Source organism: Nicotiana tabacum, chromosome 10 (assembly GCF_000715075.1).
Source record: "Nicotiana tabacum cultivar K326 chromosome 10, ASM71507v2, whole genome shotgun sequence".
Lineage (NCBI taxonomy): Eukaryota > Viridiplantae > Streptophyta > Magnoliopsida > Solanales > Solanaceae > Nicotiana > Nicotiana tabacum.
In genome coordinates this window covers 155,026,561-155,098,649 of record NC_134089.1, presented here as the reverse complement: position 1 = coordinate 155,098,649, position 72,089 = coordinate 155,026,561, and the positions used below count along the sequence as shown (strand labels likewise).

General features: G+C 35.8%; 4 protein-coding genes across 8 annotated transcripts; 2 read left to right on the top strand and 2 right to left on the bottom strand.

Annotated features, from left to right (window-relative positions):
- Positions 1–21,755: 21,755 nt before the first annotated feature.
- LOC142165479 (uncharacterized) lies at positions 21,756–25,530 on the top strand. The gene is made up of 2 exons (XM_075224024.1): positions 21,756–22,283; positions 25,489–25,530. Exons 1-2 carry the CDS (start codon positions 21,756–21,758, stop codon positions 25,528–25,530), a joined length of 570 nt encoding a protein of 189 aa, XP_075080125.1.
- A 14,045-nt stretch (positions 25,531–39,575) lies between these two features.
- LOC107782037 (scarecrow-like transcription factor PAT1) lies at positions 39,576–43,218 on the top strand. 5 transcript variants are annotated; one of them, XM_016602870.2, is made up of 2 exons: positions 39,576–39,699; positions 41,236–43,218. In XM_016602870.2, the coding sequence occupies exon 2, from the start codon at positions 41,457–41,459 to the stop codon at positions 43,020–43,022; it is 1,566 nt and encodes a 521-aa protein (XP_016458356.2). In that variant the 5' UTR covers positions 39,576–39,699; positions 41,236–41,456; the 3' UTR covers positions 43,023–43,218. The 5 variants fall into 5 exon arrangements, with proteins under 5 accessions (XP_016458356.2, XP_016458357.2, XP_075079522.1 ...); XM_016602871.2 differs by lacking the exon at positions 39,576–39,699 and adding an exon at positions 39,731–40,088; XM_075223421.1 differs by lacking the exon at positions 39,576–39,699 and adding an exon at positions 39,741–39,845.
- A 1,687-nt stretch (positions 43,219–44,905) lies between these two features.
- On the bottom strand, positions 44,906–50,029 carry LOC107782036 (WRKY transcription factor 1-like). The gene is given in 6 exon segments (XM_075223420.1): positions 44,906–45,288; positions 45,290–45,472; positions 46,979–47,137; positions 47,231–47,405; positions 47,480–48,478; positions 49,747–50,029. Coding segments are annotated over 5 exon segments (1,581 nt in total). The 5' UTR covers positions 48,474–48,478; positions 49,747–50,029; the 3' UTR covers positions 44,906–45,218.
- Positions 50,030–50,908: 879 nt separating this feature from the next.
- Positions 50,909–64,307, bottom strand: LOC107782035 (SEC12-like protein 2). The gene is made up of 10 exons (XM_075223419.1): positions 63,951–64,307; positions 56,491–56,585; positions 55,874–56,021; positions 54,099–54,190; positions 53,904–54,000; positions 53,475–53,550; positions 53,254–53,374; positions 52,271–52,387; positions 52,118–52,185; positions 50,909–51,273 (listed from the first exon to the last, which is right to left on the bottom strand). Exons 1-10 carry the CDS (start codon positions 64,203–64,205, stop codon positions 51,173–51,175), a joined length of 1,170 nt encoding a protein of 389 aa, XP_075079520.1. The 5' UTR covers positions 64,206–64,307; the 3' UTR covers positions 50,909–51,172.
- Between the last annotated feature and the right edge of the window lie 7,782 nt (positions 64,308–72,089).

Here is a 72,089-nt window from a genome sequence, read left to right as displayed (position 1 = left end):
TTAATTTCATGATTGAAAGTGCTGAAGATCCCACCAGTTTACCCTATGGCCTGGCCATCACTCACATTTTGGAAGCTCATCAAATTTCCCTGTCCAACTATCCCTTCATCACTGTTTCAAAGTCTTACAATTCTAGAGCCTTTGCTAGTATGGGATATGTGAGTGTGAAGGGCTCATGGGTTAAGAAGCACGAAGGTGAAGCAAAGCATGCTCCTATAGAGCCCAAACCTAAACCCTTTGCCTCTCATCCCAGCCCGGGTGATCCTAACCTTAGTGAAAAGCTTCGTTCCAATGACACTCAACTCTCTGAAATCAAAAATCTCCTCACAACCGCTCAGACTACTGTTAGTGACATTCATGCCATCTCCAAGGAAACAGGGTCTGATGTGTCAAAGATTAGAGTTGTTGTTCTCAGAGTTAGGAAGAATGATGTCAAATCTTTCAGGGAGATTCATGACAGGTTGGATGGAGGGAGCATCTCAGCCAATGCTAGCTTTGAACAATTGAAGGAGGCCATCTGCAACACTCTTATTTGAAGGTTGCTTAAGACAAATTTTTTTGTTATGCTGTTTTTTGGGTTGTTATCTTAGACATTGGACAATCTCTGTTTTTCTCTTGCTTTAGGTGTTTTTGTGTGAACTATAACTCTACTGTTTAATGCTATATATTCTGTTTAGTTCCCTCTTTGTTGATGCCAAAAAGGGGGAGAAGAGTATATGTTGTATTTGTACAGGTATAGTTGACTGTGTAGCAAAAGTAGCATTCTCCATGGCAGGAGTCGACTCCAACCATGGACTAGTCAACTACATGAACTGAGGGGAGTGCCATGAACCTGTCAACTGCATACATTAATGGGGAGTAAAACACAGGGAAGTCAACTGGTGTTAATACATATATATTATTTCGTCATCATAAAAAAGGGGGAGATTGTTAGATCTAATTTTAATGATGCAAATAATATATCTGTGCAGGAAATCAATTACAGAAGATCAAGGAATCAAGGAGTTACTACACGATTGCTGAAGTCAATCTGGATGCTTAAGGAAAGAAATCAATCAGCAAAGATTACGAATCAGTCAGCAAAGATCATGGATAGCTGCGATGAAAAGAATCAAGCAAGCCTAAACTTAAGGCACCAATCAAGGCCAATACAGTCAATCCGGAAGATTGAAGCAATCAAAAAGCATCGAAGATTCTGTAAGAAGATTAGCTGAGCAGCTAATTTAGGAAGGACCAACAATCAAGGAGTAAACCTTCATCGCTAACAACTGTAGAAGGAAAGCTGTCAATTTCCTCTTATCAAGGAAGAGCAACGACAAACAATCTTATTATTGGAAAGAATCAATCTCTTTCTAAGGATCAAATCTCTTGGGTTGTCAAGCCTCATCAGCAAACAGTATTCACCAAAGTATTTATACTCATCATCAAGCCTTAGTTAAATATACTTTGAACGAACCAAAAAATCCTCTCTTTATTCTACTGCAAACAAATATTGTAGTTCTCTAAGATCTGTTGTGTAACAAGTCAGAGAAAAAAGGAGAGTACAACACTGGTGAGACATTGTATAAAAAGAGACGAGTGTTATAGGAATTGAGCTATCACGTCATTTCCATTGTACTCGAAGAAACACATTTACTAAAGAGAACTCCCTTGCAACCCAAGGGGGCTGGACTAGGATTCACATTGAATTTGAACCAGTATAAAATTTCGGTGTCTTTAATTCCCGCACTTACTTTCTGTATTTTATATTCTGCTATTATAACTGTCAGGTTATTGCATCTAGTCGACTAATCCAGAAACGGTCAACTAATAGAGATTAAGTTTAAAAATATATAATTCATCCCCCTCTTGTACTTTCAATACCAAGTTAGGAACTTAATCACATCTTCCAAATAGTTAAAGACAATATATGCATACAAAATTACTTAATTAACCTTACTTGGTACTTACTAGTCATTTGTTTTTTACATTTTTTTTTTACCAACATAGAGTTTTAAAATAAAAATTTCTTTTCTTTCTCATTTCTTGAAAGAAAGGACAACAGGATTTGAAATTGCAAAGATAACTTCCTTGCGAACTTTTCCTTCTAACCTCCCAATAATCACTAATGGCTAAAGGGAGGAACTTATAGAATCAATATATCGAGCTATAGGCACTGATGGGAGACTGGGCAACGATAAAGTTGTCTTCGTGTGACTTATATGTTATGAATTTGGATTGTAGAATTAGTTGCTGATACAATCAGACCTCTCTATAACAATATCGCCGTATAAAAATCATTCACTCTAAAAGCCAAGTTTCCTTGGAACCAATTTTCATGTTATGTTATAATATATGTTCTATATAACAGCACCTTCACTATAATAACAAAAAAAATCTGGAACAAACGTTATTGTTATAAAGAAGTTTGGTTGTACTTGTATTATGATAGACTGACTACATCATACACCTCCTAGGATGCGGTCCTTTCCGGACATTCGTAGATGGGGATACTTCGTGCACGCGACAGTCCTTTTTTAGTTACGTTAACTGTAAAATACAGCTGGGGTGGGGGGCTAAAATGTAACTTCGAATATATTAAGCAGACAAGGCATGTTAGCTGAAGTGTAAGGCACTTATTCCCACATCATCTCATCTAATTGATGAATATATTCAAATGATTATACCTTTTGATTATACCTCTAAAATTTTGTACTCACACTTATTCCCACCTCATCTGTCGTTAACCGTGCGGGTCACAATCATTAACTCAAAATCTCTAATTAGCCCCTCATTTATTTTTAATTAATTGTCGGTTCATAGGTCATATAGGTATCTACAGTATCACCTTTATTCCAGCTATAAACCAACTTAACTACTAGAGTATCAATCTACACAAGTTGCTTAGTTTAGCCTTTTCTTTAAGCAAACTTTTTAAACTTTACCTTTCTAGTTTCAATTAATGACAAGAGGGAGATTAATTATCCTTCTATGTAAATGTACCAAAATAACCTTCTAATTTGCTCCTCTAAAGAATTTCTTGAACATTGGAAATCACCACATTTTTAGTTCACTGGACTAATTGTACTCCTAAGTCCTAGCTAGACTAGGTATGGAATTCTATTTTCTTTAATGAGAAATTTTGATAAAACACTATCTTTTAGTGGTAATTAGCTATCTATAGATACCATTTGCTATATTATAAATTGTAGATATGTTTTCTGTTGCTATAAGATGTATTAGATACATTTAAGTATCTATATTCATGAATACAGTAGCAAAAATAGGCGTGAAGGGAAGTCCAGCTAATCAGTTGTTGTATTCGAGTGTATTCGACTGTATTCATGGCGTGAAACATGGGATTACAGCTGGACAGATTATTGTATTCGACTGTATTCACGGCGTGAAACAGGGGATTACATTATCTTTAAATGGAAAGTGAATCAATTAACATAATAGACTCCTAATATAACTCAACAAACTCAATTATAACACACAAATTTTGTATTTCCAATTATAAAAAGATTCTCAACCGAAAAAATATCCCAAAAATATAGCAATCTTCGGAAAATTATATAATACATATGAATACATAAATTATATTAATTAAAAAAACATATGAATACATTCATGTCATATAGCGAGATAGTGAAATACAATAAAATACATAGAATACAATGAGATACATTGAAATACAATAAAAAAAAGATAGTGCATACAATGAAATACATGGAATACAATGAGATACATTGAATTACAATGGAAAAAAACAATGAAATACATGAAAATACAGCATGATACGTTGAAAATACATTGAAATATATTAACAGAAAATATCGTCTCGTCAAGAGGGCCGCAATTCTGACTCGAAACTCTCAAAATTTAGAGCACACTTGGTCTTGAAGATCTTTGCCCCTACTGCTTCGTTCCCCGGTGCCTCCGCGAAAGATGCCATTTTTTGAATTTGGGTTTTTTCTGATTTTCAGAAAGTATAACCTAATAAAAATAGTGTTAGAAATGAACCCTTCTTTGATGATTTTAGGATCAGGTACTTGAGTAGAAGAACACATAAGCTTTGAGACAAAGTAACGGAGGATTCCAATTAGGACCATAACAATTGAGAGCGGGATTAATACCCAGTCTTTAATTGTTGTATCCACTACTAAATCTTCAGCCATTTTTTTGAATCTGGTGTTTGTGATTGGAATCAGAAGTTTGGTGGCGTACAAGGAAATAACAAGGAAGAAAAAGAGAAGAAGAAAACGGCAAAAATTTGAAAGAATGAGAGAGAAAAATAATACAAAGAATATTTTATGGCTTAAGGATAGGAGGTAACCATAAATAGATATTTGGCTATAAAAATCAAAAGATAGCTATAGAATATAATTTTTTTTAAAAGTATTTATTTAAAATAAATAAGGTATCAACCTTTGTTATAGGAGGTAACAAATCTTTCTTTAATTCCTTTTAATTAAAGACTATGATCGGATGGCATAAAATTAAACCTAATTAATACCCAAGTTCTTGGATAATAATGCATGGTTGGGAAGTCGCAATAACTAGTTTTCTTGCATTTTGTTTTCTTCGGTTTCCTATTCGGTATTCGATATTCGGATTGGGGCCCAACTGAATCTGAATTTAAATAAAAAAAATCCGACATTAGAGGGATAAAACTAGGGATGTCAATGGATATTTAAAAACCGACTAAATCATACTGTACCAACGATTTTCAGGTTTCTTTTAATAAAACAGTAGGTTTTAATATAAATCTATAACCGTAAAGATAATTAGGGTATATTTTTTATTTTATGAAAATAAATCAAAAAATACCGAACTGTATCGAATTAATTTACATGTGAAAAATATATTTATATATTAAGTTTAAAAATAATAAAATATTAAATTTTTTCTTGGGCCTTGGAATTATGAAAGAGGTTACAAGCCAACAAGTAGTTAAACTCAAAATTCTAATTTCCAAACCTATAATGCTACTCTTATTGAAATTAAATTATTTATAACATATTCATTAGTAAGACACAAAGTATTATAGCGATTATAAGTAGCAAACTATAATATATTGAATATGTTTCTTTTTGTATGATTTAGATTAATCTTTTTGAATATGTAACCTTCTAGAGAAACTTTTGAGTCCCAGCTTGGTTAATATCTTTTCACTCGGGATTTTTTTTTAATCTTTGCTTAGTTTCTTTTACATTGCTATAGAATAGTTGATGGATCTATACGCTGGCCATCTTTATGTTTTCTTAATTCATCACCCTTTAAACAGTAAAAATATTTAAGAGAATTTTGTCAAGTTCTATAAAAGTACGTAGGTTATTGTATTCTACTTCTACTAGTGACATTTACATGACATTAAAAAAATAACCGAACCGTACGGATACTAAAGTGAAACCGACATGATTAGGACGGTTTCAGAAAGTCTAATTTTGGTTATACATAATAGAATAACCAAAAAAATTGATATGGTACAAATTTTATAAAATAATCAGTCGAACCGAACCATTAACACCTCTAGGTAAAATATTCTTTAGTAAATACGATTCTATACTCAGGACTCAACATGGATTCAAATTTTATTGTCCAAGTATAGGAGATGGAGTTAATTTCTGATCGACAACAAAATAGGGGTGTTCAAACCGAACCGAAAAATCGCACCAAACCGAAAAACCAAACCAAATCGATTAAAAGACCCGACTAGGTTTGGATTGACTTGGTTTGGTACTGAGTAAAAAATCCAAACCAAACCGATATATAAATATATAGATTTTATTTATATTTTTAAGACTTTATAGTGAATTTTCTTTAGAAAATATAGAAATATTTGGGATCCTCTCATGTATTAACCTTGAAAGCGTAAATTAACGAAAAATTATTGTTAGATGACTAAGAAAATAACTATCATGTGTTACTAAAAAAATTCTCCCATTAGAATATTTTGATAGATCATATTTTTGTCAATTTTTTCCATATTTACTAAATATATATTCACTTATCAAAGTTTTATCTATAATTTTAACAAAGTAAGATTAAAATAATATTTATGTAATAAAAAAAATCCGAAAAACCCGACAAAACCAAACCAATTCAAACCGACATAGTTGATTTAGTTTGATTTTGATAAAGACCGAACTAACCCGGTTCACCCCTAAACAAAATATGTAATGTCTATCATATCAAAGTTGGGTAAAGAATAAAATGAAGAATTGACACATCCACTGGATAAAAGGGGTTGGCATTCATTGGATATAACAAGACAACTAACCGAAAGGTGATGCTAACAACTTATTGGGAGTGCATTTCTGAAGTAACCAATTCGTCCCACTCGAATGAGCTCTTCTTTTTTTGTTTCCACCGATATTCGATATTTGTATTGGGATTCGACTAAATTTGAATTTACATCAGGCAATTTAATATTAGTGAATAATTAAAAAGCTTCCTAACAAAGGCGATTGCATATTCAAGGCTCGAACCAAAGACCTTTAGTTAAGGACGAAAGAGTACTTATCATTTTACTACAACCCTTATTGGTATATTTCTTCTACATAACAAAGGTAGGTTCAACATTTAAAAACTTATGGATTCGAGTTTTAAATTACACTATAGCTTATTTGGTTTGTTAAGTTCTAAATATATTGTTTTTATTTATTTTAATGAATTTTTTAACAAATATATAAATTTGAGTCAAAGTTACTAGATTTAGATCATAATTATTACCGAAGATCCTCTCATGCTTCATCATAATTAAAGGGATCTTTATACAAATAATCAATCATATTAATTGTTTAGTTTTTCTATTCATATACATAGATTATACAGTAATTATACACATGTAATACATAAATTATGCATATAATATACATTCACCAGCTATTTGGATTAATTCTTCATAATTAAACTAGTAGAAATCAAATAATCATCGGATTCGAACCGAAATCCTATAAATAGATAAGAACACAACCCAACTAATTCCCCAAAAATATGAATTTGTATAAAATTCGAACTAGTTATAATTAACTAATCCCAATATCCCGATATGAAAGTAATGAAAAAACTCATAAAAGCAACCAAAAAAAAAAACTTTTGAGCTAGGGGCTACACAGTTAATTCAAAGGGTTGTGCTACTAATTATTTGTCTTAAATTGAAGGGGCAAAAATTAAAGGGGGGAGCAGAGTTAACCCAAGGTGCATACCTTGGTCCCCATGATATATGGCATGAGGGGATCACCTCTTGTTCACTAGCTCTGCAACTTTTAAATTCTGCTAATTAAATTCTCTTTGTGAAATCATACCATCTTGTATTAATGACTCTCTAGAACCTTAATGAGATTCTTTTTAATTTCCCATCCGATGTTTTCCGATTAAATTCGGTTTCGTACCGAGAAGTGTCATATTGGGGATAATGTGCTCTCTAATAATAATGATTTCACATTTAGGGCTCGAACCCGAAACCTCTTGTTAATAATGGAAGAATACTTATCACAACACCACAATCCTTGTTGGTATCTTTGTTTAACCAAAAAATAAAATTTTAGTCAAAGCTAGAATTTAGAAGAATACGGGTTATTGATAATCAAAAGAATGTATAAAAGGAAGTAATTTAGGTAGCAAGAGAGTAATCAAGAGAAAAACAAGTAAACCAAAATTTTCCAATAGTTTTTTTTTTGTCCTTACAATTGATCAAATATCTCCCTTTTATAGATATCTTGGAGATATACGTTTTGCCAAAATCATAATGAGGCTATTATGAGTAATTAAAGACATTGAATGCTACGTTACATAATCATTACATTCAATACAGATTCTCTAATGTATTCCACATTTAATGCCTATTAAATGCCGTATCTGCACTCTTTTCTATTGTCAGATTCATTCCTTTTGATTCTCGGATATAAATGACTTAGATAGGTACGGGCGCTGAGTTATTCGAATAACTGCATGTGTCTCTTCCTCTGCCATTTGCTCGTATCTGTTGCTACTCATGCCTCTTGGCTAGTTGTAATTCTTTGACTATTTGACCAGTCTACGTGTCTCGACACCTTTATATTTAAATATAATTTTTTTCAATACAGATAGTCCCCCCACTTTCCATTTATTCATCAGTTGAATATTTGGGAAGTAGATTTCATTAAAAGAGAATTTTTGTCACCATTAATGCTATGACAAAATTGACGCTTCAATTGTCGCTTCCATTTAATGCTCCGTACACGTGTCATTTTTCCATTGATTCTGCAGTTTTGCAGCCCTTTTCAAGGCTTTTTTATGGTTCACTATTCACGAAGTGCCAGTTATCGTTATTATGGTCCTTCCATTACTGCACTTTTACCTTTGGCGATTGCTTATTAATATAAATATAACTTCTTTCCTTGTCTTTTACCACATAAAGCTTATTGAACACTTAATTCCTCAAATCTCAGTTCACTTTTTCCTCACATTATTCTTCTTTGCCATGTCTTCACCAAACCCTAACCCTAGGAGAGTTCCCATTGTTGATACCTTCCCCAATGCCCCCATTAGGCATAGAAAGGGAGGTAGGCTTCGTAGCTTAGGGTCTACTCATGGTGGTGGCTCGTCTATACCTTCTCCTAGTTCTGGTCCTTCTTCTAGAACCAGAGGTTCCCTTTCTCACAAATCTTCTTCTAGGGGTAAAGAACCTTCTGAACAATTACGTGAGCCTTTAGTAGAGGAGATAGTCCCTACAAAACTATCTTTTTACCATGATAAGAAATCTATTAGAAACCAGGTTTCCGCTATAGATCATGCTGATGCTTACCCCACTCAAATTACAGAAGTTTTGACTCCTGTAGTTAGCAAAGATTGTCATTGGAGTAATGATTTTCCCATTATTATCCCTAATCTAAATCAGAGAATTACTTCTTATTTGATTGGGTTCTCTTTTGTTTATACATACCCTTTCACTTTAGGGTTCAAACCAGCTATTGACCCAGTCATTCTTGAATTTTGTCATTTCTTTAATGTCTGTTTGGGTCAAATTGGCCCAATCATATGGAGGGTTGTTACCTGTTTGAGGCATTTAACCAATATGGCTAACGTTTCCTTTACTTTCCCTCACCTGATTCATCTTTACTCCCCTAGGCTTTTCCGTAATGGTGTTTTTACCCTAGTGGCCAGGAGTAAGAGAGTTTTGGTGAGCCCTGAAGATGACAAGGACCGTGGATGGTATGTACAATTTGTTGCTGCCCCCACTGTTGGCTTAGTGGGTGAGGATAACGTTCCCTTCCCTGAGAAGTGGAATTTTGCACGTAAGTCTTTTATCTTTCTCGTGCCTTTTTTCTTCAAGTTTATCAACTTCTCTAATTTTGACCTTTTTTTAGCAACCATGGGAGTTGTGGAGGACATTCCCAATTTCCATGGTTGGATAGATAAATTGCTGAAGACCGTACCAATAGATGGTAGGTCTTGGAGAACACTTTCTAACCGTTACGGTTGGAAAGTAAAGACTCATGGTAAGAGTTTTTATTTCATCTTTCACGCATATATATATTTTTCTTTATTGCTCTAACTCCCATCCTTCTTTTTATCAGGATTTGCTATTCGAGGAGTTACTGCTGAAGCAGTTGCAACCTCTCGTGTCTCTTCGAGAACTCGTACTCCTTCGGGGGCCCGTATCTCTTTAGAAAGAGCCCGAGAAATAGTCTTGGGTTCTTCTTTTGCGAAAAGGAAAGCTGTTGAAGAGGAAGACTCTGAAGAAGAGGAAGATGGGGGCTCCCTGGTGATGAGGCCACAAGCTAGGAGACGCATCATCTCTGATGACAAAGCTGAAGTTTCCCCTCGTCTTTCTGTTTCTCTTACCAAACTTGTTGAAACCCCAGTAATAATTCCTGACGATGACGCCACTCCTTATGATACCCGTGAGTCTATTGATCAACTTTTCATCAGTGGTTTTGGTAGTGGAAGTTTAGGGCCTGCTTTAGATGAAATACCCTTATCTTCTTTTTCAACTCCCGTGCCTGTGATTCCTTCCTTACCAGCACCAGCTGTTTCTATTCCTTCTTTTACTGTTTTCACTTCTTCTACCACTCCTTCTTTGACAATTCCCCCTCCTAATGTTCATCATACGGAAGTGGGCTCTTCAAGTAGAAGTGCAGCTATGAGGAGGGTAACTACTGAAGTTCCTGCTGATAGCAGCCTTTTGAGGAAGTCAGGTCAGGCAGATGTATGGCTGGAGCCTTTAATTGGCCCAATTGAAAAAGCAAAGTTGGAGAGCCATAGTTCCCTGACTCTAATGAATGATATCGTGCATGCCACTTTAAAGGTATTTTCCTTCTCTCCCTTCTTTACTTTGTAAAATTTTTTTATCTTTGGGATTCTTATTTCCCTTCCTTTTTTTAGGCCAATCTTATCGGCACAGAAATGATGAACAGAATCACCCTCTTGGAGAAGGTAGCATGTGATTCTCAGTTGGAGGCGATCAATTGGAAGGAACAATTTGAGAGTGCACAAATTGATATGGAAGATTTACAAGAGAGCAAGAATACTTTAGAGCAGCAGGTGCGGGCTTTAACTTCAGTGGTAGCGGTTGTAAAAGCTTCCTCAAGCCAAGCAGAAAAAGAAAAAGAACGTCTCGAATCCTCCTTTTCAGAGCAACTATCTAAGGCTAGTGAAGAGAACAGAGAGTTGAAAGCTCTTTTGAGTCAAAAAGAAGTTTACGTTGGGGAGCTCGTGCAAAGCTTAACTCAAGCACAAGAAGACCTTCGAGTCTCTGCTGATAAGGTGCGTGCTTTATAGAGCTCCCATGACTCTCTTCAAGCTTCTTATAACTCCGCCTTAGCTGAAAATGAAGAGCTAAAGAATGAGATTGCTGATTGGGAAAAGGATTATGAGATTCTTGAAGAAAAATCTATTGTTGAGGTAAGTTGGGAATTTTTGAATTCACGTCGTGATACCCTCATTGAAGCCGGCCAAGAAAACTTCAACCTGGAGTCGGAGTTAGCTAAGATCAATGAAACCATTGAAAAAGCTCAGCAAACTCAGGACTTCCCTTCTCCCGTGGTTGAAGCTCCCGTGAATGTTAAAGCTGATACGGGTATCTCAACTCTTTCAAGACCAACCGAGCCTGTTGCTGCAAGCCAAGTTGAAACCGCATTTGTTGATGCACCTGCCCAAATTGAGCCCGCTGCTATTGATGATCCTGCTTCAGTTCACAAACTTCTCAGTGACCAGTCTTAATCATTTGAATGATTTTGTTTTTGTTTTTATTTTTGGAAAATTGTAATCAAACCCTTAGCTTCAATTGAGGGTTGGTTTTGGAAACGCAAGTTCCCAAGTCTTTTATGGGGCAATTTGTATAAACAATTTCATAGTTTTATGACTAAGTTCGTACTTAGTTTTCAATTTTTAAATATTAAGAAGTTTTTCATGTTATTATATTAAACTTCTGTCTGCTTTATTCTTGCCTTTATTTTTATGGACTTATAGAATAATTTGCATTTTTGTTCTTCGAAAATGCTTCTGTTAATCTCATGACTAACTAATTTAAACATGAGTTTTATAAAAGAGGGACCTTTTTATATTTCGACACTTAATGAAGAACGTCTCAACTTCATAATGGTGTTATCATACGATAAAAGAAATAGGAACACACATGTTTCTTTGAAATAACTTTGACAAGTTTTGAATAATACTTTACATGTATTTGAATTACATCTATAACTTTCTCGTAACTGTTTTTCTTGTAACAGATTTTTACAAAAGAAGAATAATAGACACGGGGTTTTTCCTTATAACCCATTTTAGTACATAGCCTTTACCCTAACTATAGTGAGGTTTTTCTTTGGCCTTAGCTCGTGGCTCTATCTCGTGATTTTGTGACTTTTACTCTGCACTTGACTCTTTTAGGCTTGATTTTTCCTCAATTTTCTTTGCCTTGTTTATACACATGTCTGTGTATATTATGTAGTCCCCTAAGTGTTTGAGTGTTGAAGTATAAAGCCTCGAGCACTTGATAGTTTCTCTAATTTGGTCCTTTTCCTGAAAAGGAAAAACATACGGGACTCGGAGGTGCGATTATAGATGAAGACTGCTTAACCCGTTTGGATTTCTATCAGAATAATTGTAACCCTAGGCCAAGAATTTTAGGTTATTCCGTGTGCCTTACAGGTCGTGACTCATCATTTAGTACAGGTTAGCTTTTTGCCTATCATCTAAAATCATTAGTAAAATTTTAACAATTCAAGAATTAAATTTAAAATGGTGATACTTGACCGTGGGTATTCCTTAGAAATAGTATCTCTTCAAATGAATAGCATTCCAATGTGAAGGTAGTATCTTGCCATCCATTGTCTCCAGTTCATATGCTCTCTTTCCTGCAATATCACGAACTCTGCAGTGTCCTTCCCATGTTGGACTAAATTTACCCGCGTTAGCTGCCTTTGTAGATTAAAAAACCTTTTTTAAACACGAAGTCCCCCACTTTGAAGAATCTGAGGCGTGCTTTTCGGTTGTAATATCGTTCTATGACTTGCTTTTATGCTGCCATTCCTATTAATGCAGCTTCTCTCCTCCCCTCGAGTAAATCTAGATTGACCCACATCTCCTCGTCATTAGATTCTTGTGTCGCTTGTGTGAACCGTGTACTTGGTTCCCCTATCTCAACTGGAATTAAAGCCTTAGCTCCATAAACCAATGAAAACGGTGTTTCTCCTGTACTTGTTTTTGTAGTTGTGTGATATACCCATAAAACTCCAGGTAACACTTCAGGCTAGTTACCTTTTGATTCCTCTAATCGTTTCTTTAAATTATTGATAATAACCTTGTTTGTTGATTCTGCTTGTCCATTACCCACCAGATGATAAGGCGTAGACGTAATCCTTTTAATTTGCCAACTTTGAAAGAATTCCGTGATTTGAGCTCCAATAAATTGAGGGCCATTATCACACACGATCTCCTTTGGTACACCGAACCGGCATATGATATTCCGCCAAATAAAATATTTGACTTCCTTTTCTTGCACTTGTTTAAATGCTCCTGCCTCCACCCATTTAGTAAAATAATCAGTGAGTACGAGCAGAAACTTTACCTGTCCTTTTGCTTGTGGTAGTGAACCCACGATATCCATTCTCATTTCATAAATGGCCATGGCGCGATGACCGGATGTAATAACTCCGCAGGTCTATGCATATTGTTACTGTACCTTTGACATTTATCACATTTGGCCATGAAACTTTCTGCTTCTTCTTCCATTTTAGGCCAGTAATAACCTGCCCTAATTAAGGTTCTTACCAAGACCTTCCTCATGCGTAATTCCTGCAATGTCCCTCGTGTATTTCTTTCATTACATACTCCGTTTGCGAAGGTCCGAGGCATCTTGCTAAGGGACCACCGAACATTTTACGATATAAATTGCCTTGCTTTAAGCAGTACCGAGCAGCCTTCTTTCGAAGCACATGAGCTTTTTTCTTATCATCAGGGACGGTACCATACTGCAAAAAAGCAACAATCTCGTTCCTCCAATCCCAAGTTAAATTATTAAAATTTACCTCATTCTTATCAGGATCGAGAACTGAATGAAATAAATGTATAATTGAGGTGTTTGCATCGCTTGCCACATCAACTACAGATGTGAGATTAGCTAGGGCGTCCGCTTCAACATTTTCATCCCTTGGTATTTTTATAACTTTCTAGGTTTGAAATTGCTTTATCAATTCTCGTACCTTTTCTAAGTATTGTTGCATCCTTGCTTCCCTAGCTGTATAAGTCCCCAACATTTGATTAACCACGAGTTGCGAATCACTCTTGATTATAATCTGATTTATGCCAAGCTCTCGTGCCAATTCTAGACCAGCAATCACAACCTCATACTCCGCTTCATTATTAGTTATGGAGTGACATTTAATAGCTTGTCGAATGGTTTCACCCGTAGGTGGTACCAAGACAATCCCTAAACCTGCACCTTTCACATTAGATGAGCCATCAGTGAATAAAGTCCAAGTTCTTGGGTTAGCTCCATTGAATACCTGTAATTCTTTTTCTGCTTCTAATTGCATCCCCTGGCTAAAATCAACCACGAAATCAGCTAACACTTGTGATTTTATAGCAGTTCTAGGTTGGTATGTGATTTCGCATTCACTTAACTCTATTGCCCACTTAGCTAACCTACCTGATAACTCATGTTTGTGTAATATATTACGTAAAGGGTAGGCAGTTACTACAGCGATAGGATGACACTGAAAGTAAGGTCTTAACTTTCTAGATGTCATGTTTAATGCAAGTGCAAGTTTTTCTAACTGAGGATACTGTGTCTCTGCATCTAACAAAGATTTACTAACATAATAGATAGGGGATTGTTTACCTTGTTCCTCTCGGACCAAAACAGCACTTACCGCAACTTCCGAAATAGCAAGGTAAATGAGTAGTCTTTCCCCAGCCTTTGGTTTTGCCGGCCAAGGTAGATTTGATAAGTACGTTTTCAAATTCCTGAGTGCCTGTTGACATTCTTCATTCCATTCAAAATGATCCTGCTTCTTAAGGGCTAAGAAGAATTTAAAGCACTTCTCTGATAATTTAGAAATGAATCTTCCCAAGGCTGCAATTCTCCCTGTTAATCTTTGAACTTCTTTCTTGTTTGAAAGTATATCAGGGATTTCTTCAATGGCCTTAATCTGTACAGGATTCACTTCAATACCACGGTTAGAAACGAGAAAACCCAAAAACTTACCTGATGCAACGCCAAATGCACATTTTTGGGATTTAACTTTATATTAAATTTGTGCAAAATTGAAAATGTGTCAGATAAGTGTGATATGTGATCTTTTGAATACTGAGTTTTAACAAGCATATTATCTATATATACCTCCATAGTCTTTCCTAAATGCTCTTGAAATATTTTCGTAACTAACCTCTGATACGTTGCACCTGCATTCTTTAGACCAAAGGGCATTACTTTATAACAGTAAATTCCCCTGTCTGTTATGAATGAAGTTTTTTCTTCATCTCCCGAATCCATTTTAATCTGATTATAATCTGAATATGCATCTAAAAAACTTAATAGTTCGTGACCCGCAGTCGCATCAATCAATTGATCTATGTGTGGTAGTGGAAAAGAATCTTTAGGGCAGGCTTTATTAAGATCTGTGTAATCTACACAAACCTGCCACTTACCGTTCTTCTTTGGAACTACAACAGTGTTATCTAACCAGTTAGGATACTTTACCTCACGAATGGAACCAATTTTTAGCAATTTTTGGACTTTTTCTTGAATCACCTGATTCTTTAAAGTTCCTTGCTTTCTTTTCTTTTGCTTGACAGGAGGGTATGATGGATCTTCATTTAGTTTATGAGTCATCACCTCTGGTGGTATTCCTGTCATATCAGAGTGGGACCAAGTAAAGCAGTCCACATTAGTTTTCAAAAATTCAATTAACTTACCTCTCATACCTTGGCTTAGATTGGCTCCAACATAGACTTTTTTATCAGGCCATTGAGCAAATAACACGATAGGCTCTAACTCCTCTATTGTTGTTTTGATATTTTCATTCTCTTCTGGTTCTTGAATGGTATCAGGCCTTGAATCTACATCTGTTTGCCCTTGTTCAGTTGAGGTTTGTGTTGTGGTGTCCTCAACTGCCTTCTGTGACTGCTATTTACCTTCATTTCTCGTGATTGTATCTGCAACAGAGTTGATATCCCTGGATATATGTTGATCTCCACGAATTTGACAGATTCCCCATGGCGATGGAAATTTAATAACTTGATGCAAGGTTGAAGGAGCAACATCCATTTCGTGGATCCATGGTCTCCCAAGAATCATGTTGTAAGCCATCTCCATATCTACCACCTGGAACTTTGTATCTTTGATGACTCCTTCAGCGAATGTGGTGAGTGTTAACTCTCCTTTCGTGAGGACACTAGAATTATCAAATCCAGATAGAGTATGCGCATTTGGTATCATTTTATCTTCAGCTTGCATCTAATGTAATACTCTTAGCAAAATAATGTTCACGGAATTACATGGATCAATCAAAACTCATTTCACATTAGTATCACGTGCAATTAAAGATATTACCAGTGCATCGTTATGAGGGGTTAATACGCCATCTGCATCTGCGTCATTGAATGTAATGTTGTCTTCCTTTAAAACATGCCGCACCTGTTTCCCTTGGGTAATTGTTACTTTGGAAATTTTGTTAGCTACAGTATATGATATATCATTGACGTCTTCACCCCCACTTAAAACGTTGACAGTTCTTTTGGGAGAAGGTGGTTTCAGAGGCTCCTGCCTGTTCTTCATGTAAGCTTGCTTGCCTTTCTCACTGAACAACTCAGTAAGATATCCTTGTTTTAATAAATGATCAACTTCACTTTGTAAAAATCTGTAATTTGTTGTTTTATGTCCGTGGTCATTATGAAACTCGCACCAATGATCAAGGTTGCGCCTGTTTGGATTCGATCTCATTTCTTTTGGCCATCGAACCTTATCTCCCATGCTTCTCAAAACAGCTACGAGCTCGGAGGTGCTGACGTTGAAGTTGTAACCACCGAATTTCGCTTTTAAATTTCTATCATCATCTCGTGACTCATAGTTGTTTCGCTCGTTCCTGAATCTTGATGAAGAACCTGATTCTCTGTTTCTTGATCTGTGATCGTACCTCTGACTATCTTGCTTTGACCGTGAGTCCTTTCCCGTAGGTCCCATGTAAGGCTCGTACCTATTTTTACCGGATCTTTTTTCAGTCTCCGCACGTCTCGAACTTACCTTTTCTTCTTTTTGAACTCGTGGAATAGTATCTTCCTCAATCCTCAACTTCGTGCTATACCTGTTATAAATATCATTCCACGTTGTAGCTGGGAATTCTCGAAGGCTTTCCTTGAGTCTCCTCGTAGCTTCCGACCTTTTTTCATTCAAATTACTTGTGAAAGCTATAGCTGTCCAGTTGTCAGGTACACGTGGCAATGTCATTCTTTCACGTTGAAATCTGTCCACGAATTCTCTAAGCAGTTCTGAGTCCCCTTGCTTGATTTTGAAAATATCCTCCATTCTTTTCTCTACTTTTTGAGCTCCCGAGTGTGCTTTGATGAAAGAATCTGCAAGCTCAGCAAAAGAATTTATAGAATTTTCGGGTAAAAGAGAATACCATGTTAGCGCTCCTTTGGTGAACGTTTCACCAAATTGTTTGACTAATTCCGATTCAATCTCTTACTTAGTCAAATCGTTGCCTTTTACGCCCGTTGTGAATGCAGTCACGTGATCTCGTGGGTCTGTTGTTCCATCATATTTTGGAATATCAGGTATTTTGAACATTTTTGGAATTGGGAGTGGAGAAGCACTTGGCTTCCAAGGTTGTTACGAATATCTATCTATATCTACCCCTTTGATTATAGGCCGCACCCCGGGTATCTGCTCTATGCGCTCACTTTGCTCCTTGAGCTGTTTCTGCAAGGTTAGTATTAAATTTTGTAAATCAGAATTAATTACATTACCTGGTTCTCTCTCCTGTGATTCACTGGGAGTTCCACCGCTGCCTGAGTTAACAAGCCCGGAACGAGAGTTTTCCAAAGTGTTATTATTTGGAGTAGGTATGGGTGTTGCAACAGGTAACCAGTTAACAAGTGCCTCAACAGTTTTGTTGACCTGAGCAGCAATTAATTTCTGCAAAGCTTTATCAATAGCTACAACATTTTCAAATTGAGCATACTCGTTTATTTGAGACCCATCAGGAGTACCCTCGCGAGATTACCATGGAGAGTCTCGTGGAGTAGGAACTTGAGTGTTAATATTCTGTGGATCTCCCTGATTTTGTTGGTTCTCTTGGTTTTCTTGAGTGTTGTCATTGTTGTTAGACATAATTGATGCAACAAGGAAAGTTAAGTGAAAAGAAAATAGATTATCAGTTTCCCGGTAACGGAACTAATTTGTTTAACCAAAAAATAAAATTTTAGTCAAAGCTAGAATTTAGAAGAACACGGGTTACTGATAATCAGAAGAATGTATAAAAGAAAGTAATTTAGGTAGCAAGAGAGTAATCAAGAGAAAAACAAGTAAACCAAAGTTTTCCAATAGTTTTTTTTGTCCTTACAATTGATCAGATATCTCCCTTTTATAGATATCTTGGAGATATACGTTTTGCCCAAATCATAATGAGGCTATTATGAGTAATTAAAGATATTGAATGCTACGTTACATAATCATTACATTCAATACAAATTCTCTATCTTATTCCACATTTAATGCCTATTAAATGTCGTACCTGCACTCTTTTCTATTGTCAGATTCATTCCTTTTGATTCTCGGATATAAATGACTTAGATAGGTACGGGCGCTGAGTTATTCGAATAACTGCCCGTGCCTCTTCCTCTGCCATTTGCTCGTATCTGTTGCTACTCGTGCCTCTTGGCTAGTTGTAATTCTTTGACTATTTGACCAGGTCTACGTGTCTCGACACGTCACCTTTATATTTAAATACAATTTTCCCCAATACAATCTTAATGATAGGTTTCATGTGCATCACCAGTATAGGAGGACATTTGTTTGCGTGTCTAACCAAATGTCCGATATCCGCATTGAGGTTTCAATTAATGTGGAATCGCATCGTGTAAGTTCCATTAATTAAAGGGGAAAGCACTACCTATTAGCATTTTTTTGATTCCTAGGGTTCGAACCCATTCTAATTAAGGGTGGAGGGATCCTATCTATTCCACCACAAATCCTGAAACCTAATAATTAAAAACTCTACATATTGGTACTACGTGTGCAACAACTTATATTGAATAATTTGTCATTTAGTAGTATAAAATTACTATTTGACAATGTATTGCCTATATAAGATCGTATTTGTGAGGGTATGTAAAATTTCATTATATGTATTTGTGTGATGAGCAATCGAAAGTAATGGTGCTATAGAAACAAGTAATCAATATTTTCATTCAACTTTTATCTAGAGGGTGTACATAATTAGTTATTCAGCTTGATTTTGTAATAGTTTTTGTTCAGTTTTTTAGTTTTCAGTTTTTGTTAATTAACGTGCAAGCGAATTATTCCAACTGACATGGAGATCTCAAAGTTAAAAAACCTTAACTGACATGGAGAAACAAGAAGCTGACAAGGAACTTCAACATATCCCTCCTAAACCTCGAGATATCACTACAATAAATACTACTACTACAACTATAAATCATCAATCATCCTTCAAAGAAAAACTATTATCATCAAAATTTATGATGCATATTGATCTGGTGGAAAACGACCCGGCAAAGGAAGAGCAAAACAAAGAAGAGGAGTCCATGGACACAACCTCAATGGAACTAAAGGACAATTCATCTATCAGCTGAAAGATAAAAGTTGAATGTATCAACCATGGAAATACTCTCTGATTATTAAACTACCAGGTAAACGTATACAATACCAATATCTAAAAAAGAAAATACAAAAAATATGAAAACCATCGGAGAGATTTCCTCTCATAGATCTTGGCTCAGACTATTTCATTGTCAAATTTAACAAAGAGGAAAACATGATTAACGCCCTACAAAATGGCCCTTGGTTTATCAATGGATTTTTCCTCTCCATAAAGAAATGGGAACCAAACTTCATTGCAAGCAACACAACTCAGTAAAGGTCAGCCATTTGGATATGCCTTCCCCAGCTGCCCACCGAGTTTTATGATGCGATTATATTAAAGAAAATAGGCAACACCATCGGAAAGCTACTAAAGATTGATGCATGTACAAGTGCAGCACTTTGAGGACGATACGCACATCTATGTGTTGAGATGCCCTTTGATGAACCAGTCCAATCTTGCATCCTCATAGGCAAATACAAGCAGCATATCATATATGAAGGAGAACACATCCTCTGCAAAGTATGTGGGAGATTAGGTCACACCACCCAACACTGCTCCTACACCAAATCTTCACTCATACCTTCTGATGCAGAGCATCAAGTGGTGACCACCATCACCAACCCCATCAACCATTGGCAAACGGTGGGTTTCCAAAAGATAAGGACAGCACAGCCAAGAGCAACGAAGAACAGTCAGGAACAACCATTAACACATCACAAAAGCACTCAAAGTGGATACATAGGTATTAACGTAAAAATATTTGAAGCGGCCACAGGTAAGTATCTCCATACTCAACAACTTATTTACAGATCTAAAGATACTGATCATACATAATGCCTTGGTCCCAATCTAACATACACAACTAAAAATCTAACAACCACGACTCCTACTAACAATGGGTTAAGAAGAAAGATGGACATCATTAATAATAATCAATCACAAATCTACCATAATAAATTTGATGCTCTTCAGGAATCAGAGGAATGTGAAGAGATGGACATTCCCACAAACATTTCTCTACAACTGCATAGCATTTCCTCTCCCACACATAAAACCTCTTCGATACAAACAATGAACACAGCCATAGTACAAACGACACGTGTGCCAAACGTGGCCAGCACCAATGAGAATGCTGAACACTTGCATGACAAGTTGCTGCCAAATCAAAAAGCTACTGGCAGTTCAAACATAGCCAAAAATCACAACCTGCATGCAATCAAAAATCAATCCCAAAAGACAAGTCAGTTATAACCCAACACACAGGCATACACTTGTCATCAGAGACTGTCCAAATGGACACACCTATGGACACTTCTAACCAAACGGATCCTATATACTCTCACACGCCTAATTGACCTAATCACACACAAGTTCAATCTTCCACAAAAGATACACAATCATTTTATCTACCTTTTCAGCATTTCTCTAATATCTTAAAAGATAACACTCCACATGAAAATGTCAAACTTACTGCTACCCTTAAACAAAAGAATTCGACTGGCCCTGCTAACACACAAGGTGCCCAAAAACTCCTTCCAACCTCCCACGATGAACCTCAACAACCCAAACAACCCCATGCAAATCCCAAACCTAGTATATGCAACTCAGCCACAACACCCGGACCACCAACCTACTTCATGGATTGAGCAGGGGCTCCAGGGTCAAGCTCTCTTCTTCTTAATGATAATAGAAGGGCGGGAAGTCATGGTGATCATTCAAAACCCAAACTTCCTAGCCCAGGTGGTGGCAGAGGGGATGAGAATGGCTATGAAAAATTATATGAACCATATGTAGATGGCAAACATTCTCGATCCTCTAGCTCCAGTAGTAGCTCCTGCTCTCTACCACACCATGCACAACCACTAGAACCTTCCACAACACTTCAACCCCCTACTGAACATGAATCAAATGTTCAAGCTACCATTCTTCCCATCACCAGAGATAACAGAGATGAATCCCCGATTTTTCCCTTGGATACCCCAACAAGCCCAACATCATCCTCATATGGGCCCTCCGATGGAACAAGGAGCAAATTAAGAACAAGAAGTGCAAGAGGCAGAAGAGGTGGTGATTCCTCACCCTCCGGGAAGAAGCTCCTTCACAGAAATCTCAACAATAAGAGATATAGCCCTTATGCTATTGCCGGAGAGGGAGGACAAGAAATACATACTCCGATGCCCAATAGCACTCCAAAGATGCTCAATCGAGATAACACTATCGATCAACACAACAACAACAAAGTATGTTGTCCTAGTGAATCCCACTCTGAGGGATAGTCCATTCATGATGGGAATTAATCCCAATGCAACTGCTCTCCATAGCCATTCCCCAATCATGAATACACCTACTAGTATAATCATATGGAACGTTAGAGGCGTTAATAATGCAGACTTCAGACGTAACTTTAGGGAGCTGATTAACAATCACAATCCATGAATAGTTGCTCTATTGGAAACAAAAATGGAAAACCATGCACTTCTTAGGGTAGATTTCAATTTCTCAGATCTAATTGAGATCCCAGAGGTTGGCAGAGCTAGTGGAATGGTTATTATGTGGATAGACACCATGGTAGCAGTGGATCGTGTTAGGAAGACTGATCAAGAACTGCATGCCCTAGTCCAGGTATTACCAAATCACAACTCTTGGCTTGTTAGTGCAATATATGCTAGTAATTATGTAACTAATAGGTTAACTCTGTGGGAAAACCTTAGGTCTATGTTTGATAATTACAAAGGCCCTTGGCTCATAGGTGGCGACTTTAATGATGTCCTGACTCAAGATAAGAAATGGGGAGGCAGGAACATTAGTAGAAATAGGACCTCCAGATTTTGGTTGTGTATTAACTACTGTAACTTAATTGACCTAGAATTCAAAGGTTGTCGTTACACATGGTCTAACCATAGAAATAGGAGGCATGGTCTTATATTAGAAAGACTTGATCGATGCCTTGTTAATGAAGCTTGGCTAGAGCTGTACCCCTTAGTAATGGTAACTCACCTCCCAAAAACCTACTCCGACCATAATCCGCTATTAATCAGGCTAACTAATCCTACCTCGACAAATTCTATCAAACCCTTTAGACTCGAAAAATATTGGCTAATCCACCCAGAGTTTAGTAAAATGGTTTAGCAAAGTTGGGATAATAGGAATTTCAGTGATGCCCAAAGATGTTTCAAGACTAACATTAGAGAATGGAGTGCCCAAAATTTTGGAAATATTTTCGCCAATAAGAAAAGGATACTAGCCAGAATTAGGGGGATCCAAAACTCACTAAGTTATGCTACTAGCACATTCCTTAGAAATTTGGAACACACTCTAATCACTGATTATAACAATACTCTACGCCTGGAGGAGGATCATTGGAAGATTAGATCTCGTCTTAATTGGCTAAACGAGGGCGATGGCAATACAATTTTTTTTACATTTCTATCTGTAATAGGCATAGGCGTAACAGTATTTCTTTCTTTAAAGATAACGCTGGGAATTGGATAACGGATCCTCAGAAATCATCGAGCACACCCACCATTATTTCCCAAATATATTCACAACCAACAATACTCTATCAGAGTGGAATACTATTAAAAGTGCTTACACAAATTTGGCAACATTGACCTCTCCCCACTGGATAGGCCATTAGACACCCAAGAAATTATTTCTACTGTATATTCTTTTAAGTCATACAAGGGCCCCGATCCTGATGGTATGCACCCTATTTTCTACCAACGACATTGGAATATTGTGGGTCCATCTATTATACGGCTATGCAAAAAAATATTTGCCAGGTCCAGAATCCCTGAGGAAATGAATCACACCTTATTATGCCTCGTCCCCAAATTCAAGCACGCAAATAACCTCAATAATTTTCGGCCAATAGGACTCTACAACACCACTTACAAAATAATTACCAAAATAATTGTTAACCGCATCAAGTCTTTTCTATCTGAACTTATCAGCCCATGCCAAGCTAGCTTTTTAAAGAGGAGGCGGGCATGTGATAATGCTATTATTATACAAGAAGTTGTAAACCATATTAAAAAAAGGAAAGGGGTGAATGGGCAACTAATAATCAAAATTGACCTCGAAAAACCGTTTGTTAGGTTAGAATGATCTTTGTCTACAAGGCCTTAACCTTCTTTAATTTCCCATCAAAGATCACCACCCTTATCATGAACTGCATCTCCACAAGCAAGATAGCAGTCTTGGTAAATAGTGTATAAACAAATTTCTTTGAACCCACAAGAGTTATCAGACAAGGGGACCCTCTATCTCCCTATTTATTCATATTAACCATGGAATTGTTGTCTGACATCAACCACCAAGTTGACATAACTCTATGGGATCCCATTATAATTGGGACAAAAGGACCCCATCTGTCACACCTATTTTATGCAGATGGCTATTCATGGCACATGCCAATGAAAAATCCATAAATACCATTCATAACTCCTTAGCAACCTTTTGTTCCCTAGCTGGTCATAAAATAAATAATACAAAATACAAAATCCTTTTTTCAAGTAACTGCTCAATTGCCATCAAAGATTCTACAATCGACTTATTTAACATTAATCCAACAAGTCAATTTGGCAAGTATTTAGGCTTCCCCATAACCAATAACAAACTTAAACCTTCCGACTTCCAGTTTGTAATTGACAATATGCGGAACAAACTTGCAAATTGGAAAACAAATTTCTTAACTCTTGCGGGACACAACCCTAGCAAAGGCTGCCCTCAACGCCATTCCTAATCATAATATGCAGTACATATATCTCCCAAAGAAGATCCTGCGTCAAATTGATAAAATCCAGCGTGATTTTATTTAGGGCACAACTTAAAATAAAAAAAAGGATCCACTACATCTCATGGGATGCTGTAACCCTTCCTAAAAAAATGGGGGGCCTAGGGTTACCTAAGGCATCCCACAAAAACTAGGTCATACTAGCAGGACTAGCATGGAGATTATTCACCAATCTGTCAACAATGTGGGCAAACACTCTAATTCAAAAATATAGCCCTAAACCTAAGGCTAAGAACACCTCCTTCATTTAGCAAAATGTTTTGAGAGGATGGAAAACTATTGCCAAAGGAATCACTTGGGATGTTGGCAATGGCAAATCCATAAACTTCTACTTTGGCTGCTAGACCCCTAACAACACAAACATCCGCTCTTCCATTCATGGTCCTCTTAATAAGAATGATAGCAACTTAACCCTTGATCAGGTTTGGAGAAATGATCAGTGGAACTGGTCTCAAATCTCTTTTGAACTACCCAGCAATATTACAAATGATATCTCCTCCATCTCCCTCTCAACAAACCCCTTAGCCATAGACACACCCATTTGGGCGCTCAACACAAATAGCACCTTCTCAACCCATTCAGTATACAAATTACTTCACCATCACATCCAAACGAGCACTGACTATGATTGGATTTGGAAGCTCCATACCCTTAACAAAATTAAATTTTTCCTCTGGCAATGCTTTAAAAATAGATTACCTACTAAATCTTACCTCCATCAAATTGGAGTTTCAAACGACAATATTTGCACGATTTGTAATGTGGCAGAAGAAACCATAACCCATATTTTCCTTGAGTGCACAGTGGCACTCATATTTTGGGACAATACGGGCATCGACATTAACGTCATCCCAAACAACAAATACTGGTTGTTATCTATCAAAGACCTCCAAATAATCGTTACACACAACTGCATAACTTGGGAAGATGTATTTCCATTTGCAATTTGGCACCTCTAGTTAAATAGAAACAATAATTGCTTCCACAACCTCTCCAAAACATTAAACTACCAAATGGTTAACACACGAACCATTGAATTTAAACTACTAGCCTCTAAATACAAATGCACCACGCACAAAATTCCTATACACATTAAATGGTACCCACCGCCACCCCACACTTACAAATTAAACATAGATGTTTCCTTGGGTAACCATAAGACTGGAGGCATTGCGGGCATTATAAGAAATAGTCAAGGGGACATGATCGTAGGTTTGCTAACAATATCAAAGCCTATAACTCTACCCATGCAAAATTACTAGCACTTCATGCAGGGCTAAAAATGGCACACGACAAAGGGCTAGCACCACTAGAGATTGACACTGATTCGACGGATATAATCCAACTACTTGAACTTAATAGCTTTTCTGCCTATACTAACACTATCTTTGAATGCAGGTACTTGTTGAAGAGATTGGGGAATCCAGTGGTCCGGCATAGCTTCCGCGAAGGCAACAAGGTGGCACACATTTTGAGTAAATTGGGTTCCAAACAACAACAATCAACCTCTACTGCAACTATTTTGAACTCCCCTCCAGACCCAATTAAGAGGATGATCCAAGAAGACAAAAATGAAGTATCTACTACTAGACTAGTATCAAGCTCCATATGTAATACACTAGCAATGTTCGGAAACCTAAGTATTATTCCTACTATTACTAATAGTGATGTAATGCCACCGTAACCTCTATTAATGAAATTATCCTTTTCTCAAAAAAAAAAGAAAAAGAATTATTCCAACTGAAATGAATTCAACGTTTTTTTTAGACCAAATGCCACCTAAGTGAACGGGCACTTTATAGTTAAATAATTAGTCAGTTAAACCTAGAGATAAAAGGGTCGATACCCCGAAATTTGTTTAATATTCATTTGATTATTTCAGATTTTAATCAAACTGAATAACTAAAATTTTAAAAAATACAAAGCAAATTCAAACCGTAAACCAAATAAAATCACAATTAATTTGGTTCACTTTGATCTTTATATATCTGTTTAATCCAAATAATACACACCATTTTTTTCTCCCTCTTTATTTCTTTAATCATTAACTCAGAAATAAAATCCAAATCTCTAAATTTAAATGGGACAAATTTGTCGCTTTCTGCTTTCCATATACGTTAGTGATCATAAATTCAAATGATCTACGTACGATCCAATCTTAATCATATTTTAAGATATCATTATCAATAATTGACATTAAGATGTGAAATTTGTTATAGTGACGTTCTTATCATCATGCCTTTGCAATATTTTAATTCAGCCTTACATTATTATCAAGAATTGACCTGATCATCTTATCTTTTGATTAATCCTAACACTAAAATGGCATTGGCTGCTAAGTGTTGTTGCCAGGCCATTAATGAAGAAAAAAGCTAAAAAAAACGATTTAATTAGTTTAAATATGTAGAATCTGACTTTATGACTATGACATAATTATAAAATAAACCTAAGAAAACATTTGCAATTTACTATATGCAAATGTTTTAGTTACCATCGAAGTAATTACTTGGTCAAGCAATACATGTATATGTCGGCACCAAATTTTTTTTTTTTTTTTTGAAAAATTTTCAAGGAAACACACAGCCGCTATTTTTTGAGTGTGCACCGGGTAATATGCTTACTGCACGATAGCTCGTAAATCATACAGGAGATATAAACCGCACTAGGAAAATCTGGTACGACGAGCTCGGGCTGAAGAGACTGCTGGTAGCTCCCAGTTGTTAATACATGCATATCTCATTGTTTCGCATAAACAAATACGTTCTACGACCTTAGTATATTATTTGTTAATTAATATGTTAGACTTAGTAAATTGATGTGCGTGTATCTTGATTTTGTTTTCCATTTTCCAGGTTCATAGTTATAGATAGTGTGGTGAACGCCGTAATATGATGTATGAGATAACATTTTAAAGTGCTGCTGCTTCTACTACTACTATTATTATTACTATTATTATTATTTTTTGATAATACGGATAGTTATATTATATAAAGACTAGAAGTTGTTCTTGGTACATACACTTTGAAAATAAAACTTGTCACAACTTGGTGAACCAATGTTTGTGACATTTTGGTTTCCTAGAAGTTTTAGTCTATTACAAGCCGAAATGTCTAGTGACTTCTTGTAGTGGTGGACAACATCCAGATCCTTTGCTAGTTGTTGAACCAGTGGAGTTGAAAAAGAGGAATTCAAAAGCTAGATTGCAGATATGTTTCATGCGAGGGGAAGGTGTTATTGACATTGTTGTTGTTTCTGTTAATCCAAATTCCCCATACACTACTAGAAATCCGGAAAAAGCGACCAAAATTTAGCGACCAAAGTTGGTCTGTGGGAAAAAGCGACCAAAGTTGGTCGCTAAACTAGCGAAAATAATAAAATAAATAAAAGAAACAAAATAGCGACCAAGGTTGGTCGCTATATTAGTCAAAATGTTGACTGGACTGGTCAGACTTTCTTGGTCAAACATTTACTGAGATTAGTGACCAATGTTGGTCGCTAAAGTGGGACCCACCTACAAAATTTTAATAATTATATTATTATTTTAAAAAAATTATAAAATATAAATATATATAATATAAAAATTGCGACCAACGTTGGTCGCAACTTAAAGGGTAGGAAGATACCGTCCAACTTTGGTCGCTTAAATGGGACCCAGTTATACAATTTTAATAATTATATTATTAATTTAAATATTATATGAAATATAATTAAATCTGATTTAAATATAGCGACCAACTTTGGTCGCTAAACTAAATTCTTGAATAAATGGCGACCAAAGTTGGTCTCTATTCACGTCAACAATGGTCAAAATTAAAAATCACTTTTGTATTTACTATCTAAATAATATAAATATAAGCCGTTAATACTTTTGTAATACAAGGATGAATAGTACTACGAATCGTGCGTGTCTCTCTCTCTCTCTCTCTCTCTCTCTCTCTCTCTCTATATATATATATATATATATATATATATATATATATATATATTCAATCTGTAGCCTTTTCTTTTCAAAATTAATGTGTTGTCTTTTATTTAAAAGTAGTCTTGGAATTTACAAAAACTTCCTGAAGAAGTCTTGAAAGTACCTGTATGTGCTAGTACTATGCTAATTGACTGCAGGTACGTCCTGGACTGAGTATAAGTCTATTAGGTAATATTATATCGAATATAGCTTACATATATAATATATATACTTACGCTATACTATGCACTAAGTATAAGTGTATTAGGTAATACTGTATCGAATATAGCTTATATATATACTTACGCTATACTATGCACTAAGTATAAGTGTATTAGGTAATACTGTATCGAATATAGCTTATATATATATATATATATATATATATATACTTACGCTATACTATGCACTAAGTATAAGTGTATTAGATAATACTGTATCGAATATAGCTTATATATATATATATATATATATATATATATACTTACGCTATACTATGCACTAAGTATATGTGTATTAGGTAATACTGTATCGAATATAGCTTATATATATATATATATATATATATATATATATATATATATATATATACTTACGCTATACTATGCACTAAGTATAAGTGTATTAGATAATACTGTATCGAATATAGCTTATATATATATATATATATACTTACGCTATACTATGCACTAAGTATAAGTGTATTAGGTACTACTGTATCGAATATAGCTTATATATATATATATATATATATATATATATATATATATATATATATATATATATATATATATATATATATATACTTACACTATACTATGCACTGAGTATAAGTGTATTAGGTAATATTGTATTGAATATAGCTTATATATATATACTTACGCTATACTATGCACTAAGTATAAGTGTATTAGGTAGTATTATATCGAATATAGCTTATATATATATATATATATTTATATAATATATATACTTACGCTATACTATGCACTAAGTATAAGTGTATTAGGTAATATTGTATCGAATATAGCTTATATATATATATAATATATATATATACTTACGCTATACTATGCATTGAGTATAAGTGTATTAGGGTCATACTGTATCGAATATAGCTTATATATATATATATATATATACTTACGCTATACTATGCATTGAGTATAAGTGTATTAGGTCATACTGTATCGAATATAGCTTATATATATATTATATATACTTACACTATACTATGCACTAAGTATAAGTGTATTAGGTAATACTGTATCGAATATAGCTTATATATATATATATATATATATATATATATATATATATATATATACGCTATACTATGCACTGAGTATAAGTGTATTAGGTAGTATTATATCGAATATAGCTTATATATATATATATATATATATATATATATATATATATATATATATATATACTTACGCTATACTATGCACTGAGTATAAGTGTATTAGGTCATACTGTATCGAATATAGCTTATATATATATATAATATATATATATATATAATATATATATACTTACGCTATACTATGCACTAAGTATAAGTGTATTAGGTAGTATTATATCGAATATAGCTTATATATATAGCTTAAATTGAATTAAAATCCTAAATTTATACTACATATATATATAATTTTAAATTGAATTAAGAGTAATATAATTTTTTTAGAAATAGCGACCAACTTTGGTCGCTATTTCTAAAAATTTAAAACTGATTTACCTACCAAAATTGCGACCAACTGTGGTCGCTATTTTTAATTCCAGACTGTCAAAACTGGGATCCCCTCCCATTCTTTCTAAAAATTTTCCAAAATCTCTCTTTTCTCTCTCACACTCAAACCCCCCCCCCCTTCCAACTCCCAGCACCAGAGGCCCCACCCACGCCACCAATGACCACCGCCCAACTGCCGCCACCCTGTCGCCGTCGCCTCTGCCGCTGCTGCGTCTCTCTCCTTCTCCACCTCCTAAAAATTCTAGGTTAGAATTACAATTTATATCTTTTGTGTAAGCTTATAATGTTTTGTTTATTAGCTATGAATTAGTTTCAAATGACTAGTGTTTCAATTGATTATTTAACATTGTATTTTATAGAAACCTAGGGTTTAGGTTGTATTTATCATTATTTAACATTTTATAGAAATCTAGGGTTTATAGAAATGTTAACATTTTATTTAACATTGTATTTAACTTTATTTAACATTTTATAGAAATCTAGGATTTATAGAAATCTAGGGTTTAGGGTATGGGTTGAATTTTTAGGATATAATCATAACTTTTAGTCTATGTTTAAACTCGTAGGATATGAATATAACTTTTAGTTTTTAGGTTTTGTTCTTGTGAATTGAACTTGTAGGATATAAATTGAAATTTTAGGATATGACTTGAATTTTTAGGATATGAATTGAAACTTTTGGGATATGAGTTGAACTTTTAGGAAATAAATTGAACCTTTAGCATATGTATTGAACCTTTAGGATATGACTTAAACTTTTAATTTATGTTTAAACTCGTATGATGTGAATATAACTTTTAGTTTTTAGGTTTTGTTCTTGTGAATTGAACTTGTAGGATATAAATTGAAATTTTAGGATATGAGTTGAATTTTTAGGATATAAATTAAAATTTTAGGATATGACTTGAACTTTTGTGGATATGAATTGAACCTTTAGGATATGTATTGAACTTTTAGGATATGACTTGAACTTTTAGGATATGTTTAAACTCGTAGGATATGAATATAACTTTTAGTTTTTAGGTCTTGTAGGATATAAATTGAAATTTTAGGATATGAGTTGAATTTTTAGGATATGAATTGAAACTTTTAGGATATGAGTTGAACTTTTAGGAAATAAATTGAACCTTTAGCATATGTATTGAACCTTTAGGATATGACTTGAACTTTTAGGATATGTTTAAACTCGTAGGATATGAATATAACTTTTAGTTTTTAGGTTTTGTTCTTGTGAATTGAACTTGTAGGATATAAATTGAAATTTTAGGATATGAGTTGAATTTTTAGGATATGAATTGAAACTTTTAGGATATGAGTTGAACTTTTAGGAAATAAATTGAACCTTTAGCATATGTATTGAACCTTTAGGATATGACTTGAACTTTTAGTTTATGTTTAAACTCGTAGGATATGAATATAACTTTTAGTTTTTAGGTTTTGTTCTTGTGAATTGAACTTGTAGGATATAAATTGAAATTTTAGGATATGAGTTGAATTTTTAGGATATGAATTGAAACTTTTAGGATATGAGTTGAACTTTTAGGAAATAAATTGAACCTTTAGCATATGTATTGAACCTTTAGGATATGACTTGAACTTTTAGTTTATGTTTAAACTCGTAGGATATGAATATAACTTTTCGTTTTTAGGTTTTGTTCTTGTGAATTGAACTTGTAGGATATAAATTGAAATTTTAGGATATGAGTTGAATTTTAGGATATAAATTGGAATTTTAGGATATGACTTGAACTTTTGTGGATATGAATTGAACCTTTAGGATATAAATTGAACTTTTAGTTTATGTTTAAACTCGTAGGATAAGAATTGATGAACTTTTAGTTTTTTAGGTTTTTTTCTTGTGAATTGAACTTGTACGATATAAATTAAAATTTTACGATATGACTTGAACTTTTTAGGATATGAGTTGAACCTTTAGGATATGACTTGAACTTTTGTGGATATGAATTGAAGGTTTAGAATATGAATTGAACTTTTAGTTTATGTTTTGGAATTTTAGATTGCCGGAGGATTATTAGAAGAGGTTGATGACGTTATTAGACATGCAATAGAACTTCCACCAAGAATAACTAAGACACAGTACCTGGCAAAGTGTGTCTTTAATTGTTCTTCTCATTAGCGACAATGATGATGAGAAGGTATTGGCAAGTGTTTCAAATAGTGATGGTGTAGGTAGGAATTTAGTATTTCCTAAGTAGATAAAAGAAGAGCTTATAGAGTAATTCTGTACTTCATTTTCCATGAGGAAAAGAAGTTTAATTGAGAGTGACAAGGTTGATGAAGACAGAATGTGTTCCGTTGGTCATGGCAGTTCCCATAAAATGGGGATCATAAGACTCTATGATGACAGAGATTATAGGAAGTTTTGTTCTAAAGTTTCTTCAAGTCTGATCCGTACAAGCTTAATGTGATATTGGTGATATTTCTTCGGATTCAGACAATGATTTGACCGACAAAAGTATGGAAATGCTCTTAAAAAGAATTAAAGGTAAAATCTTTTCAGCATCCTTCTCTACCAAGAAAAACGTTTTACTTTTAATTCTTTTTAAGAGCATTTCCATACTTTTGTCGGTCAAATCATTGTCTGAATCCGAAGAAATATCACCAATATCACATTAAGCTTGTACGGATCAGACTTGGAAGAAAGTTTAGAACAAAACTTCTTATAATCTTTGTCATCATAGAGTCTTATGATCCCCGCTTTATGGGAACTTCCACGACCAACGGAAAATATTCCGTCTTCATCAACGTTGTCACTATCAATCAAACTTCTTTTCCTCTTGGAAAGTGAAGTAGAGAATTCCTCTATAACCTCTTTTATCTACTTAGGAAATGTTAAAATCCTACCTACACCATCACTATTTTGAAACACATGTCGTTGCCTTCTCATTATCATTGTAGCTATAGAGATCAACAATTGATCAAAGACACACCCTGTCAGGTACTGTATCCAAGTTATTCTCTATATCCAAGTTTATCCCGAGTAATAGTACCACGAGGATAATCACCAAAGCCACCAGACAGCTTTATGATGCCAATGAATCAAGATGAGTTATTCAATGAAACTCGTATTGTAAAGAAGAAGAAAGAGACTGATTCAGAAAGGAGGGTCGAGCCTCGACTATATACATGTAAGTTTTTTACTTTTCATTAAGTATTTTGATTTACTTATATATAAATTTTGAAATACTAATTCAATATATATAATTTTTCATATAGGTTCGTTTCACATGCAGCTGACGTGGGGGAATTCATACGCAGTCAATCACCTAATGAATCGGGCGAGGCAATCCAACTTTCGTACGAGGATGCTGAAAAAATACTCCTTGAGTACTTTATATACTTTGAACTAGACAAAAAAAACTTAGTTCTATTGTGTTAGTTCTTTTTAGTTCGAATGGGCTTGTAATAAGCGTTAACTTAGTTTTGTTAGCTTAATGTGTTAGTTCTATTGATTGTTTCTTTTAATTATTGTTGTTGTTGTTGCTGGCATACAATGCCTGTTTAGGATGTTTGGTAAGCTGGCAGGTGGTGTAGCTACCAAAACAGGCAGTTTCTGCCAAAAATATACCAAGAAAAGCGACCAACTTTGGTCTCTATTTGGTCGCTTTTCACTATAAAAAAATAATTTTCTGGGCAATAGCGACCAACCTTGGTCGCTACCTGCCCAGATTTCTATTAAAAAAATACAATTTCTGGAAATATAGCGACCAATGTTGGTCGCTTATCTTTAAAAAAAAATTAAATTCTTGAATTTAGTGACCAACTTTCTATTGTCCAGATTTTAAAATATAATATTTGGATTAGAGACCAAAGTTGGTCGCTTTCTAATGATTAATGATAAATTAAAACAACGTATTTCATATGTAGAGACCAACTTTGGCCGCCAAATTTATATTATTAAATTAATATAGCGACCAAAGTTGGTCACTAAAGTCAAAATCAGAATATTTGGCTTTTTAGCTTAGAGACCAAAGTTGGTCGCTAAATAAAAGAGACCATCAATATAGCTACCGGGCATGTTTGGTCGCTTTTTGGGTCATAAGCGACCAACTTTGGTCACTTTTTGTGGTCGCTTTTTTCCGAATTTCTAGTAGTGATAGAAGAAAAGGGAGAAGATTACTCCAAGGAAGTTTTAGGGGGAGGGAGTTGATGTTTTTGTCCTTTAGCTTGATCAGCCAATGGGTGCCGTTATTAGAGATCAAGTTTGCAGTTTGAAGTTGTCTCCATATGCCCGAGACAATGGGACATGTGAGGAAGATGTGAGTGATGGTATCCTCTTGATCTTGGCAACTAGGGCAATTTGGGTTTATGTTGATGCCAATATGGTGGAGATATGAACGACAAGGAATTTTATTGTGAAGGATTTTCCAAATGAAGTATCTTATTTTATTAGGACAAGACAGTTTCCACATCCACTCAAACTCATGTTTAGTGCCTATGTCCCAATGGTTCGGTAATTTATAGCAAGATTTTGTATTGAATAAACCATTTGGGCTAAGTCTCCATAGAGGTTTATCAAAGTTTTGAAGGGGTATGGGTATTGAATTGACTTTGTCCACGATTGAGGGTGGAATGGTAAAGGAGGTTTTATCAAAGTTCCATTTCCCTTTGTGGTATAATTTCTTGATGGAAGAGTGTCTTCATTTTGTCTAAGAGGACCTTCAATGCAAGCTCTCAATGTTGGTAATTGTGGGATCCATTGGGTCTCCCAACTGTTTAGGTTAGAGTTTTTGCCAGGGAGTCATTGAATTCCTTGGCTACAGGTTTTCCAACCATTAAGGACACTTTTCCATATGAAGGAGGAGTGTTTGAAGCTTTTATTGCAATATTTGCGGATTAGGAGATTAGCCCAGTAATCTCCAAGATGACCTACTTAATAAGACTTTATTTTTTGACTGGGCATCTTTCATTCCTAGACCTCCCAAGACTTTAGGCTTGGTAACAATGTTCCAATTAATAAGGTGAAGCTTTTTCCGATTGGAAGTGGTGCCCCAAATAAAATTCCTTTGAATTTGATCAATTTATTTAAGGATTTTTGGGGGAGTAAGGTGTATTACATAGCATGATTTGGAATAGAATTGAGGGTTGCAAGAGCTAAGGTAGTCCTTCCTGTTATGTTGAGGAAGTTTGTTTTACAATTGGAAAGTTTAGCCTGCATTTTCTTGATAATGAATTGGTAATCAGAAGCCTTGGGAGTATTGTTGAGGATTGGAAAGCCTAGATAGGTACCAAATTTATTGGTAATCTTAATGTTGAATCCTAAGGCAATTTCTTTGGCTAATTGAATAGGACAATTTTGGGAGAACAAAACTTTTGATTTTTCCTTGTTGATTTTTTGTCCTGACTTATTGCAAAAGGTATTAAGGCAATTCTTGATGGTACGAAGATTTTTCTTATTTGCTTTTGTCATAAGGGTGAGATCGTCTGCAAAGAACAAGTGGGATATACTAGTGTGTTAGTTGCTTAGGCCAATAGGGTCCCAAAGGTCAATATCTACTTGATGGCAGATCAGTCGTGATATCATTTCCATACACGGGATGAAAATAAAGGGTGATAGGGGGCAGCCTTGTCTGATCCTCCTACTTGGGGCAAATAAAGAGGTAGTAATACCATTTACCAAAATAACAATGTTGCTAGTATTGATACCGTTCATTATGAGATTCTTAATATTGGTTGGAAATTGGAAGTGAGAGAGTGTTAAGTAGATGAAGGACCATTCTGATCTGTCGAAGGCTTTTTCCAGATCCAATTTAAGGATCATGTGACCATTTTTCCCTTTCATTTTTTTAAATTGGGATATCAATTCTTGAATTATGATAGCATTATCTGACGACCTTCTTCCCTTTAAAAACCTAGTCTAGAAGGGGCTAATGATTGGATTAAGGAATGGTTGAATTCTATTAGCAATGATTTTTGTTATGATCTTGTAAATGGTGTTACAAAAACCTATGGGTCTAAAGTTTTTTAGGTTATTGGCATTGGGTACTTTGGGGATCAGAAAAATGAAATTATTGTTGATATCAGGGGGAAGAGTTTGAGTTTGAATATTGAATACTTGAGTGCATAGGTCTATAACTGATTGACCTACAATGTTCCAATATTTTTGATAAAAAAAAGGATGCAAGTTATCCGGTCTGGGTGATTAAAAAGGCTTGAAGGAAAATATTGCTTTATAAACTTCACCCTTAGATAATTGGTCATCAAGGGTTGAGAGATCAATATTGGTGAAGTTTTTGGGATTGGTTTTTATAAAAGACCAATTAGTAGCATAATGATCAATTTTGAAGGCATTTTCAAAGTAATTGAGAGTGTGGTCTAGGATTTGGTTTGGTTCGTTGATCCAATTACCAAATTCGTCTTTGAAATAAACTATTTTGTTTTTACTAGCCCTATTGGTTGCACTTATATGAAAGAATTTAGTGTTAGCATCTCCTTCTTGGACCCAGGACATCCTGGCTCTAATTTTCTACTACTCGTCTTCTAGTTTAAGAATTTCTCTATATTCTTGTTGAAGGTTCGACTCTAAATTCTAGAGAAAGGAACTAGTGTAGTAATTATTGGAGTGTTGTATGCCACTAAGTCTAGCAATTATCCTTAACTTCTTTAGTTGAGTATCACCAAAGTGTTTCTTACTCTAATAGATAATGTTATCCCTAAAATTTTGGGAACTATGGACGTAGTTAGAATTATTCCAACTTTCTCTAACTAGATTTATAAAATCCGGGTGTCGACACCAAAAGGTTTCTAGACGAAAATGTTTTTTAAAGGAGGAGCACTTTTTTGGGTTACAAATTATCAAGAGGGGGTTGTGGTCCGAAGGTGGGTAATGGATGCTTCTGGAAATAACTCAATCTACTCCTTATTAGCAAACACCCTGTCTAGTCTTGCTAGAATGAGATCTTTGTTTTTTTTTTCCTTTTATTAGACCACGTAAACTTAGGGTCCTTAAAACCTAAATCGATTAGGTTGCAAGTGTTAATGTAATCCCACAGGATCTTGGTTTTCTTTTGACTAATTTTTTTTCCTCCTAATTTTTCCTCCGAGGTTAAGACATCATTAAAATCACCTCCTACCACCCCAAGGACCTCTAATAACATTATGCATATCTAGCAAATTGTTCCGCATAATATTTCTAAGTCTACTGACAGTACTAGCGTAAATAGAAGTAAAATATCAAGTCTTGTTTAGGGAAAATACCTCAATAGTAGCCTAATTTCCTGACTTCTACGAACAAAGTTATGCACCATAACCTTGGTGTGATCCCACAAAATAACCATACCTCCCGACTGCCCATCTGCTGGAATTTCTATCATATCTGTGAAGCCAAACGGGTTGAGGAGAGGAAGATGACTGTCCATCTTGGTTTCTAGAAGAGTTACCATGCTAGGGTGATGAGTTTCAATTAAATTTCTGAAGCTAAGCCTAAAATTGTCATCGTTTCCCCCTCTTATATTCCAGATGATAATGGTGATCGATCTATTCATGTTTAACATTGGGTTGTTCAGATCTCCATTCTCCCTCATCCTTCTTGCAAAGATGGGGTTCCTTCTCTGAAAAGGAACAAGGATCATTGCATGTTTTCCTACGGTAGGGTCTGCTGGAGGTCTTATATCCATTGTGCACTTGTACTGTGCCATTGGACAGAAGGGAATTTGTTTCTGTTCTTGCCTCTCCATAAATAGAAATATTTTTAGCTCGTCTAGGTTTGAATCCTCGACCACGTTTTGAGGGATCAAGTTTACAAGATCTATTTCTTCCATTGCCTGCTCCATTTGGTTCTGAGTTTGTTGAGAATGGGGTTTGCATGATTTGTGCATCTTGTGCAACTGGAGGTGGGGACTGATTTACATGAACATTCCAAGGGGTGAACACTGGGTTGATGTTGGTTAGGAATTCCGGGGTGAAGAACGGGAGATCCACTACTGGGGTTGGGTTCTGGATTGGAATATAGTTCAGTGGCATGTTCCAATCCCCCCCTCATGGATTGGATTTGGTTGGCAGTGAGATTTGGGATTATAGGGTTCAGGATGTTGTTCAACCAAACTTGGTTGATATAGTTGTTCATCGCCAAGCGAACCGCTTTGGAAATCAGTTGAGCAATGTAGTGGGAGTTTTGAATCATTATCACTGTCTCTCTTCCTTCCAACGTGATGTTGAAAGAGATTGCATGGCCTAGTAGTCCCATCTCTACCCACGATAATGGTTGGTGGTTCTGTGGGAAGGGAGGTTGGATCAAGATCCTTCTTGGTTGAGTGTTTTGGTTAAGAACCTTCTTATTCTGGCTAAAGACTGATATGTTTGTAGATTGATAAAGTGTGACTCAAAAGCAAAAGCTTTATTATTGGAATATCTGAAGTATTCTGATAGTGTTAGCTCGATGGAAGTTAATTACATCCCCCACCCCCACCCCCGCACCCCACCCCCGCACCCCCAAAAAAAGAAAAACCCTTGTTTCAATAAAAAAGAAAGACTAAATGATAAATAAAAAAAAGTATTAAAAATGTCTCATTTTCCTTTTTAGCTTTGTGTAACGTCTGGACTGGGCACTTATGAAGTTGGTATGTTGTGTTGAGCCTTGACCATGAATAAGAATGTAGTATTTTTGGTAAGAAAAATTAGAAGAGAAATTAATATTGAAGGAATTGTTGGAGTTGATCAAGTCACTTCAAAATTTCGATCTCATATCTCTATCCATTAAGACCATGGTATAGTCATTTAATTTAAGGCAACTTCAAATCAACTTACATTTTTCTGTCTCGTCTTCTACGGTCTTTTCTTCGAGGAAATGATATCTAATGTTTATTTATAATTTAAATAAAAAAAATAGTATTATTAAGATATCTTATCTACGTGTTATTTATACAAATCTAATGTCCATAATTTTTTTTTCCAAAAATGTGTTTATACATGAAATTTTACAAGTTTTTGAAAAAATTTCCAAAATGAAAATTTCAAAAGACCACTTTTTAAAAAATTTCAAAAAATATTTTTTTTTCCACTCACAAAACATCAAGCAAAAGAGGGGTATTAAATGGAATAAACTAAGCAAGAGATCAACTAACCAAGAGAATGAACTAATCCCAAGGAATGATCTGCAATATTTTTTCAAGTGAAATACATGTCCATACATAATTTTAAATGTCAAATACCATTTTTTAACTTAACTCCAAATACCATTTTTTTTTTCAAAATTACAATTTTTATGTCCAAACGCCTACATAACTCACTATATAGAATATTGTCTAACCATTGTGCCATTTTTTTTACAACCAATCAAAGAGTTCGTTTTTACTAACTTGATCAATTTAGATTCACTTCACGTATAGTTGAGTTCTCTAGTAGCGCGAGAATTACTCTCTATCAGAAATTTCTCTATTTTCACGGTTCGAATCCAAAATATCCTATTGGTGACACCCAATAGCGGATCTACTCTATGGGTTATGGGTACTTGAGCACTCATTACTTTTAGAGCCAAATATTATTACTTAAATAAAAAACCTAGCAATTCATATAAACTAGATTAAAATAATTGAGCACCCACGATTTGGAAATTCTGATCATACCGATCAAAGAGTAACTCCAAGTTGCACTTGTCTATGCCCACTAACTGTTGATTAAAGAGCAATTTAGGCCCCCAAGCTAGATCAATTAATAATAAAACTATAGTGGCATTCTTGTAATTTTAGTAACTCTGAGGGCTTTATTAATTAACTTAATCTTTTTATTATACTACAGAATTTTACCTTCATACTTCTCTCTCTCTCTTTTTGCATAAATACTGTTGTTTGAGGTTGTAGTAATAAAGAACCAAAGGACTTAAAAAAAAAAAAAAAAAAAAAAAACCAAAACTTGGGTTGGGAGTCTTCAGTTTAAGGTTGGTATGCCAACTGCTGATTCATAATACTATCAAACTTCACCTCTATTCCTTTAATTATATTCTTTCTGCTTGCTTCCAAGCTTCTTTAATCTGTTATCCCATTTCAGTATTTTCACTTCTTTTATATTTTCAATAAGATAAAGGTGAAATCTTTCTGATATTTTCGCTCCAATTTGAGAGGAAAATCTAAACTTTATGTTAAATTGGCTATTTTTCTTGATAGATCTGCTAAAGATAGGATTTTTATACTCACAATTTGTTCTTTTCTATTTTCTTTTTAATTTTTTTTCTTAGTATTGTGGATTCTTGAGAAAATGAAGCTCTGTTTTAAAGTGGGAATGGCAAAAAGTTGGTTTATTCTGTTGTTTTTGGAAGCTTAAGGAAACGTATGTATTCAATTTGAAGCTAGTTTCAGTTTTTACTTTAACTGAATAAGTAAGGAAAGCAATTAAACTCTTGCTATTATTATGAATAAAATTCAGAAATAATTAAAAGGCTGTGTATACATGGTCCATTTTATCTGGTTCATGTTCTGCTCATTCTTTTATTTTTTATGAATCAACTTTGTCCCTGAAAAATGAATACGTTTTGTGTCATTAAATTTAGCGTGTCTTGTTCGACTGTTGGCATTGTCTGTATCTATGAGTTTTCTTGTTAAGTTCAGTGTACTCATCTTTTTTGGTTCATCAATAAGAGAAGTTCTCTATTTTGTTTCAGATCATCGCTTCTTCTTTTCTTTTTTCCCCTTTTTAGTTTTCAAAAACAGTAGCTTATGTTCTTGATTAAAATCGTTCCGTGATAAATTTCCTTTTCTCCTTTTCTTTTTAAAATATCAAATCTTTGCCCTTTTTGCTAGTGAGAATATAGTGATTCTTTCAAAGGACTGCTGGTGTAACTAGTTTTTTGCTTTAAGGTTAGTAGATCAATGATAAGAATTTGTCGAGTGGACAAGCTAAAATTTCATGGATGTTTTAACATTAGACAATTCTGAGGATATAAGTCAGTGCCTACATTGGTCATCCTTTTCTGGCAATGAGTGTGAATTTAGTTTAAATATATGTTTATTTAAAAAAAATTAATACTAGTATATAGAGTTGAAGAGCATCTGCGCCAGCACGACATAAAGTAGATGAAGTAAGAGAACCTAAAGAGGTTGTATGTGAGTTGTTTAGGAATTGGTGACCAGCGTAGTTGATAACGGATACATGGTTTCTTGTTGATTTCTGATTGCTTGTGCTAGCATTTGTCATCTTTTTGTGAGATTGCATTGAAACTGTTTCCTTTTCTGATCTGTTACTTCATATACATGAATTTTCCATGCTCTGAGATAGTAGGCTGCAAATTTAAGGTTGGTTTTGAACTGGATATATAGTGTACACGTAACTGCTAATAGTAATTTCACACAATGCTACATAGTAGAAGTATTGGCATAACACTTTGAGTTGTCAACTGGCGGTAATACCTTGACTGTTATGCGCTTATTAGTCCCTTAATCGGACTTCATTTGATAAACACTGTACATTTCTTGTGTAGGTTGTCATGTTTTGCCACTAGAGATCGTCCCTTCCTTTTCAACTTTTGAAAGCTGCTTGGCTTAAAGCACTCCACTGTGGAAGCCATGAAAACCTTGTCACATGAATAATCCTTGATGCCGTGTACATTAATTTTCGTGGTGTTCCAATAACCGTGCACTCTGAAGAGCTAGATACCAGACTGTGTAGTCGTATATAGACGAGGCAGAAACAATCTTTCCAATGCAAGCATCACAACGACTCAGAAGATCACCCATGTCTAATACTCTTTACTATCAACCAGTGCAGAAGGCAGAGGCTTGCTGTCTCCCTCAGTTTCAAACTTTAGACAACCATTTGAGCTACATTAATGGTAGCCATGGATTTTATCACTCACCGTCAACTGCTAGTTTCTCATCAAACGGAAGCTCCATTTGCCATCAAGAATCTCAGCCATACCTATCAGATGTTCGCCAATCCTCTGAGACGACTAACTATGGCTCCCCCACTAGCGGATCTTGCATTACAGATGGTGCAAATGATTTCATGCACAAGCTAAAGGAATTGGAAACCGTAATGCTGGGACCTGATTCAGACTTTCTGGAGAGTTATGATAATTCCTTGCCGAACAGTGTAGCCTCCACAGAAATTAATAGCTGGAGGCAAATGATGGAGGCCATGCCTAGACGGGATTTGAAACATGTCCTTATCGCTTGTGCAAAAGCAGTGTCTGACGGTGATTTACTAACAGCACAAGTGTTGATATCTGAGTTGCGTCAAATGGTATCAGTGTCGGGGGAACCGATTCAGAGATTGGGAGCATACATCTTGGAAGGTCTTGTTGCGAGGTTGGCCGCATCAGGAAGTTCCATATGCAAATCCTTGAGATGCAAAGAACCCGCAAGTTTTGAACTGTTGTCTTATATGCACATGCTGTATGAGATTTGCCCTTACTTCAAATTCGGATACATGTCAGCTAATGGCGCCATTGCAGAAGCAATGAAGGATGAAAATAGAGTTCATATCATCGATTTCCAGATCGCTCAAGGGAGCCAGTGGGTGACTCTAATCCAAGCTTTTGCAGCTCGGCCTGGTGGACCCCCACATATACGTGTAACAGGCATCGACGATTCCACCTCAGCTTACGCTCGTGGAGGAGGGCTTAATATTGTGGGGCAGAGGCTGTCTAAACTCGCTAAGGCTTTCAAGGTGCCTTTCGAGTTTCATGCTGCTGCCATTTCTGGTTCTGATGTTCAAGTTGAAAACCTTGGAATTCAACCTGGCGAAACACTGGCTGTAAATTTTGCTTTTACGTTACATCACATCCCAGATGAAAGTGTGAGCACTGAAAATCACCGGGATGGACTATTACGGATGGTCAAAAACCTGAACCCCAAGGTGGTTACGCTTGTTGAGCAAGAATCTAATACAAACACAGCTGCATTCTTCCCTCGGTTCCTTGAAACCTTGGATTATTATACAGCCATGTTCGAGTCAATCGATATGACTCTACCAAGGGGACACAAGGAGCGCATCAACGTTGAGCAGCATTGTTTAGCGAGGGACGTTGTTAACATTATAGCGTGTGAGGGAATTGAAAGGGTAGAGCGACATGAACTTCTTGGTAAGTGGAAGTCGCGGTTTAGAATGGCTGGTTTTAGCCCATATCCATTGAGTTCATTAGTGAATGCTACAATAAAGAGATTGCTAGAAAGCTATTCTGATAAATATAGGCTTGAAGAAAGAGATGGGGCTCTTTATCTTGGTTGGATGAATAGAGATTTGGTTGCTTCTTGTGCCTGGAAATAAGAAATGTTCTTTATTTAGATGTAATACAAAAAACTGGAAAGCAAGAACTGTTCTCTTCCCCCCCAAAAAAAAAAACCCTATTTCCTCAACACTTATCTTCCTCTCTGTAATAGCTGAAGTGCTAATAGCGGAGAAAACAGGTTACTTCTCAAGTGTATCACTTGATCAATCAAAGTTGAAGCTTATTTCTTGGAAACCACTTATCTAGTATTACAATCACTACTAAAAAATAGGAATTAGCGACGGACAAATTCTGTAGTTAAACAGAATAATTTGTCGCTAATCGTATTTAGCGACGGATAAGCGACAGATTATCAAGAAATTCTGTTAGCTATGAGCGATTTAACAACAGATTAGCGACAAAGTCCGTAGCTAATTCCAATTCTTTTTTGTAGTGAGTTGATATGCAATGTTGGTCTTGGAAGATTTCTTTTAGGTGTCATTTATGTTGTTTTCCATTCGGAAACAGCCTCTCTGCCTTTATAGGGTAGGAGTAAGGTTGCGTACACACTGCTTCCCAGATCCCACGTATGAGATTAAGCTGGGTTTGTTGTTGTTGTTATGTTATTTTCCATAAATAAAACCAGTTAACATGAGGGTACCTCTTGAAATATTCAGAGAAGAGGATTCTTATTTTTGTGAAGGGGAGTAGAATTTCTCATCCATTTTTTACACTTATAACAACATGTAACTCTCCTAAGCAAGTATGATATGATAACATAAAAAATAGAGTAATAACTTATTATTCTTTATACTGTCGATATATACAACTTTAATCCGCAAGCGACGCCATAGGCAACATTAGTTATCACTACATTTTTGCTTTATTAATTCGATTACGTAAAAGTTTTCTAGATCCTTTAGCTATTAATGATAATAAAACATGCTAAGTAGTACACTCTACGCGTGATTCTTTAAACATAGGTTAATACTCTTTTCCTCACTATAAGCTTGACTTATGAGAAGAAACATTTGTTGAATTAGTAAAGTACCTAAAAATACTAATTTGAAGTGCAAACACAAAATATTTGGTAAATTGTCTATCATCAAATCTGAAACAATATATGTTACTTTTTTTTTTAGGTTAATAACGCTTTACCCAATGAAAATGGTCAAGTTTTTTTAGATAGACTATAAGGAAAGAAAGAAAGATTTATTTGAATGGAGTACGATTTAAACTTTACCCGTCTAAATTATTTAAAAGTCAGTCATACTCTTCTTTCCAGTAAACTAGACTTAGGATATAAATTATTTCTTGAATTAATAGAATTATTTGAACTTGAAGTGCAAAAAAAGTTAAAAATTTGGTAAATTATTAGTCATATTTGAAGTAATATTAGTACTAACTTAAGTTAGATTGAAATTGTTTAACGGAAATAAAGCTCCCCCAAATATGATCAAAAACTGCTAAGTATGCACGTGCTTATAAACTTAGAATAGGATTTATAGCGAATTAGAAAAAATAACATTTTGAATTGTAAAATATTAAAATAGTATGTAAAATTATCGCATTTGAAAATATATAATAACAATTTAAGTTTATAAATTGGTTGAGGGAAATAAGTCTCCACGTGAAAGGATCAAGTTTATTTGTATAACACAACTAAAAGGAGAGAGACATTTATTTGGTCAGAGGGAGTTTGATTTAAAGACAGCTTTCTATAATTGGTACATCTCTATTGTTAAGAAGCACCAACTTATGTGTGTAAGAATTGATAAACTAGGAGCAAGCAACCAGCTATTATTGCAAGAATTTTGCAAGGGTAAAAGCTCGCGCCAGAAACTATTTATATTCGATAGCCGAAAATGTGTATATATATACAAAAAATATATATTTTTCCAGCTATTATTTTAAGAACGACTATACAGTGTCATTTTCCCAATTTTGCAACTACAGTTAAATAATCTTATTTATGTATAAAAATTTGTTTAAGGAGATAAAGTAGCCTGATCAAGTGGCAACAATTAGATACATATGATCAAATCTATACTCTGTTTTCGTTTGTTGGACAACATAACTTATACAGTAAATTTAGGAATTCACACCAATTATGAGGTTAAATCAGAGGTTCCTATACATATATTCAATCCTTGCTTCTCTCCTGCAATGGAGGATAATTGACCAATTGCAATTTGAAGTAAGGATAATTATCTAAATCTGGATCAGTTGATTGATCGGAATTGTGTAACTTGTGCTCAATTTGCACCAATATGAACAGCCCTGTCAAGGCCAACATGTTTGTTTTCACCTGATTCAGATGCGGACTCCACTTATTCTGGTTGTATTATTAGAATCAGCACCTGCTGCATTTTGCATAACAGTCCTAGAAGGCGGAGTATCATGGTCATGCTGCCCTTCATACGCTGTTACGACTAATTTTGGATCATGGGATGCCCTCTCCACATGCTTCTTTGCAGGGCAACCAGCACTTGAGCATCTGTAGTAACTCCTACATATAAAAGAAAATCTGGATTTATAGAGAGAGTGCAAAAGCATTGTAGATGCAACAAGATGTTTGAACTGTGTAAACAAAGCAAGAAAGAGCACAAGAACCAGGGGTTTGGGGTGGAAGAAAAGCGTAATTTTTTTTTAACATTATCAAAGACGAGAGGTATGATCCGAAACAACATGCATACTGAAAAATAGAATCTGGGGGCAAGAGAAACAGAAAACTGATCATCTCAGCTTATATATACAAGACATACGCTGCAGAAAGTAGGCCTACTGTTTTCCTTTTTCTCTTTTAATTGGATTAACTAGGTCTAATGTTTCATACTTGGATAACCTCGCAAGATATGATTGTAAAGTGACTATTTATATCCTCCAATCTCACTTTTAAAAATAAACATCACTTTTGACAGGAAGGGGACATGTTAGCGGAAGATGAGAAGTTCAACTTGTAAAATTAGTCAACACCAAGTGAGTAAGCAATCAAAACGAACCAACAAGGAAAGAGTAGACAAATTGTTTAGTACTAGAATAAAAAGAGCCCAAATGGAGCGTTATGGATACAGAAAACTCATATAACCAATCCCAACTAGTTTGGAATAGATACATAGTTGATCGTATATACTTTTCTTGACCAAACTTCGCAATAATATCTGTATTAAATTTTTTACAGAAATAGAAGAATAATAGCTCAAGTTGTTTTTTCTGTAAATGAGATACAGTTGCTTTTAGTCAATAAACAAACAAATTTTAGATGAACGTACAGTTCCATATGGTTCTGTAGAAGTAAAAGAGCATGAGTCAACCTATGAATATTGTATTTATGGAATACATTTTCAAAGATTGCTAATTACTTAGTCCAGATTAGAACAGTATTATTTTTAGCAAGAAAATGAAATGTGGTTCTTTAACAGATGTTGGGGTGTGTCATATCTATAAAGATCTACAAGAAAGTCACAGTACAGCATTGGGTTTTGAAAGGCTAACGACAACAAGAAATAGTATTACTGACAAGAGAGAGCAGATTGGATCCACTGGTATTGATAGACTAAGAAAGAAATAGTCAAGCAGGCTACTAATGGGCCGAACGATAGAACATTTGGCCTTACATGGTAGGTTAAAGAAGGTGAACATAGAGAAATGGCAAGCCGCATCGGATGAGGAGGATCATGTAAGAGTAAGACCATATAGGAGGGCTTAGTCTTTTTGAAGTTGTATCGAGAAGAGTGAAAGGGACCTGTGCAAGCAAGAGTTATGCCATTTTCGGACTAATTTAGGACAACTTAAAAAAGAAAGTTGGACATTCAACATGAGATGAAGGCAGCAATTATTCTGATAGGCGATATTCATTGCTTCCGTTCCTTTCACGGTTTACGGTGGAAGAATAGGAATGCTTTGTAAACAATCATAACAAGAAAGCAACTCAAGGTTAAGAGGTGATAAGAAAAAACTATTTTGCATGGGCAAAGATTTACAAACATGTTTTTAAAGCAAAGAAAATAGTTACCTAGGATTTGGATTTCCTTTTACCAGTTTTTGCCCATATTTGCGCCACCGATAACCATCAGTGACTATATCCACTTCACTCCTTGTTTGAACAATGTGCTGTGGTTCACTATGAGACTTAATGGGTGGAATCTCATCACTTCTAGGTACTTCTCTCTTCCTGTTGCAAAACAATTGCACAACTATCAACTCTAAGAGAGTGTCTAGACCTGAAAACTGAAGACAAATAAATAAGGTTTTGGCTATCACATACTGTCTCTTTGGGTCCGGACCACCACTATTATCAGCCTCATCTCCTGATTTATGTGGCTTCAAAACTGTATCTGTTGCGCTATCACCAGCTGGTACAATAGCCGTTGAAAGCGAGCTCTCCGATTGTTCGATAGATTGACATGTTTGACCAATCACAATAGATTTCTTACCTTTAGCTAATTAGGTAACTCATTAAAATTAAATACTTATCTAGATCGAATAAAACAATTGACTCAGCAATCTTAAGTACCTTCCCGTGATGTTCCCATTGGCATGTTTGTTTGTTTCAATTGCATAGGCACTACAAACTCGGGGGAGATTTGGGGACTATCTAAAGGTTTTGGATGTTCATGCTTTGCGATATAGTGGATATTGGTAATATGCCCATCATGTGATCTCTCCACTTGCTTTTTTGCAAGACAATTAGGGGACGTGCATTTGTAATAACTCCGAGTAAACTCATTTCCTCTAACAAGTTTCTGACCATATTTTCGCCAGTTATATCCATCTTCGGATGGTTTTTCAGGTGCTCCGAAAGGAGTGATTTCTTGATCAGATGGCAAAGCCTGGGCACTCGTATCAGGGTTCCGCCTTGGTTGCAACTTATCCAAAGCTTTCTCAGACGTTGTGGAATAAGTTACTTGTTCTTGATTAGGTTGAGATACAACAACTTCCATTTTCTCACGTTGTATATGTTGTGAAGAATCTGAAGCTTTCCCAGGTACTAAGGAAACGTTTCTGTCTTTTACAGGAGGATCTGATTCACAAGATTTTATGTATGGTTCCTTCTTTGGTAGAACAGAGACTCGACTAGATTCTGATGCCTTTGCCAAAGAATTGGGGCTCAGTCCCTTAAGTAGTTCATCAGAAACAACTTCAGCTGAAACTGAATCACAGGTTCCTTTCTCTTTTGACTCTGATCTGTTGGTGACAGTGTCAGGGTCCGGTTTCTGCTGAAATTTTTCAATCCCTTCAATGACACTCTTCTTTGGCTTGACTTCACCTGATACTTCTTGGCATGTTGTAGAAAGTGCATTTTCATCTTGATTACTTTGTGATGACTTTTCCAAAGCATCGGGGCTCACTCTCTTCTGTAGTTCACCAGAAATAACTTCAGCTGACATTGACTCACAGATTCCTTTCTCTTTTGACTCTGATCTGTAAGTAACAGTGTCAAGGTCCTGTTTCCGCTGTAATTTTTCAGAGGAAACTTCATCTGTCACATCTTCCTTATGTGTACCCATTCAAGCTGAAAAATTATTTGAAGCAAATACACCAAAGTATCTACATTTTAGGCAGGGGAATAAAGTACAAGTATACGGGCATATGCAACATATGGATCCGATATTCCCAAAACAAGTGTGTCCCCACTGTCTATTTAGAACACATCGAACATCAATTTTTTCTCGAGCACGATGAACCACTGACATGTAGAAATTAATAGCATGCAAAGACAGATAACACTTTTTACTGGAAAATGATAATAGCGCATACTGAACTCAAGCAGACAACAAGCAGAAAAGCTATGGGAATTAATAATAGGTATAATGATCAACTATACCTAAATCACAAACTAAAGAGCTTGGCTATAGATTCTTTATATCCATTTCGCTTTGCTCGAGTCTCATTCATTATAATACTAAATAATCTGCTTTTTTAAAGGTAAGTTAGGGATAACAAAAACTCATGTAAAGACCTATCGTAATGCAAGTATAGCATCAAACCAACCAGCAAATAGACATTGATTCCAGCAAACCGCATTGGACATGCAGATCTTTGCTTTAAATATTTTATGTTCTTTTTTTTGGGACAAATTTTGGGGTAATTATCATTGATCACTGGATTGACAATGATAGCCGACCCCAACTAGTCTAGAGCATGGCTGATAAGATGATTGACTTACTTGACAAACATAGACGTGTCCAAACTAGGAAGATATTACCTACTACTGCCTCATCCCATTTTATGTGACGGTGTTTGACTGCGCATGAAATTTAAGAAAGAAAAACTTTTGAAACTTGTAGTCTAAAACAAGCCATAGACATTTACGTGGCCGCAAATCTACCTCACTAAAGTAAAATGAGAAGTTTAAGATTAAAGTGTTTGTAAGTGTCCTTCTCTTTCGGACAGACTAAAAAGGAAAATATGCTACATAAAATGGATCATACGGGTATAATTCTTCTATTCCTAATTAGATGCTGGATAGTTAATACATATGTTCAGATTCTTCAGAATAGTATCTAATACGACATAAACTTCAGAATTAAAAATAAATAAAAATAAAAAAGGCGAACAGTATTCTCAGACCCTCCCTTCTACCCAATTCGCACAACCCCTCAAAATTTGGTTAAAGAAAATTAACTAGCAAAAAAGAGAAACAACAGAAGAGCATAAGCTCTGGAATGTCAAGAGAATTCTAAAACACAAAACAAACATTAAATTAAATTTTCAGAAAGAGTAAAAGAGATGGAAAGTGAAACAGTAAGAAGTCCTATGAATTGAGAAGACAATTCGCACCTTCTTCTTGTACCTGTAGAAAATTCTCAGGTAATTTTGCCGATGATCAAAAGAGGAGGAGGTTTTCAGCAGAATTGACTTGGACCAAATACTACTTTTTTATAGCTCTCAACAAAAATACTATACCAAAAAGGATGTCTATGTCACTGTGTGTGTGTGTGTCAAGTAGTTTAACCCTCTTATATGGGGATTAATTAGCAAAATTTTATAGGAAGAATGATCAGTTTTTTGCTTTTGGGGTTGATGAGTTAAGCTAAGAGGGGTGGTTCACGTGTAAGAGCATCAACGGACCCCAAAAGACCTTAAATTTGGGAAAATTACTAGAATCTTATAGCATGTTTGGCCAAGTCCGAAAAATAAGCTTATTTTGATAAGTGCTTTTGAAAAAAATATTTTCGGATAATGGCATTTGGACTTGTACTGTTTCGCAAACACACGTGGCATAATGGCATTTGGTGTTTGTCAGGGTTTTATTTTGTTTTGACTTTTTCCTTTTTACTGTGTAATGACAAAGCTCTTTTACTTTTCCTTTTTTTTTTTTTTCTTTTGTCATTCTACTACTGCACCTTGCTTCTCTTGTGTTAGATTTGCTTATTATTTTGTTATTATTGTTGTTACTGTTTTTTGTATTATTTTCAATATGGTTTTTTCTCTATTAAATTCATCGAAAACAATTTTTCTAATGTCTAGTACATATTTTCCTTTCCAATCTCCACACTGTGGAAATATACTAGGCATGTCTTGTTGTTGGATTGTCAGCTTTGCTATAGATTTCAAAAGATGGAATGGACGGATGAAACCACAACGTTCGACCCACGTCTAAGGCGACTGATTTTGTTTTCTTTTTCTGAATATTCTCTTTATTTTACTGGTTTTCATTGAAAGGTGGCACTAGAACAGAATTTTTTTTTTTTTTTTTTTTGCATTGTCTTTGGGTTGCGGAAAATAGTGTTTCAAATTCGAATTTTGAGATACAAGGAAATCTGTTTCTGCAAAAACAAATATTGTTTTGGAAAAAAAGTTGTGTTATTTCCTACTGTAAACGTAATAAGAATCCCTAGGATGATACTTCAGTTTCCTTTTTCCAGATTTTCTTTTTTTAATTTTCTGGGGTTTGATTTCGAAATCCCTTCTCATATGAACTAAACGTAAAGGAGCAGGTGGAAAATCTCCAATTTATTTTGAGAAAGATCTACCAAATAAAGTTGAAATGGAAGAAATAGTCAACAACTTGTTTTGTACAGTGAGAATCTAATGGAGAATTGAACTGTCTAACACTTGAAGCACACTCAAAACACCACATATCCTTTAACTTAAACTAGAATCCAAAACTACTTTCCAGCTTTCAAAAATGCCACAGATATTGTTTCACCTATAAACATAACCATTCTAACAATACTTCTGAGTTCTGGGTAAAGCTCGTCATTTAAGTAGAGTTTAACTCCAACGGAAGAATCCCGTTGTTTGCTGCGTAAAATACAGCTATTGCAATCAGAAGGACGAGTATAACGATCCACAAGCTCAGACCTGCAAATGAAAACAATATGTTTAAGACAATTACCACAACAAAAGTCAATTATGCATGCGCAAAAGCATGGCACTTGATGGCAAGACTAGAAAGAGAGAGATCTGTTTGCAGTATAATCACTATCAGCCAGTTGGTCGTATTTGCTTACAGATTAGTTCAGGTATTAATGACTTGACCAACTTGAATAAATTCAAATGCTAATAAAGAATAAAACTCACGCATACATCAATATTGTCAAAGACTCATTTAAGGCGCGATTAAGCTCTGAAGCTCAGAAAAGTTCAGGAAGGGCTTTGCCTCGCTTAAGATGCACTTCACTGTAGGCAAGGCACCAAGGCGTGTGCCCTATTGCCCATGAGTTCTATCTTGCATCGAGGGTACTAAACAACAAATATAATTTGCAATGAAGTATATTAGTAGTTGAGGAAAAAATTGTAAATGAACTTGTTTCTTTTTTTTCTTGAACTACAGATAATTATTTTAACTTTTTCTCTTCATTGCGCCTTTGTTTTACTAAAGCCCGCACTTTAGTTGCGCTTTGTGCCTAAAGCGCCAATACACTTGGAGCGCTTTTTAGAGCTTTTCACCTCTGACAGCACCGACACATATGCAGTTGTTTCCTACTAGTTTCATGTTATCAGTAATATCAACTTTTTCCTTAGATGAAGATCAAGTTAAAAATAAACTAATCAAGATCAATAGCAGAAGCCTACAAAACTACAAATGCTAGCTCATTTTCAGAACTCGGCCGGCTACCTGCTAGCAACCACCCCATACAAACCAAGCTGTCTCTACCATCATGTATTCATGTTCCTGATACTGATATGGAAATTAAATACTCACCACTTTTCTTCTCTTCCTTTATAATTGTCACTCTCACTCTTGAATCCATGGAGGCAGAAAGCAAAGCCCTGAAGAAAGCAAAAAATTTAGAATTGTTTGTGCTGACTGCAGGCTTTTATAGCTATTAACAGGAACATGAAAACCATTTAGGACCTCGAATCTTCCGAGAACTTCAATGTTGTCACAAGACCAAGATGAGCCTTTTTCACCACATTTTGCACTTGCAAGTTGTTAGAAGAAACTATCAGTACATCTCCCTCGATTGTTCCTCTGCAAAGAAAGTGAAATAGAGGCAGCATTTAGGTCCCCAATAACATATTCTATGCAACATCAATTATTACATCCACGATTCAGTGTTATAAGATGTCGACGGGATGGTGGTAGTTTCACATGGATCATCATGTATGACAAACTTATGGAAAAGCCCCTGAAAATTTTACAACCTAAATGTAAGTTGTTCTTAAACATATTAGCCGGAGACACTGGCATAGAATCAATAGACCCACGGAACAATTTCATGATGTCTCTTAAGCAAGAAGCTACAATCTGACAAATTACACTGAGATTTGGTAGCTCTCTGGCGTCTTTAATGATACAGATCTAATCATACAAGAGCAAGTGTTGTGATAATATGTTCCATCAAAGTCAATCAGCCACTTATTTTTTACTGTCGTTGGTCCAGGCTAATTTGTGCACACCTCAACTAATCTACCACACAGTCTCTTACAACCGACAAGCACAGGTGGCCGGGTAACTGTACACCAAGGTTATAGCAGGTGGACCCACAGTAATGTTATAGCTAAGCTTCAAACCTGGAATCTCCAGGTATGTTATTCTTATGCGCCAATGTCTCCACCATTGCCTTTGGGACTAATCAACTAGCTGCTTTTCTACCCTTTGATTGTTAAATTTATTTTTTTGATGACCATATTATTATATTTATTAAACAGTAAATAAGCTGCTTTTGTAGCCAAATGCTCAAGCTCTTTGAGAGGCAGCACTAAGCTTAGCACAGTATATAATGGACTTTCCAACTTTAAGCATGTCCAGCTATACGGAGTGTTAAGTGGTGGGATGAGATAGCCTACAGTTGTTTACAGGCATTCGTGGAAGGGAAACCAACAAAAGAGTCTTACATTGCCAGAAGCTTCCCATTGGGTGAAATATTAAAGGCACAAACAGGATCACGAACAACACGCTTTGATCTTATCCTCTTCCACGTAGTAGTACTCCACTTCGAAATACTTCCACCTTGATCTTTGCAAACACAAGGATACAGGGTTAATTTTTCATATGCCAACTAAAACACTATCTAAAAATAGGTAATTCAGATAAAATTCCAATATAACATATCCACCTCGCATTGTGGTGATGTATAGAACCTGATTCTCATCATTAACTGGTGAGAATCTACAATAGCCAAAGATCTCATCCTGGGTACAGAAGACGCTTCTTGTCAGATAACTAATAGCAACAATGAGAAAGGATTGGGTACGCCCACAAAACTTCCTCAAATCGGGAATATATGAGAATCCACAATGTAATTACTCTTAGTTATCTTATCAAAAAATAAAATAAAACATAAGAATCTACATGTAAGAGAAAACCAGTTTATATAAAACCAATTGGCAGGAGAAACAAAACATCTGCTTTTTGGATAGTCTTAGTGTCAATTAGATTGGAAAGGAGATGCATCATATATTTCCTTTCATTTGGTGGAGAAAAAGAGGAACAGAAAAAATCGAGCATCTTCCAGCAATTAAAAGTCATTCATACATATTCTTACATTTTCTTTCATCAAAGAAGCTACAGATGTTGATTTAGAGACGTCCCAAATACGGCAAGGGCCGCTTCCAACAGAAACAAGAAAGTTTCCATCAGGGCTGCACAACAACCAAAAGCATTTGAGTCAAAATTCCTCTACCATTAAAAGATATTGCTTGTACTGCTTAAAGTAAACGCTCTGGAAAATGCTATGAACCTGAAGTCTAGATCCTTCACAGAAGCATGAGCATTAGCCTCATCAAGACTAATTTCCATTCTGGGCCACTTGAAAACCCTCAACTTGCCATCCTGTACTGCACCAAAATTCAATAATCAATATAATTATGATTTACCTGCACAAACAAGCTCATGCAGTTCCATATTTCACTCTTTAAAAAGGATATAACAAGAAGAAAGAAGCAGATGCTGAATAAAAGAAGAAGAGGCCCAGGCCTCCCCTTCCTTGATCAAACAAAATCAATCAGTAACACCTCAATTTGAAACTAGATACAATGAATATTCTCCAAATAAAACTTGACAAAACAAATGGAGCCTTTCGGGATAAGATGACAGCCTGTTCAGAATGATTTTGTTACCCAGATTACACCAGCAAGCCAGTTGCTAAAGTTGAGCATAGAGCAAGAAAACACTATTTTCTAATTAGAGCAATAGAACAAATAGAGAACAACAAATTGTATATCTGCTTTGTAGTTTAAACTAGTGAAACATTTTACTCGTTAACCTCCCCAACTACTTGGTATCTCAGCATAGCTGATTGATCATTAGTTGATTTCCTGGTTAACCTGCTCCTTACCCGTCGATGTACGGTAGCCGTAGACAGCTCAAAACCACCAAGCATTATGGTCCCAACACATTACTGACAGTTAGATAGCGATGGATAGCATGATGTATTAACTGGTCACACCCACAAAGATGCTACTAACTTCTGTCAATTCCCAGAGTTTTTTGTGAATTACAAAGAGTCAAAAAGAAGCAGCAAGCACAGAATGAGAGAGAGGTGGAAAAAGACTAGCATGAAAGTTACTTCCTTGTAGAAATATATTCACTTCTTTAGTTATCTATTTAGCATCTAAGGCTTTCGCCTTAAACTGTGTACCATGAAGAGAATCTCGGAAAATTCTAAATGGAAAAGGACTTGTTTAAAGTTTATCTTTTACTTTGCAACTAATTACCTTCTGCAATTCAGTATTTCTGAAAGAGTTAGTTTTTCTGTCATTTTTTAGTTTCTCTTACATTTTTCTTACTAAAAAAACTTTAAATCCGAAAAGGAGAAAGCCAAATGAATTCTAAAAGGTGAGGTAAAATGTAGAATTCATAAAGCGAGTCAAAACATAGCCAGTAGATATTCCCAGCTAGACTGTTGATATATTTATGGCTTAAAGACTAATGCCAAGGAACCATGCTATAACCCTAAGTTTACTCCCTCCTCTTATGCATTGAATTTTAGTTGCCCTTCTTTTAATGAAATTTGTTACTTTATCAAAAAAAATATATAACTTGTGGGGCAGGACAAGGTTTCAGAGAAGAAAACAAACCCGCTGTAAATAGCACTTTCTGTAACCTCTTTTTCATGAAGTCACTTTCTGCAACTTTTAAATTTAATGCAGGAAGAACATGTGCACCACCATGCTTTCTTATGGCAATTAGTGATGTAAACTAGTGGTGCCATAAACCTGACTCAAACTACCTCCTCCTTTTCCTTCATATCCAATCTAACTCATGGTATAGAAGAATGTTTTGGCAGGGTAAAATAAACAAAGATTGACTTTCCTGCCTGCGTTATTAAAGAACGCATTGTCCAACTTTTAACAGAATATGGGAGGACCTGATATTATAAAATTGGCCTTCTTAAACTTTATATACACAATGAACATAACAGTAATGCCTTCAAGTTGAACAGTTTTCCTTCAATCGCACGCAACAAACACACTTTCATTTCAAACTGATATAGTTTTAAGGGAAGATATCTACCTCACTGCCGACAGCAAGTAAAGAACCTTCATTATTAAAAGTTAGCGCTAGTTGTTGTCCAACATCTTGCAATGGCTCAAGTACTCTCTCAGATGATCTTAGACCAAGTGAAAGATTATCAGCTCTCTGAATATCCCAGTCAAACCATCTACACAAGAAGCACATTGATTAGATGTTTAATCAAGCTGCTAGCAAAAAGTACCTGCAAAAATTCAAATTTCAAATATTGCAAGCGGTAATGTGGACTATGTTTGCAAAAGTAACCAACCAGAGAGTGGATTAAAAATGAAAAAATGAACAATTTTAGAAAGTAGTAGACATGATGTCAACTGTCAAGTGATCAAAACGATGTCAAGTGATGACTTCAGCCTTATCTATATAAGCCACTAACTATATCTCCTAGGGGCAAGTGTATGCCTTGGTGATTTTATGCATCAGCCCATGCCACCACTCACAAGTCACAAAGGGAGGGCTGAAAAGAAAGAAGAGAATACTCAACATGAATACCCATCTAAGTAAGCTCAAAAGTAAATTCTGTGGCACAACCCTTTCTTCAAGTAGATGCATCTTCTGACAAGTACCAAATGCTTTTAACACAATCTACAAGAAAGCTTCACCTGCAGCTTTTTGGCATTGAACATATCAGACCATCTCCACCAGGATGGATGGCCATCCTATAGGGCAGATCACCACCAGTTCCTTCTCTTGCCACCTTCAATGAAAAACACATATTTTAAGTCAAAGTGATCCAAATCCAGAAAGGTGAGGCTATATCTGTTTCTGTAATCTCCCAGGTTACATTTAAGGTATCAAGGTTTATGCACATCTGAATATAAGCAGAAGGAGGCTCTGAAAAATAGCAAATCTGATTTCTATAGTCAACCTCCAAGCCTGCTCATCCTAGGGCTGCTCGATGGGCCGGGCCTGAACCGGAGCGGAGCGGGCCCGCGGTCCTAACGGGCCTGGTGGGCCGGTCCTGGGTGGGCCGGTCTTGGTGGTCCTCCTGAGCCTGTCACGGGCTGGTCTTCAAGGTTGAGCCCACGAGCCCGGGACCGTCAGGCGGGCCTGGCGGGCCCAACGGTTTTTTTTTTTTTAAAAAAAAATTAAAATTCTCCAACGGCCATATTTAAAATCTAGCCGTTTGGGCTGAAAATATGACCGTTTTTAAGTTTAAAAAATGGCCATTTGGCCCTCAAACTTTATATAATTACACTTTTCCCCATTTCTCAACTATAAATACCCCCTCATTCTTTCATTTTTATTCACCAATTCATCAATATCTCTCAATCTCTCTACTACAATTACTTAATTTATTGTTGAAATTTCGTGAAAAATTGTGAAGTTGTTGAATTGAAGTTTTCAAGTGTTCAACGATTTTCAATTTTCAAGAAGTTGTTCGGCAATCCGGTAAACTCGTTTCAACTCTTACGTTTTTAGAATATATTTTTGTGTGGTTTAGTTTGCATAATTATAATTAATATGGCATTTACTTTGAAAAAAATGTTTGGTAAAGGAAAAGATAAAACCGGTGAAAGTAGTGGCCAACCAACTACCCTTCCCCGGCTCCCCGACCTAGAAAAGATAAGCAAGTTGAAAGTAGTCGCCAACCTAGACGTCCTCCTCCTTCCGTAATTCTTGATAGTGATCACCCTTGTTTTCAATTTACCGATAGTGAATTTTATCATAATGTTGCACCAGGTGATAGATTAGATGATGAAATTATGAATGCTCTTTATCCTAATGAAACCATCTTAGAAAATAATGAGGAAAATGAGGATGATGATGAAACTCAAGCACCGGATTTAGATGATACACCTACTAGTCCTCTTAATAACCCAAGTGATGCACCGGTCGACCCACCTGTAGAAACTCCTACTTTTAATAGAGAACCTGCTAAACGCCTAGAAACATCATTAGTTTGGAATTTTTTTACTCAAGTAAGAGAACAAAATAAGGCTGTAAGAGAACAAAATAAGGCTAAGTGTAAAACTTGTGGGAAATTAATGTCGCATAAATATACTGGAGACCGTAGCGGCACAGGTAGTTTGACTAGGCACATAAAAACACACCCTAGAGATAAGGCTAGATTTTTTCAAATGAAAGCGCAGCTAGAGGGGACAAGTGTAGATTCTGCGGTTAACCCTAGTACAGGTTCAAATCTAGTTCAACCAGGAATTAACACTGTCACCGGAGGTATTTTATATTACGATCCAAATAGAGATCGTGAAGAATTAGCAAAGATGATTACTGTTATGTGCTTACCTTATACTTTTGCTTCTAATCCTAATTGGGTTCATTATATTAGAAGAGTGTTTAATCCTACTTATAAAGGTTGGCCTCGCGCAACAGTTAAGAGTGATATTTATAAATTCAAACATGAATATGAACAATATTTGCGGTATTTATTTACTCATATACCTAATCGGATTTCTATTACTACTGATATTGGTAGAAGTGGTAATGATTGTGATTATCTAACTGTTACAAGTCATTGGATAGATGAGGAATGGATAATGCAAAAACGCATAATTGCATATAGAATAATTAGTTCGCGTCACACAGGTAATTGGAAAGGTTAGAATGGCTCTTAATTGGCTTTTTTATTCAAACCGTAGAAGTAGACTTAGAGAGTATTTTAAAAAATGTGATGAATATGGCCTTAGAGAAAGAAAGGTTCCTAAACCTTGCCCGACTAGATGGAATTGTATGTACGAAAGTTTAGTAGTAGCATATGAATATAGAAACTCAATTAATGCAACGTTTAATTCTCGGGTAGGTGGTGAGGATGATGATGAAATGCTTACCACTCAAGATTGGACTAATGTTAAAATTCTTTTAGATTTTTTAGAACATTTTCAAATTGCTACAAATGCATTTTCTGGGCAATATTATCCTACTATTTCAAACTGTTTAGTTTATATTGCAGCACTATCTGATTTGTTTGTTGAATTTAGTGAGGGTGGGGATATTTATGAACTTGCTATAAATGAAATGAAACAAAAGTTTAAAAAATATTTTTTTCCTATCCCTCCTATTTATGGTCTTGCTGCAATGTTAAATCCTACAATGAAATTGGGAGGTCCTCATTTTTGGTATTCAAATATTTATAAGGCTTTAGATCTTTCAAATGAGGAAATTGCGACACTTGCAGATGCAAAAGCTTCAATTAAGATTAACGCTCAAACAGTTTATAATGCTTATCAACTTGCCTTAGAGAATGCTAGGCCAACTATTCCAACCCCTACTTCGTCTAGCTCACAATCCTCTAAAAGAGTTGCGGGCTTAAAAGCTCTTAAATCTTGGACGGAGTTCAAGGGGTCTCAAGGTGAAAATTATGATGAAACTTCACATCTAAATGAGCTTCAAGTTTATTTGTCTCAGGGACTTGAAAAGGAGAATCCAGACGGCTCTTTTGATCTTTTGGAATGGTGGAAGGCAAGGGAAAAACATTTTCCTGTTCTTGCAAGGATGGCTCGGGATATTTTATCAATTCAAGCTTCAACTGTTGCATCAGAGAGCGCTTTCAGTCAAGCAAGACTGCAAATAGGTGATCATAGAGCGTCTATGAGGGATAGCTTGAAAAAATCAGTATTGTTTAGAGATTGGATCCGCTCGGAAAGAAGAAACTTTGGAATTGCAGAAGCACAACCGGCGATAGATGAAGCTTATGAAGAAATGATAGCGGAACTTGCGGAGGATTCGGCTTCGCCCGGAAGTGGTGATGAACAAGCTTCTTTTCCACTACCACCAACGCAACCTCCTCCGAACCTTGAAGGATTTATGAGATTTGTTAGAGATAATACATAGAATAATATGTAACTTGTATTTTGGCACATCTTCCTTAGTTTTTTTTCCTTCTAATGGTGGTATTAGTACCTTGTTGTGCTCATTCCATTGGGGGAAGGATGACTAAGAAAGATATGCCATTTTTTGGTAATAAAATTTATTGCTTCTACCCATGAGCTTCTTTTCGCAATATTTCTTTGTCTATACTTAGAATTATTTATAAGCTACAATATATACATAATATACAATATATATACTACAAGAAAATATATAAGAGAATATATATACATAAGATACAATATAATATACTACAAGAAAATATATTATGCGAAAATATATACATAATATACAATATATATACTACAAGACAATATATTATGCGAATATATATACATAATATACAATATATATACTACAAGAAAATATATTATGCTACAATATATACATAATATACAATATATATACTACAAGAAAATATATAAGAGAATATATATACATAAGATACAATATAATATACTACAAGAAAATATATTATGCGAAAATATATACATAATATACAATATATATACTACAAGACAATATATTATGCGAATATATATACATAATATACAATATATATACTACAAGAAAATATATTATGCTACAATATATACATAATATACAATATATATACTACAAGAAAATATATAAGAGAATATATATACATAAGATACAATATAATATACTACAAGAAAATATATTATGCGAAAATATATACATAATATACAATATATATACTACAAGACAATATATTATGCGAATATATATACATAATATACAATATATATACTACAAGAAAATATATTATGCGAATATATATACATAATATACAATATATATACTACAAGAAAATATATTATGCTACAATATATACATAATATACAATATATATACTACAAGAAAATATATAAGAGAATATATATACATAAGATACAATATAATATACTACAAGAAAATATATTATGCTACAATATATACATAATATACAATATATATACTACAAGAAAATATATTATGCGAACATATATACATAAGATACAATATATATACATAAGATACAATATATTATGCGAATATATATACATAAGATACAATATATATACTACAAGAAAATATATAAGAGAATATATATACATAAGATACAATATAATATACTACAAGAAAATATATTATGCATGACAATTTAGTGTTTTACTATTGTTTTGTTATTTTCTTTTTCGTCAAGCACTTTAATAATTAGATATACATATATACTACATATATATTTTTAATATAGCCATGATACTACAAGAAATTGTCTTAAAAAAAAAAAAAAGCCCTAGGCCCGCGAAGCCCACGAGCCCGGCCCGTTAAGCACAGGACCATGTTGGCTTAGGCCCGTCACGGGCCGGTTCCACCCATTGAGCCCACGAAGACCGGGACCGCCAGGCCCGGGACCGCCAGAGCCCAGGACCACGAAGCCCGGGACCGCGAGGCCCGGCCCGTTAGGCCCACTAAGGCCCGGGCCAAAATACAGCATTAGCTCATCCTTCAGCAAGCAAGAGTTAAGCTTTGCCGGCAGTTTGATTGGGCACAAAGTTTAAAATATTCATTTTGGCTCATGTATTATACCAGTGGTAGTTGAAGAAAATAGTAAAGTAATGACTGAAAGTTAGTTTCGATAAAAAAAAATATCATCAAATCAAAGTTTAATTTAAATAACCTAATTGATTTCTTGGAAGTTGTGATGCTTGTGAAAGTTGGATAGAAATAGATCCATATCAAATATTTTGGAACACCTCAATAAAAACAGTATCATATAAATTAAACAGGAGGGAATAACTCTTAAGCCAAATAATAATAGGGATAATTTCACATAAGTACAGCCCACATAGGTGCTCTTCATCCGCGTACCCCCATTTTAAGTTTTCATCTGTATAGCCAATGAAACCCTCTAACATCATTGTCTGACTTACATTATCGCCTTACCGCCTGACATCAATCTCATAATGATCTCTTTCCCTTTTTTTCTTTTTTCTATTTCTCCTATTTGTTTTTTTTCTCTTCCAGATTAATGTGACTATCTGACAAAAAGTCAAGTCATCACGTGGTTTTAAATCCTTACTTTTTCCCCCTCTCTTTGCCTTATTTTTGTCCGAAATTTACCAAAAAAAGGAGTATATTGTCATTATATATATACACACAATTGTACATTGGAATGCAATGTAAATACATTATTATATTTCTTCTTCTTGATACTTTCTCTAATTCCTTTGCGAAATGCCGAAATATTGTTATATATCCTACAGATTTGACACATTTATGCCGAGACTTCAACCTGAGAATCTCACTTTGCACCCACAACATATGCACTGAATGTACATAAATTCAACATGCATATTTTACACTAGAAAAAAACTTTCCAACCATCATTAAACCTTTATTTCAACACAAAATTTACCATATAAAAAAGTGTCAAACTTTCATGAAAACCTCTTATACAATAATAATGTATATACACCCTTATACATTGAATAGAAATATAATTCTACATTATTATACACAAATCTACACACTTATACCTATTTTATACATAATTATATAATATTTGTATAAGTGTGTATAAACACCAGTTATACGGTATGCACTGCAAATACCTTATGTCCATCACTACACCTCTGTTTTAACACCAATATTATCAAAAAGAACAAGAAAAAAGAAGAAGAAGAAGAACCAATCAGCTCAAGATAGGTCTAGATGAATCCCAAATTCTTAAATTTTGTCTCACCCGATCAATAATACTATTATTAGTCAATACCCATCTGGATTGAAGCACCAATTCACAATGAAAACTTCCAGATCTGAAAACTTTAGCTTCGTCAGTGGCGGAATTATGATTTTTGGGACTTATATTTCGATACCAAATACTCACAGTAAGAGACTCAGAGATTTATCAATCAAAATTACTTGAATCATTAATGGGTCAAATGTTTTCTTCCTCAATCCTTTCAAACGAACAACTAACTTCATATTCTTCATCTTACCCTAGACTTTCATCTTTTTGCATTAGGAAAGTTTGAGAGAATTAAAAAATGTTAAGGAAAATTAGATCTGGAAATTAGAGAGGAGAAAAGATAGGATGAAAAATATAGAAGATGAAGATGAATATAGATTTAAAAATTATAGAAGATAGAAGATGAATATGGGAGATAGATCAGAAAAATATAGAGGATAGAAGATGATGGCCTGTAGAGAATGAAGAGGCACATGGGAGAGAGCATTTTGGGCATGTAGGGAAAAAGAAAACTAGGTTAGTGATTGAAATCTTTCCTTCAAATTCTATACAAACTGGGCTATAGCGGGTAAACTTTAAAAACATGGGCCATTTTTTGTTATGGTGTGACATCATGTGTATTTTCTTGTAATTCTTTTATAACTATGGTGTACAAGCTAGCTTGCGCGCAACTCGACTAATTCCAAGGGGTACCTGCTACCTCCCACCAGGAAGCCAAATAATACATGTTCTATAAGTTCAAGAAATTCGTGTTTTTTTAATCAAGTAAAGTGAGAAATTAAAATGCATCCAGAGGATTCCAATGGTTACAATAGCTGAGCAAAAAAGGTAGCTCTTGTACAATAAACCTGTGAATACCACTAGTAAGTCAAGGAGCTAACAGAATCCATGAATTTATCTAGACTATTTATATTTTTAACCTCAATCCAACAAAATAGACTCATTAAACTTCTAGCCTTGAGTGTCTATAAAGGAGAAATGACACCCTCAATCCATGTGAGATCTTTCTTTCTTTCTAAATACTCCAAAAAATTGCAGGACGGTACCATTTAACATGTCTGTTTATAGCCATCCCGACATTCCAAAGAAGTTGGTCGATTATAATACTTATCGATTCCATAAGTTCTATTGTTAAACATTAGTCCCCTGGATCCAGAGAACTGAACAAAAACAAACAGCTAGTCAGCTAAGCTAGTTTTCAATTAAAAAGAGAAAAATAAGAAGAAGCTAGTTTTCAATCAGTTTCAGTCAATTGATCTCTTGTAAATGAAGCCATCTGGAATCCATATCACCTATAATTCATATTCCATTAGTTCCTTGAAGATCATACATAACACGAATCTACAAATGCCAGCAAAACTTAAAAAAAGATTTGCATTATATAACTGAACACGTACACAAACAAATATCTGCAGAACAATTCAATTTGCATAAAAGCTCTGGACATCGAATCATAAGAAGGAAGAGTTTAAGGCTTACAGGTTCATCAGAGAGAACATTGGAATCAAAATCAAACTGAGCTACAACGAGCGCGTTGCGAATACCGCTATTCCCTTCTCCACCTCCTCCGGCAAGGACTACATAGTTTTCCGGCGCCGGAGCTGAGGATTTGTCGCCATCGTCCTTTTCATCATCGGCCGGCGGTTCGACGGCAGATCTGAGGGCGCTCGACGGAACCCAACCGGCACCGTAGATAGGGACGCCGTAGTTCTTGCAATTCGCAGAATTGTCCATTTTCCGTCACTTTGATCTCAGCGTATGGGGATGTGTAAAAGGGATTTGATTTTCTTACAGTCAAGTGGTGAGCGTTTTCAGTAGAGCCTGTTTGGTCAGACTATAAAACCGGTTAAAAGAGTAGAGCCGGTCTTTTTCCTTGTAGAGCAGGTTCTTTCCGGTTAAGAAAATAGATGAATTGCATGTTAAAATTAATTTTATTTTTTATGCTGGATTAATTGCATTGCTAGTTGAAAAATGAAAAGTATATAAAATATATTTTTTTTGTATATGATACATATATATAAAAAAATATATATTTTATCAACTATTATTTTTTAGAGCAGCTAAAAATATATATTTTTATTTTTATAATATACAATAAATCAAATAATTTATATCATGTGTAAAATCCGTGATTAAATTGTCTTTTCTTCTATTTTCTTCAAGTTACATCAACCTAAAGGTTGTAATGAGAAGGCTTATGGATCACCATGGTTGTTAACTTGTTATCATATAAAAGATTAACATGCCTCGCTCATGGTAATTGGTATAATAAAATTATCATTATATCGATAAAAGAGCGCGAGAAAGAAGAATTAGATATTATTTGATGCTAAAATACTTTTGCATTAATTGATGAGTGACTATATAATTATGTGTTGATTAGTCTTTGCGAGGTTCTTAATGTGCAATGATCTTTATATAAATGTATCTTTTTATTTAAAAATAATTTACTTAAAATTTATTATTTTACTCTTGATAGTTTAATTTTATGTTAAGAGGAATGATGAAGTGGATTAGTTAGGTAGTTAGTTAGTGATAATTACAGTTAATTATGTAATTAGTTGTTAGTCAGTAAAAGATAGTCTGCATAAATATAGATGTACAGCTCATAACAGAGCAGTGGAAAAACAGAATTTCTCTTATTAATCTCGTTCTTCTCTTCTCTTTCAATCTAGAAGCTTCCATGGCTGCATCTCAATATGGTATCAGAGTGATGACAGCAAATTGATCGCGTACATCACATTCTCGTGACTGTAAGTCAATTGTTTCTCTTTCTCTATAGTTGCTAGGTCGAATTTTGCTTCTCCTTCAGTTAGCTCGAACGATGGGAGATTCTTCAACGACAACAATGGCATCAATTAAGATAGATCATACTTATTCTTTGTTTGTACATCCATCGAACCTCCAAGCTCTATTTTAATTCCGGCTCAGTTCAAGGGATCCGAGAATTATGGGCTATGGAGAAGGTCGATGAGAATTGCGCTTCAAGCCAAGCGAAAGCTAGGGTTGTTACTGGTGCCTGTGTTAAGGAATTATTTCCTGATGCATTGCACGAGGATTGAGAGACATGCAGTCCTCTCTTGGATCATGAACATGGTATCTCTACATTTGTTGAGTGGAGTTGTTTATGCTTCCAATGCATATTTGGTTTGGAAGGATCTACAAGAGCGATTGGATAAGGTCAATCGTATGAGAATCTATCAATTGCATCGGGCGATTGCAACAATATCGCAGGGATAAGGAGTGACAATGGTACAGAGTTTTTTAATACTCATTGCCATGATATTTTTAGTTCAAGCAGGGATCATTCACCAAAGTTCTTGTGTGCACACACCCCAACAGAATGGAGTGGTGGAGAGAAAATATAGGCAAATATTAGAAGTTGCCAGGTCAATTAGATTTCAAGGTAGCATTCCTTTAAGATGATGAGGACTATGTGTGCAAAGTGTTGTATATCTTGTTAACAGAATTCCATCTACTGCATTGTCCGGAAAGTCTCCATTTGAAGTGTTCTATGGCAGGAAACTAACATTCAACACTTAAGAGTTCTTGGATGCTTATGTTATGCAACTAGAACATGTTCTAACACGGACAAATTTGATGCCAAAGCAGAAAAGGTTGTACACTTGGGGTATTCTTATACTCAAAAAGGCTACAAACTCTATAGTCTAACTAATCATAATATTTTTGTTAGCAGGGATGTTGTGTTCTTTGAGAATGTATTTCCTTTTAACTCCCCTGCTACAAGGGGCACATTTGAACCAATTACTTCACTTCAAACATCAGATGCAGAAGAATTCTTTGTGTCTATTCCTATCACGGATAATGCACAGGTAGATCACAGTGTTAGTCCTCCCAACATGGTTGAACCAGTTGAAAGCTCAATTGAATGCTCACACCAGCTACAACAAGCACTATAAACAACAATGCACCACCTGTTACAGTCAGGAGATCATCCAGGCCTTCCAAGACACCGGGTTGGCTTCATGGTTTTGTGCATCAAATGCCTCCAAGGAAAGTCTTATGGAACCTTTACTGCAAGCACAATTTCCATGTACCCTATTTCCTCCTATATGTCCTATGCTTCTTTGTCAGATTTATACTTCAAGTTAGTGTGTAATTTTTTAGTTGTTAAAAAGCCAATTTCTTATGCTGAGGCCTTGCATGATCCTAAGTGGATTGAGGCTATGGATCAAGAATTGAAGCCCCTAAATGATAATAACACTTGGTGTTTGGTAGATTTGCCAGCAGGAAAAAGGGCAATAAGTTGCAAGTGGGTCTTTAAGGTCAAGTATAATGCACAGGGAGAGGTGGAAAGATACAAGGCAAGGCTAATGGCCAAGGGGTATACGTAACAGGAATGCCTAGATTATCAGGAAACTTTCTCTCTTGTGGTCAAGATGGTAACTGTACGAGCAGTTTTATCTCTAGCTGCCATGCATGGATGGAAGCTCCATCAAATGGATGTTTTCAATGTCTTCTTGCAAGGAGATTTGGTGGAGGATGTCTATATGATTCCACCACCTGGCCTTGTTAGCCAGGGGGAGTCCTCCCAAGTTTGCAAGCTTCAAAAATCACTTTATGGCCTCAAGCAAGCCTCTAGGCAATGGAATCTCAAACTCTGTGAAGCATTAACTGCATCTGGTTTCGTTCAAAGTTTACATGATTATCCTCTCTTTACTAAGCACTCTGGTTATGATCAGGTCATAATGCTAGTATATGTAGATGATATTCGTATTACTGGATCCAATCCCACCATGATAGAGGCTACTAAATGCATGTTGCAACAACATTTCAAGATCAAGGACCTGGGTAAGATGAAGTACTTCCTTAGTCTTGAAATTGCTATAAGTAAGCAGGGAATTCTAGTTTGTCAAAGGAAATTTACTCTTGACTTGATCAGTGATCTTGGTCTAGCTAGATCTAAGCCAGCAGGCACACCATTAGAGGTGAATCAAAGTCTTACTAGTGTGGAGTTTGATGAAGGAGGAACCTGTAGCACCTATCAGGATGAGTTATTGCCTGATCCTTATAAAGCCCCGGAAAATTTTGCTTAGTAAGTTAAAATTTCGTGGTGCCAAGGTAGGCTAAATATTTTATCTTGCGTACAAATGAGGATTAAGAATATTATGGATATCAATTGGATATATTAATAAGTGTATAAGTCATATTATAAGTGAATCGGGGTCTAAGGAGAGGCCTAAGTCTAAGCCAAGTTGGAAAATTTCATAATAGACGAAAGTTGCAAATGAGTGCGCACAAGACCTCACTTTGGACAATTATATCTCCAGTTATATAAGGATTTATGTGATTCATAGCCTATCAAATAAAAGGTCTTTGAGTCTAGTTTCCAACGCTTCAAACTGTTCGTCATTCGGACATTCCTACACAAAGTTATGAACAAATTACCAAAGGCTGGAAAAATGTGATCCTGCGTCAATTCTGCGATCGCAAAAACCATTATGCGGTCCGCATACTTGATCTGCGATCGCAAATCTGGTCGCAAACTGGACCAGTGTAGCCTAGTTTTGGGCACCGATTCTACGATGCATTTTGTGACCCGCATTCATGTTTTGCGGTCCATTCTGCGATCGCAAACCCGACTTCGGAGGGTTAATTTTCCTATTTTTATAACTCGACCCCATTTTAATACATAGGCTTTGGGGTTCATTTTGGGGTCATTTCTTACTGATTTTAGAGAGAGATGAGAGCATCTTAGAGAGAAAACGAGGAACTCAATATTCAATCATCCAATCTTGCATCAATCTTTAAGAATTAAAGAACTCAATCACAAGTTCTTCATCTAAGAGTAAGGTTCTATACCCTAGACTTTAATTTCGAGTTTGGGGTATAAGGTGGGGTATTGAGGTATGATTCTTGGGTGTAATACTACTATGTATACATGCATGTACAAATTAGGTTTGTGAAAAGATTGTTGAACATAAACAAGTAAAGATTGGGTTGGGGAATGAAGGAAACCTAGTAAAAGAGATTTGAAATCAAGATGCTCAACTAGTATTTGATGAAATGCTCAAATGAGCTGAAACCATGAATACCTTCCTAATTTATGTTCAATTTTGTTATGTCTCAAGTAGATTGGGATTGCTAAAATTTATGGAACGTTGTAGTAACTTAAGGAAAGCTTAAACAAGGTATGTATGGCTAAAACCCCCTTTTATTAGAAATTGAGCTCCGTTGGCATTTACGAAAGTGTGGTAAGAGCTGAATTAGTTAGTATATTGATTGTTATTACGCATTAATTGATTTGCAATTATCTACACATATACATGAAGGTTGTGCCTCAATGTGAGTAATGTACCATTCTTGATAATTAGAGAAGTATGAAGAATACAATTATGCGTTGAAATGCTTAGGCTGCAAGCCAAGATCGAAACGGAGAATTATTCATGCTAGCTATGTGCTCACTTACCTATGATTACAACTTGAATTTATGTATATGTCTATGATCACAACTTGTAAGATGAATATTGAAAATGGAAAACGGGGTGATAATGGTGGCCCTGAGTGCCCCAGGATTGATATGATATATGTGAAATAAAGGTTCTAACGTGATGACTAATGAGAAAGGGATAATGCTTAGATAAGGCGACCTAGCCGATCGGATCGAGATCGGACACCATACCGCACACATGGTGGTAATATTCTAATACTAAATTATGGATAAGGGAAATAAAATATTGATTGAGATATATGCCTCCAATGAGGTGACCTAGCCGGTCGGGTCATGATCGGACTCCGCTTAAGATAGCGATGACATTGAGAATAGTGATGAACATATGAAAGAGATGCCCCAAACTGAGTTTTGGAAATTATATGAAGGATTACATGAATTGCATATTTGATTTACTCACGTGACTTACTCGTAATTGCTTGATAGTTCTTTCTAGTAAAATGGTGTTTAGTTATACATACTAGTACTATTCCATGGTACTAACGTCCTTTTTGCCGGGGGCGCTATATTTTTTTATGAATGTAGGTGGCTCCATAGCGGATAGTGCCGATCGTGTGTAGCGGAGCATCCTTCTTCTAAAGATTTTGGTGAGACCCCTTCTCCTTCGAGGGGCTCACATCATCTTGTTTTGGACTTTTACTTTTGAGGTATAGCTGGGGCCTTGTTGTCGGCATTGCTGTCATGTCTTTCGTATCTTTACAAGCTCCGTAGACGTTTGTGTGGGTTATGTATGGGTATTGGATAGGTCAATGGACCATGTTGTAACACTGTACCCTTGCTTTCTTCTACAATATAACTTGTATGGAACCTTGGAAGTCAACCACGTTTTAATGTTGTGATATGAAATGAACTAAGATGTGGAATGTACTACCTCTCCTAGTTTAAATAAAGGTAAACATGACTTCCTTATTCTTATTGAGTTGGGTAGATAGTGGTTGATAAGGCTTGCTCAGTTGGGTTCACTCGATTAAGCGCTGGTCGCGCTCCTCGGTTTTGGGGCGTGACAAACTTGGTATCAGAGCCTAAGGTTTTACAGAGTCCTAGGATGTCTCGGAGCCGTGTCTAGTAGAAAACTTCTTATCGGTGTGTAGTCGACCACATCTATAAGTTGGAGGCTACTTGGGCATTTAGGAATAACACCCTTCTTTGATATTCTGGATCGTGCGGTGAAACTGCTTCCTTCCTGATCAGTGCGTTGTTCTATCTTTCAGTAAATGGCACCTAAGAAGAAAGCGAGAACTGGTCAAGAAGCCAATACCACCCCAAGAGTGGTTGATGATTCACTGTTTGATGTTGCAGATGGGGGTAGTCACCCTGCTATTACTCTGCTGGATCCTTCTATTCTAGAGCAGACTCCCCCAGTTTCTATACCTACGGAGAGTACCACTATCCCTCCCATTGATACTTTTGTTCCACCTCCAGCACCAGCTTCTGAGTCTGGTATTTCTGATGGGGATCTTAGGGGAGCTATTCAGATGTTGACCCAATTAGTGGCCTCTCAGGCCCAGAGGTCAAATGTTGCGCCTAGTTCATCCAGCCAGCAAGGGGTTCCACCAGTTCCAGGGTGAACAGATTTCTTCAGTTAGACCCTCCAGTATTTACGGGTGCCAATCCAGAAGAAGACCCCCAGGATTTCATTGATGAGATGCACAAGACCCTCAAGGTGATGCGTGCAACTGAGACAGAGGGAGTGGAGTTGGCTGCCTACCGTCTGAAAGGGGTGGCCTATTCGTGGTTTGAGTTGTAGGAGGATTCCCGTGAGGATGGGCGTCCTCCGGCGAGGTGGAGTGAGTTTGCCGATGCCTTTATAGATCATTTCTTGCCCGTCGAGACAAGGGAAGCCCATGCAACGGAGTTTGAAAATTTGAGGCAAGGTAACAGGAGTATGTGGGAGTACCACATGGAGTTTGCTCGCTTGTCAAAGTATGTCATTCATATGTTGCCCACAATGGAGGCCAGGGTGCGCCAGTTTGTTCAGGGCCTTAATTCTTTCACCATTAATGAGGTTTCTACGGCTGCATTGAATTCTGACATGAACTATGGGAAGATGGTAGCATTTGCTCAAGCCACAGAGAGCCGTAAATTAAAGAACAGAATGGAAAGAGATGGTAACAGTAAGGCCCGATCTACGGGCAACATGGGAGAGTCACTAGGTGGGGGAAAATCAGCTTTTAGGGGAGGATCATCAGTACCTTCCCAGTCTATTGCCCATTCTTCAGCCAGTGCACCGCCATCAGGGCCCAGCCAGCAGCAGTGGATTCATTTCAAGCCCGGTCAGGGCACTAGGGGATCCCATCAGCGGGGTCGGCCAGGAGAGAAGTCCCAGTAGCAGCAGAGGTCCCCATGTCCTAAGTGTGGTAAGATGCACTCGGGAATTTGTTATACGGAGTTACCCATATGCTATGGATATGGGATGAGGGGCCATATTCAGAGGCATTGTCGTGTATCCCGCCAGGGAGCGGGTAGGGGCACAGCTCAGCCCTCCAGCCCAGCAGCTTCTACATCTTCAGCCCCCTTTCCAGCTCGAGGTACCCCTGCACCCGCAGGGCGTGGTTCAGCTAGGGGTAGTGCGCAGAGTTCAGGAGGACCTAGCCGATTCTATGCTATGAGTGGTCGCCAGACTGTAGAGGCTTCTCCAGATGTTGTTACAGGTATTCTGACTGTCCAATCTCATTATGTGTATGCACTTATTGACCCCGGTTCTACCTTATCCTATGTTACCCCTTTTGTGGCTATGGAATTTGGGATAGCACCAGAATAGCTTCATGAACCATTTTCAGTATCTACTCTGGTTGGTGAGCCAATTTTGGCTGCTCGAGTCTATAGGAGTTGCATTATCACGGTACGGGGTAGGGATACCACGGCCGATCTTGTTGAGTTAAGGATGGTCGACTTTGATGTAATAATGGGAATGGATTGGCTTTATTCATGCTTTGCTAAGCTTGATTGTCGGACTAGAACTATTAGGCTTGAATTCCCTGGTGAGCCCGTTATTGAATGGAAGGGTGATAATGTAGTGCATAGAGGTTGGTTTATTTCCTACCTTAAGGTCGCGAAGATGATCAAGAAGGGGTGTATCTATCATCTAGTTCGGGTTATAGATATTGATGCCGAGGCACTTAGCCTTGAGTCTGTACCAGTTGTGA

Coding starts and splice junctions, on each gene's coding strand:
- LOC107782035 (XM_075223419.1), bottom strand. CDS start 64,205: ATGGACAATTCTGCGAATTGCAAGAACTACGGCGTCCCTATCTACGGT. Junction 54,191..55,873: donor TACTTGCTGTCGGCAGTGAG/GTAGATATCTTC, acceptor GGTGCAGTACAG/GATGGCAAGTTGAGGGTTTT. Junction 53,551..53,903: donor CTTCTTTGATGAAAGAAAAT/GTAAGAATATGT, acceptor TTCTGTACCCAG/GATGAGATCTTTGGCTATTG.
- LOC107782037 (XM_016602870.2), top strand. CDS start 41,457: ATGCAAGCATCACAACGACTCAGAAGATCACCCATGTCTAATACTCTT.
- LOC142165479 (XM_075224024.1), top strand. CDS start 21,756: ATGGAAAACCATGCACTTCTTAGGGTAGATTTCAATTTCTCAGATCTA. Junction 22,284..25,488: donor AGCTGTACCCCTTAGTAATG/GTAACTCACCTC, acceptor CTTTGAATGCAG/GTACTTGTTGAAGAGATTGG.